This window comes from Hevea brasiliensis, chromosome 4 (assembly GCF_030052815.1).
Source record: "Hevea brasiliensis isolate MT/VB/25A 57/8 chromosome 4, ASM3005281v1, whole genome shotgun sequence".
Taxonomy (NCBI): domain Eukaryota; kingdom Viridiplantae; phylum Streptophyta; class Magnoliopsida; order Malpighiales; family Euphorbiaceae; genus Hevea; species Hevea brasiliensis.
Genome location: NC_079496.1, coordinates 114,280,394 through 114,352,482, shown reverse-complemented (window position 1 = coordinate 114,352,482; position 72,089 = coordinate 114,280,394). Strand labels below are relative to the sequence as shown.

At 34.9% G+C, this 72,089-nt stretch overlaps 2 protein-coding genes, 1 long non-coding RNA gene and 1 other non-coding gene across 4 annotated transcripts; 2 read left to right on the top strand and 2 right to left on the bottom strand.

Annotated features, from left to right (window-relative positions):
• Positions 1 to 15,806: 15,806 nt before the first annotated feature.
• LOC131179628 (small nucleolar RNA R71) lies at positions 15,807 to 15,913 on the bottom strand. The gene has a single exon (XR_009148518.1). It is a non-coding gene; the product is annotated as a small nucleolar RNA R71 (small nucleolar RNA).
• Positions 15,914 to 33,096: 17,183 nt separating this feature from the next.
• LOC110654080 (pleiotropic drug resistance protein 1) lies at positions 33,097 to 43,162 on the top strand. Its single transcript, XM_021809958.2, has 24 exons — positions 33,097 to 33,529; positions 33,614 to 33,734; positions 33,847 to 33,935; positions 34,015 to 34,099; positions 34,202 to 34,361; positions 34,468 to 34,544; positions 34,638 to 34,691; positions 37,497 to 37,587; positions 37,721 to 38,022; positions 38,131 to 38,412; positions 38,598 to 38,914; positions 38,999 to 39,159; positions 39,253 to 39,356; positions 39,463 to 39,619; positions 39,692 to 39,799; positions 39,891 to 40,102; positions 40,360 to 40,692; positions 40,890 to 41,180; positions 41,254 to 41,337; positions 41,432 to 41,565; positions 41,774 to 42,001; positions 42,083 to 42,254; positions 42,438 to 42,692; positions 42,776 to 43,162. The coding sequence occupies exons 1-24, from the start codon at positions 33,216 to 33,218 to the stop codon at positions 43,031 to 43,033; spliced, it is 4,389 nt and encodes a 1,462-aa protein (XP_021665650.2). The 5' UTR covers positions 33,097 to 33,215; the 3' UTR covers positions 43,034 to 43,162.
• Positions 43,163 to 44,441: 1,279 nt separating this feature from the next.
• LOC131179346 (uncharacterized) lies at positions 44,442 to 45,975 on the bottom strand. Its single transcript, XR_009148366.1, has 3 exons — positions 45,820 to 45,975; positions 45,312 to 45,370; positions 44,442 to 44,737 (listed from the first exon to the last, which is right to left on the bottom strand). It is a non-coding gene; the product is annotated as an uncharacterized LOC131179346 (long non-coding RNA).
• A 3,743-nt stretch (positions 45,976 to 49,718) lies between these two features.
• LOC110654084 (pleiotropic drug resistance protein 1-like) lies at positions 49,719 to 55,655 on the top strand. The gene is made up of 17 exons (XM_058146061.1): positions 49,719 to 50,047; positions 50,139 to 50,259; positions 50,364 to 50,452; positions 50,531 to 50,615; positions 50,963 to 51,122; positions 51,212 to 51,288; positions 51,416 to 51,469; positions 51,559 to 51,649; positions 51,750 to 52,051; positions 52,149 to 52,430; positions 52,751 to 53,067; positions 53,147 to 53,307; positions 53,398 to 53,501; positions 53,603 to 53,759; positions 53,831 to 53,938; positions 54,027 to 54,190; positions 54,783 to 55,655. The coding sequence occupies exons 1-17, from the start codon at positions 49,719 to 49,721 to the stop codon at positions 54,867 to 54,869; spliced, it is 2,688 nt and encodes an 895-aa protein (XP_058002044.1). The 3' UTR covers positions 54,870 to 55,655.
• The last annotated feature ends 16,434 nt before the right edge of the window (positions 55,656 to 72,089 follow it).

The following is a 72,089-nucleotide window of genomic DNA, read 5'->3' as shown; positions in this document are numbered from 1 at the left end:
TTAAGCCATGACACAAAATTTCCGATCAATGCCGTGTTGTACACCACGACAAAGCAATCTCAACCCCATTAATCGAAACCAATGAGGGAGGTGGCTAGCTAGCTAATGAGTACTCATCCGATCTACAACCTCAACTGGCAAGCCAGAGAGGGAGGAAAATAAACGATCTCAACCCCATAAATGGAGGAGGAATAATAAGTAACTGTCATGCTAAGTGTGAATCAAAAATTCGTTTCAAACATTTCATTCAAATATTGCATACAAAAATCAATCCATTTCCAAAGTTACAATTTGATCACAAGGTGGCAACACAAAAGTTCATAATAAATCAAATTTTCAAGGATAAAATGCTTAAATAGGGTTTATTGTGCACAAACCTCAAGCGAGTCGTCCCTTAGCCTCGACTCGTTTCCTCAGGTTCCTTCCCGATATTCTTTTCAACTGAAACACAAAATTTTACAATGTTTCAGTACTAGAACTTAACATAAATCCCAAAATAAATTTTAACTTCGCATTTACTTAGCTCTAACGTGTTAAATTTGACGTTCTCGAAATTTTGTATTTCGGGTTACTATTCACTGCACTATTCAAGTCAAATAATTGACTTTCTAAGGATTAATAGGTATGGGAACTTCAACTTCACCCACATACCACATTTTGTTCATTAAACTTGTTGGTTTTGGTCACTTTTTCAAAGCATAGGTCATTTTGGCAAAATTGCCAATTTTCGGTTTTGTGCTCCGAAGTTGCACTATTCCATTGGTCGATCTACTATTGGAATTTGACAAAACTTCCTTCATAGAAAATGTTCCTTATTGTCTTAAGGGTATTCTCATTTTTGGATCACCCCAATCGGAGTTTTTTAGCTCAAGTTATGGCCAAAATAAGTTTACTGTTCACGTGCACTGTTCATACTGCAATTTAGGTGCTGACAGATTTTTGGTCCAACTTTGGTCAGTAATTTGATCAAGTTAAGTTCATAATTTGGTCTAACTTTCTTCAGATGAAATGTTCTACTATGTCTTAGGTTTCCATCGATTCAAGAATCGCCTAAATCTGAGTTTTCTAGAGAGAGTTATAGCCATCCAAACATTGCTGCTCTACTGAAAATTCTGCAGAGTTTCAGTACAGTAATTTTAACTTTGCTCAATGATTTGAATGAGTTAATGGCCTAATTTGGGTTGGTGTTCTTCATGAAAGTTTTAGATCTATATCATATCTAATTTCTGGTAAAATTTCAGGTCAATTTGACCTACCTAGCTCGAGTTATGACCAAATGAACAGTTACTGTTCATTTGGTCAGTTTGGTGCAGGGCAGCCTGCTATCAACTCACTTTGGTCAATTGTTTCACCAAGTTTTAGTCAGTTTTTGGTCATGGTTCCTTAATGAAAGTTGTGCTCTTTTATGTCTATTTTCATCTCCAATTGGTGGCATATCCATTAGGCTTGTAAAATTTGAGTTTTGGTGCTTCTAAGTGGGTTTGGTCATGATGCCATCAGCATGACGATTGACCTACGAATTTAGCTAAATTTTCCACCATTCCCATACAATTTATTTGGTCCTAATTGATCATTATTTCATTTCACAATAGGTCAAATATGCCATTTATGCATTTCTCCAATTTTTGATTCATAAACCCTTGCATTAAAACCCTAAACTCACTAACTCTTGCATTTAACCATAACCAGTGCACTTAACCTTAACCATTCAACTAATCAAAGCTTTTAAACTCATTCTAATGCATCAATTTCATGTAAATCATACTCCTATCAAGCTGCCCAAATTTCAGTTTGGTCCCTCTCCCATATTTGTTTCATTTAAATCAAGTTCTAAGCTCACTTAATTACCTAAACATGCATTTAAATGGAAAAATAAAGAGTTTGATATGCTAACCTCACTTAAAGCTTCAAAACCCTAACCTTTGCTCTTCTTTCTTCTTGAAATCTCCTTCTTAAGTAGTAATAACAAGCTTTAAAGAAGTCCTTATGAGAGTTATTATGGTTGGTAAATAAAATTTCTAGGTTGGGATTTAGAGGATTTATGGAAAGGAACCAAGAATTCCAAGCTTTTCTTGCTTAAAAATGGTGGAACAACATAAGAAGAGAGGGAGAGGAGAGAGCTACGGGAAAAGCAAAAGAAGAAGCAAAAAAAATGTTTTTGAATTTTTATTTTTATCCATTTTTGAAGACCAAAATTCCCAAATTAATAAAATAACTTAATTAATCTTTTATGACATCATCTTTGACTTTTCTAACTTCTTTCTTTTCTTTTTTTTTTTCTATTTATTTTTTTCTATTAGTTCTTTAATTTAATTCTCTATTCCAAAATTTTCTTTTCTCCGATTTTATTTGTGATTAGGTCGAGTCACTCTGGTCAATTGACCAAATCGCCCCTCACGGTTCATCCTGGTTGCAAATAATTCCATATTTCTTAGGCTCCTCGACCTAATTATTTGGTAGCTTAAGCTTCTTTTTCATAATTTTCTCTTTTCCACTGTGTTCATAAGGGTCCTAAGGACCGCAGCGTCACTTTTTACGGTTCGAAATTTGAGTTTAAAACGACTTCGCAGTCGTTCCAGAGGAGGTCACTCATCGCTGTGACTCTCGGCTCGTTAAACCTCTGATGTTCTGTTTTTTCTTATTTATAGTTAACTAATTAAACATTACTAATTATTTGCATTTATGGCTTCTCAAGTTGTCTTAAGTGTGGCCCTATTCCCATTAATTGTCCGGACCGACACCGGTCACCGGAATAGTAAAATATACTAGGCTATACAACGGGGGTGTTACAATTCTCCCCCCCTTAAATAAATTTCGTCTCGAAATTTTACCTGATATCAATCTCTGAATAGCTGTGGGTGCTGTCTTCTCATGTCCTCCTCTCGTTCCCAAGTAGCCTCCTGGCCCGAATGATGGTTCCACAGTACTTTTACTAACGGTATCTGCTTGTTCCGTAGCTGTTTCACCTCATATGCCAGAATCTCTATGGGTTCTTCTTCATATGTGAGGTCTGGATTCACTTCAATTTCTTCTACTGGTAGTACATGAGATGGGTCTGATCGGTATCTCCTCAACATGGACACATGGAAGACATTATGTATCTTCTCCAACTCTGGAGGTAGTGCCAACCGATATGCCAAAGGACCCACTCTTTCCAGAACCTCATATGGCCCGATAAAACGAGGACTTAGTTTTCCCTTTCTGCCGAATCTCATAATCCTCTTCCAAGGAGAAACCTTGAGGAAAACTTTCTCACCCACTGCATACTCAATGTCCCTTCTTTTCAAATCAACATAGGACTTTTGTGATGCGATGCAGCTTTAAGTCGATCTCTGATCACCCTGATTTTCTCTTCAGTCTGTTGAACAATTTCGGGTCCGATCATCTTTCTTTCACCCACATCATCCCAACACAACGGGGTTCTACATTTTCTGCCATACAAAGCTTCATATGGAGGCATCCCAATGCTTGATTGGTAGCTGTTGTTGTAAGCAAACTCAATCAAAGGCAAGTGTGTATCCCAACTGCCCTCAAACTCAATCACACAAGCCCGTAGCATATCCTCCAAGATCTGAATTACCCTCTCAGATGGCCATGCATGCGTGGATGGAATGCGATCTTGAAGTTCAATCTAGTTCCTAGGGCTCTCTGAAGACTACCCGATCTAGAAGTGAACCTAGGATCTCTGTCTGATACGATAGATACTGGCACTCCATGCAATCTCACAATCTCATCGATGTACAACCTGGCCAATCTGTCCAAACTGTAGTCCATTCGGACTGGCAGAAAATGAGCAGACTTGGTTAGTCTGTCAACAATGACCCAAACTGCATCATGACTCTTCTGTGTCCTCGGAAGTCCCATCACAAAATCCATTGTTATTCTTTCCCATTTCCATTCCGGCACTGGTAGCGGATGTAACAACCCAGTGGGTACTTGATGCTCTGCCTTTACTTGCTGACAAGTTAGACATTTGGACACCAACTCTGCCACATCTCTCTTCATACCCATCCACCAGTAATGCTCCTTTAGCCCTCTATACATTTTTGTACCACCAGGGTGCATGGCAAAAGGAGACTCATGTGCTTCCTTCAAAATGATCTGCCTCAAATCAACATCATTAGGAACACACATTCTGCCTTGGTGTAGCAGTAAACCATCATCTCTGATTGAGAACTCTGGTTTCTTGCCCTGCCGGACTTCTTCCAACAGCTTCTGATACTTCTGATCATTCTGAGTAGCCATTCTAATCTGATCAATCAACACTGGCTGTACATGCCATGCAACTGCTGCTTGCCCATCATCATTAACCTCTAAGCTGGCATGCAATGATCTTAACTCATGTACCAAAGACAAAGGAGTAACCCGTAGACTTGCCATAGTCTTGCGACTTAGGGCGTCAGCCACAACATTAGCTTTCCCTGGCTGATAGTCTATCAGACAATCATAGTCTTTTATCAATTCTAACCATCTCCTCTGTCTCAAATTCAACTCTTTCTGGGTGCCCAAATACTTCAAACTCTTATGATCTGTGTAAATGTAACACTTCTCCCCATACAAATAATGTCTCCAGATCTTAAGAGCAAACACAATAGCTGCAAGCTACAAGTCATGTGTTGGATAATTCCTCTCATGCGGTTTTAGCTGGCGTGATGCATAGGCAATAACATTTCTATCTTGCATCAACACACAACCTAACCCATTGTGAGAAGCATCGCTATAGACTGTGTACTCTTTACCCGGAGTAGGTAAAGTCAGGACTGGAGCCTCTGTCAAACATCTCTTCAATTCATTAAAGCTTTGCTGGCATTTGTCCGTCCACTGAAATTTCACATCTTTCCTAAGCAGCTTGGTCAATGGAGATGCCAACATGGAAAATCCCTTCACAAATCGACGGTAGTATCCAGCTAACCCCAGAAAACTGCGAATCTCTGTGACATTTCTGGGTGGCTTCCAATTAAGGACAGCTTCAATCTTGCTAGGATCTACCTTAATGCCCTCTTCTGACACTACATGCCCCAAAAAGGATATCTCCTTCAGCCAAAATTCACACTTCGACAATTTGGCATATAGCTGTTTCTCCCTCAAAGTTTGCAGTACAATCCGCAGATGTCTATCATGCTCTTCTGCATTCCTCGAATAGACTAATATATCATCGATAAATACCACCACAAATTGGTCGAGGTATGGTCTGAAAATAGTGTTCATCAGATCCATAAAAGCAGCCGGAGCATTGGTTAACCCGAATGGCATGACTAGGAATTCATAATGGCCATAGCGGGTTCTCAAGCGATTTAGAAATACTCGCTCTTGTACTTTCAGCTGATAATAACCTGATCTCAGGTCAATTTTGGAGAATACAGCTGCACCCCTCAACTGATCAAATAAATCATCAATACGGGGCAATGGATATCTGTTCTTTATTGTCACCTTATTCAACTGCCGATAGTCAATGCATAACCGGAGAGTGCCATCCTTCTTCTTTACAAATAATACTGGCGCTCCCCAAGGTGACACACTAGGGCGAATGAAGCCCTTATCAAGCAACTCTTGCAACTGCACTTTCAATTCTTTTAGTTCTGCTGGTGCCATTCTGTATGGCGTTATGGAGATTGGGTCCACACCAGGCATAACATCAATTTCAAACTGCACTTCTCTTTCTGGAGGTAATCCTGGCAATTCATCAGGAAACACATCCGGAAAGTCACATCTGATAGGAATGTCCTTCAAGATCGGACTCCCCACTTGGGTGTCTATCACATGTGCCAAGTACGCCTCACACCCTTTTCTAATCATTTTTCTAGCCAGTGCAGCTGAAATGATGTTTGAAGGCAATAACTGCCTCTCCCCCTGTATTACTACATCACCATACTGAGGAAGACCAAAAGTGACTGTCTTCAGTCTACAGTCAATCATAGCATGATGCCTGGCTAACCAATCCATGCCTAAGATAATGTCATAATCTCTGAAGGGCATTTCAATTAAATCAGACAAAAAAGTGTGTCCTTGGATCACTAAAGGACAGTCTCTATATAACCTATTTACCCTGACCTCCTGGCCTAATGGACTAGTTACTAACACATCATAGTCCATTGGTACACACGAAATAGTAGTAGAACACATCACACTAGCACTAACATACGAATGTGTGGAGCCAGGATCAAATAACACATGCACATCTTTGTCAAGGATGGAGAAATTACCAGCTACAACATCTGATGTTTCAGCCTCTTCCCTTTGACGCATGGTATATACTCTAACTGGTGCGCCACTGGATGCTGGCTGGTTAACAGTGCTCTGACTTCCAGGGGTGTTACCAGGACCCCTACCTCTGCCTCTGCCTCTAGCGGTGATCGTGACCCTGCAGGTGCGAGAGACTTGGTGATCCTTGGATGTAGTAAAAGATCGGCAGCGCGGACTAGTGCAATCCTTAGAGAAATGTCCGCTTCCTCCACGCTTAAAACATGCACCAGTAGCCTTGAAACAAACCCCACCATGTGTTCTACCACACGTTTCACACTGCCGGACCGATAGAGATCCTCGGGGTGCCTGCTGGGTCTGCTGACCAGACCGGGGTGGTCTTTGGCCAGAAAATCTGCCTCTGCCTCTACGGGAGCTAGATCCCCCAAACTGTTTCCTCTTCCCAGAACCACTTCCAGATGTTTGTTCAGTAATCTTTTCAGTTTTCTCTTTCTCTTGTGAACCCTTCTTCACTGCCCCTTCAGATTCTATCCTTTCTAATTCCAAGGCTTGTGAGATCAATTCAGCAAAATTCTGATGTCTGAAACCCACAACTTGCATTCTCAAATTCTGCCTTAGCCCGGACTCAAACCTCTTGCATCTGTCTCTGGGGGTGGAGACTAAGCTTCCAGCATAGTGGCTTAGTCTTGAAAAATCTCTCTCATATTCTGCTACAGTTCGGTTCCCTTGTTTCAAACTCAGAAATTCTTGCAACTTCATGTCCACATATGCATCGGGAACCCATTTCTGTCGGAACTCCCTCAAGAAGTCTGACCAGGTCAGCACAGGTGGCTCAACCAGGCTGTGGGGGATGGTCTTCCACCATTCAAACGCATCCCCTTGCAATAAGGAAACAGAATACTCAAACTTCAATTCCTCTGTACACTGTAGCTTCCTGAAAACTCGTTCCATTCTTTCCAACCACTGTTCTGCCTCCAGTGGATCCACAGTGCCTTTAAACTCAGTGGCCCCAAATTTCATCAATTTTTCATACTGCCGAGCTGAGGGCTGTGGTTGGGCTACAGGTATTGGCATCTGAGCTTGGGACGGCACATTACCCGCCATTTCTTTGAAAGAAGCGACCATCTGCTGCATAAATTGAGCAGAAGCTGCGGTCTTTGCGAGAGCCGAGTGGTGACCCACTCACATGCAGGTCTTTGGGGCTTCCCCTTGATCCTCAGCCTCAACAGATTGTTCTTCGGAATGATCTCCTCCTTCCATTCCGTTTTTCACAATTTTCTACTTCCTGAGATCAAACACAAGGAGGTTGACCTCCGTTAGTGCATATTCATGATGTAAATATGTCATATGTATCAATTAAAGACTCTTGAGCAGTTGTACTTATTAATAAAATGTTCATACACAATCAAAATTTATTCAAAAACCATGCTCTGATACCACTAAAACATGTCACACCTTATCCCTCCGTAAGGCATAACATGATCCCGTAGAATACTTAATGAACTACCGAACTTCACCTACCGATAACTCATTAAGTACCCTACAAGGGATTTTAAAACAATTTTCTTACATTTTGGAAGTGGTGAGCATTTTGGTAGGAATTAAAAACCATTTATTCAAAGCTTAAGGACTAGTAAAAATTTTTGTGCATTTAAATTTTGTCGCAAATTTTATAAAAATTTTGACAGAGTTCCCTCTGTATTTTGAGAAACCAGTTCTTCAAATACCTGTAAAAAGCACTTCCAAACATATTTCACAACTCCCAACCACCAATAATTCTCAAATCAACTCAATCAAGGCACTTCAAATAATTTCACAATACAAATCAAGATTTCTCATCTCAAAGTATTTAATATCTTCATTTACAAAACATAAAGTAGAAAATTCATGTTTACAAATATTAAATTTACAGAAACAAACCCAAAATAATATTATTACAATTTATTTACAACTGCTCAATTTACATTGATACTTATGACATTACAGTATTTACATCAAAATAACCATAAGGGTATAAAACAATACCCGTATAAAAGCTTGATGTGATCTTCAACTCAGTAGCAGCTCACTCTGCTGCTTTTTCCTTGCTCTTATCTGCGCGATAGAATTAAACTATCGCTGAGTATAAACATACTCAGTGGTGCACAATAAAACTTTAAAATACGATACATAAATCATTTATTGATGAAACATAATTTGAATACTTCACAATCACATTTCACAAATATCAAAGCTCATAACAACTCATTTTGTCAAATAATATATTAAACAACAGTTTAGTCAAACAATTGCGTAAACACAGTGTTGCCAAAGTCGTACACAACTTAAGCCATGACACAAAATTTCCGATCAATGCCGTGTTGTACACCACGATAAAGCAATCTCAACTCCATTAATCGAAACCAATGAGGGAGGTGGCTAGCTAGCTAATGAGTACTCATCCGATCTACAACCTCAACTGGCAAGCCAGAGAGGGAGGAAAATAAACGATCTCAACCCCATAAATGGAGGAGGAATAATAAGTAACTGTCATGCTAAGTGTGAATCAAAAATTCGTTTCAAACATTTCATTCAAATATTGCATACAAAAATCAATCCATTTCCAAAGTTACAATTTGATCACAAGGTGGCAACACAAAAGTTCATAAATTCATAATGCGTAATAAATCAATTTTTCAAGGATAAAATGCTTAAATAGGGTTTATTGTGCACAAACCTCAAGCGAGTCGTCCCTTAGCCTCGACTCATTTCCTCGGGTTCCTTCCCGATATTCTTTTCAACTGAAACACAAAATTTTACAATGTTTCAGTACTAGAACTTAACATAAATCCCAAAATAAATTTTAACTTCGCATTTACTTAGCTCTAACGTGTTAAATTCGACGTTCTCGAAATTTTGTGTTTCGGGTTACTATTCACTGCACTATTCAAGTCAAATAATTGACTTTCTAAGGATTAATAGGTATGGGAACTTCAACTTCACCCACATACCACATTTTGTTCATTAAACTTGTTGGTTTTGGTCACTTTTTCAAAGCATAGGTCATTTTGGCAAAATTGCCAATTTTCGGTTTTGTGCTCCGAAGTTGCACTATTCCATTGGTCGATCTACTGTTGGAATTTGACAAAACTTCCTTCATAGAAAATGTTCCTTATTGTCTTAAGGGTATTCTCATTTTTGGATCACCCCAATCGGAGTTTTGTAGCTCAAGTTATGGCCAAAATAAGTTTACTGTTCACGTGCACTGTTCATACTGCAATTTAGGTGCTGGCAGATTTTTGGTCCAACTTTGGTCAGTAATTTGATCAAGTTAAGTTCATAATTTGGTCTAACTTTCTTCAGATGAAATGTTCTACTATGTCTTAGGTTTCCATCGATTCAAGAATCGCCTAAATCCGAGTTTTCTAGAGAGAGTTATAGCCATCCAAACATTGCTGCTCTACTGAAAATTCTGCAGAGTTTCAGTACAGTAATTTTAACTTTGCTCAATGATTTGAATGAGTTAATGGCCTAATTTGGGTTGGTGTTCTTCATGAAAGTTTTAGCTCTATATCATATCTAATTACTGGTAAAATTTCAGGTCAATTTGACCTACCTAGCTCGAGTTATGACCAAATGAACAGTTACTGTTCATTTGGTCAGTTTAATCTGAGGGCAGCCTGCTATCAACTCACTTTGGTCAATTGTTTCACCAAGTTTTAGTCAGTTTTTGGTCATGGTTCCTTAATGAAAGTTGTGCTCTTTTATGTCTATTTTCATCTCCAATTGGTGGCATATCCATTAGGCTTGTAAAATTTGAGTTTTGGTCCTTCAAAGTGGGTTTGGTCATGCTGCCAGCAGCATGACCATTGACCTACGAATTTAGCTAAATTTTCCACCATTCCCATACAATTTATTTGGTCCTAATTGATCATTATTTCATTTCACAATAGGTCAAATATGCCATTTATGCATTTCTCCAATTTTTGATTCATAAACCCTTGCATTGAAACCCTAAACTCACTAACTCTTGCATTTAACCATAACCAGTGCACTTAACCTTAACCATTCAACTAATCAAAGCTTTTAAACTCATTCTAATGCATCAATTTCATGTAAATCATACTCCTATCAAGCTGCCCAAATTTCAGTTTGGTCCCTCTCCCATATTTGTTTCATTTAAATCAAGTTCTAAGCTCACTTAATTACCTAAACATGCATTTAAATGGAAAAATAAAGAGTTTGATATGCTAACCTCACTTAAAGCTTCAAAACCCTAACCTTTGCTCTTCTTTCTTCTTGAAATCTCCTTCTTAAGTAGTAATAACAAGCTTTAAAGAAGTCCTTATGAGAGTTATTATGGTTGGTAAATAAAATTTCTAGGTTGGGATTTAGAGGATTTATGGAAAGGAACCAAGAATTCCAAGCTTTTCTTGCTTAAAAATGGTGGAACAACATAAGAAGAGAGGGAGAGGAGAGAGCTACGGGAAAAGCAAAAGAAGAAGCAAAAAAAAATGTTTTTGAATTTTTATTTTTATCCATTTTTGAAGACCAAAATTCCCAAATTAATAAAATAACTTAATTAATCTTTTATGACATCATCTTTGACTTTTCTAACTTCTTTCTTTTCTTTTTCTTTTTTTTTTCTATTTATTTTTTCTATTAGTTCTTTAATTTAATTCTCGATTCTAAAATTTTCTTTTCTCCGATTTTATTTGTGATTAGGTCAGAGTCACTCTCGGGTCAATTGACCAAATCGCCCCTCGCCGGTTCATCCCGGTTTGCAAATAATTTCATATTTCTTCCGGCTCCCTGACCTAATTATTTGACTGGCTTAACAGTTCTTTTTCATGATTTTCTCTTTTCCGCTGTGTTCATAAGGGTCCTAAGGACCGCAGCGTCACTTTTTACGGTTCGAAATTTGAGTTTAAAACGACTTCGCAGTCGTTCCAGAGGAGGTCACTCATCGCTGTGACTCTCGGCTCGTTAAACCTCTTATGTTCTGTTTTTCTTATTTATAGTTAACTAATTAAACATTACTAATTATTTGCGTTTATGGCTTCTCAAGTTGTCTTAAATGTGGCCCTAATCCCATTAATTGTCCGGACCGACACCGGTCACCGGAATAGTAAAATATACTAGGCTATACAACGGGGGTGTTACAAAGTTAATGGAATGAGAATGAGTATTTATACTCTTAATGAAGTTTAAAATTATTACAAAGGAAACTTCACCTATATGAACGTAGGAAGTGGTGCCGCTTCAACAAAAGTGAGAATAACTTTTGTAAATGTTCATGAAAATAAGAGGTAGCACAAGGCCATATTCGTGCTAAAATTTTGGTAAACTTTTTAAGTCGAACTAATTGATTCGTGTGTGTAGTATTTCCGGTTCTATTTAATAGGAATCTAGGTTTAAGCTAAGGCCACCATGGTTTCTTTAGAACTTTGAAATACTTACACTAAGGAAAAGTTTAAATCAAAAGATACTTTTCATTATGCATGAAACAATGGGATCTAAAAAATACAAGCTAAGTGGGAGATTGTTATAAATAGCTTGTATGTTAGACAGCATAGAGAGAAAGAATTCCTATATTGTTAAAATATAAGTGAATGACAAGAGTGAAATATGTATAGAATTATATATATATATATAATTCAATATATATTATTATGTTATGGCACTTGGCACGTATATGTGTGAAATAAAATAATTATCATATTGTAATTTTCGTAAATAAATTACGAATAGATGTGTTTATTAACAAGTAAATGTGTTTGTTAATAGACAGACATGTCAATTCTATACAAACAGTCACAAATATTTGTATAGGTGTCTGTTAATAAACAGACATATCTATTTTATACAAAAAGTCATAACTATTTATATAGATGTGTTAATAAACAGATATGTGTATATAAATATTCACAACTATTTGTATAGGTATCTTTTAATAAACAGATATATCTATTACACAAACAGTTGTATCTATTAGAGATAAACAGATGTGTCTATCTAGAAAATGTGCCATGACTTTTCATTCTTTATAAATATGAATGAATTTTTCAATTCAGATATATACTACTTCTACTTCTTCTTATTTTCTTCTAGTATCTCTAAACGGTTCGTATAAAGAATTCTTAAGGGAAATTTTCAAGAGTTGCTGTCTGCAGATTTCAGGTTTTATTGTATCCTGGAGGTATATTGCCATAACCTTGCAGTAATCTAATGGGGGCAATTAATATCTTAAAGATAGTGATTCATCACGCCTCAAAATCTATTCTACACCCACTGCCTCAACAATTAGTAGTGGACGAATACGCAGTTTCAATGGTTGGACAAATAATACCATGGAAGTTTTCTCCAAGTCTTCTCATTATGTCCCAGATGATGACGAAGCACTCAAATGGGCTGTTGTGGACAGATTGCCTACGTATTTATGTACAAGGAGAGGTATACTAGATGAAAAAGAGATCGATATAAATAGGATTGGATTAATAGAGAGAAGGAATCGTTGGAAAGGCTGGGGAAAATTGCAGAGAGAGATAATGAGAAATTCTCGTTGAAGCTTAGGGATCGCATTGAGAGGTATATATGTTTTAAGTTATCTCTCACATGAGTAATTGATCAATCCAAACTTCGCAGAATGACACTACTCTTAGGCCTGCCAAGCTCAGGCAATAATACGTTACTATTAGCTTTGGCTGGAAAAAAGACCTCAAAGTAAGGACATAGAAATTCATCCATGGCACAAACTTAGCTTTCCTGGGAAAGTGTTAATTAGTTTCATGATCTGATATATTTCAAATTTTGTGAAATCTCAGTTTCTAGGAAGAGTTACGTACAATGGACATGGAATGGAAGAGTTTGTGCCGCAGAGAACAGCAGCTTATATAAGTCAATATGATCTTCATATACCAGAAATGACTGTAAGAGAAACTCTGGCTTTCTCTGCTAGGTGCCAAGGGGTTGGACCTCGTTATGGTTAGAAAAAACACCATAATTCTTTTGATATAATCCTCAGACAACTAAAAGAAGTTATGGAAGGGCTTGAATTAATAGTTCATTATTGAATTGTAAAATTATGCAGAAATGCTAGCAGAATTATCAAGAAGGAAAAAGGCCGCGAATATCAAACCAAACCTTGATATTGATGTCTACATGAAGGTGAGAAGACAACTAAATTAGAATTATCCTGCAGATATTCATATCTTACAGAGTTAAAATTCATATTCATCAAACCACTAAAATATACTCATTCATGCCTTGGAACTTTGCAGGCAGTAGTGATGCATACATTTTGCATAATCATTTAGGTTTAATTTCATAGCTATTTTATTTGATTATTAGTCACTTTTAGCTAATTTCATTAGTTATTTAGTTAGTTTTCCATAATTGTCAATTTTGGATTAATTTGTAATTTTTACTTTGTTTTATAGGAAAAATGGTGTTTTTGAAGGACTAAAGAGAATTTTGCCATTGAGGAGTGTCTTCTCTGACAAAAGATGTCAAAAACAAGTTTTCAAGCTGAAATATGCATTGACCAAACTGTGCATAACTTGCCGCATAAGCTATGCAGATCTGCATAAGGAGAAAGATCACTGTTCCAGAACCAGCCGAAATGTGCATAAGGAGACTGCATAGCTTATGCACATTCTCGCCTCCCTTATGCACATTCACGAAATTGTGCATAACCTATGCACCAAGTCATGCAGCTTCGCATAAGTGACCCAGAACCAGTAGCGCATAAGGGACTGCATAACTTATGCAGTCCACTTATGCAGTCCCATGAAGAGTTCATTAATGAGCTGGCAGGAGATTCCCTCAAATAATTCCTCCTAGAACATACCATTTTAGGGCTCCATGTCAGAAAAATGCTATAAATAGTCCCATTTTCTCATTTTAGAAGAGAGGCAAGGAGAAAAGAAGAAGAGGAGAAGAGAGGCAGAATTTGAGGAGTCATTTTCACCTTCCACACCATTTTTAACCAAGATTTGCAGATTTCTTCCTTCCTTTACATTTTTCTACATTTCTAGTGTTTAATTTCTTACTTCGTAGCTTAGATTAAAGCTTTATTTCCATTTAAACTCATCATATCTTGTAATCATTATGGATAGTGAGTAGTTTACTTTTGATTCTGGAGTAAGGGTTGTAATATTTGAGATATTTTGAGGATTTTGATTGGGTAATCCATATTTTGTGGTCTTAATGAGTTTTATTCATTTCTTGTATGCTTAATGACATGCTTAATGTAGGATCCCATTGAGTAATGTTCTTAATCCATGGTTGAAGCACCGAAAGGAGAAGGCCTTGTGATAGATAATCAGGAAATTGGACTTAATTAACTTAGACCTAGAAATAGGCTAAGGATTAAGAGGATTCATAGATTAATTAAAGAACTTAATGGGTCTTAATTAATTCTAACTCCACGAAAGTAGGATTAGTTTGATTAAGGCACTCTTTGTCTCACTCGAAAGGGAATTCAAAGGATTTAAGAATTAATCTCCTTAAAACCCATTAGTTTCACAAGATTGGATAACCAATTTAAAATCCCAAAATAGCTCGAATATGAAATCCCGAACTCCGGAATCGCCTTTTTACCATTGTTAATTTCTAATCGAATTTAATCATTTGCCAATTTAAATATTGCCATATTTGAACTTGCTTATTTCTATTTGATGCAATTTTAGTTTAATTAATACATTGTTGAATAGAATATTAATTTTGCACAATTAGATTTCACACTCCATTACCCATTAATTCATCATTTTAATCTCATAAATACTTCAATTTAGTCAACTTTTATATCAAAAATTCAATCATTAACACAACTCCTCGTGGGATCGATATTTTTCTATACTACTTGTACGACCCGTGCACTTGCGGTTGGGACGCAACAAGTTTTTGGCGCCGTTCTTGGAGTTGTTTGATTAAGACTGAATTCTTGATTATTTTAGTTGTTTTTTTGTTTTATCTCTGTTATCTTTTCATTTTGTGTTTGTTTGTTCTTTTCGTACTCTTAATCTTTTATGAGAAGAGCTAGAAGCACAAGTGATACATCCTTATTATTCAACCACAAATTGAGAAATTTTGTAAGGCCAACAAGAAAGAAACCGAGAAAAAGGAAGGAAGCCTTGAGAGAAACTGAATTAGAAGCGGATATGGTGATGAAAGAATTAGAATTGGTGTTGGTAATCTTGGAAATGGTCAAAACAATGAAAATGAAGCCCAAGGGAAGAAGTTGTTAATGCAAACGTGCCTAGGGAAGTATGATGGATCATGGTTTTCGTCGTTTTGATGACTTGTGCTAGAGGATAGCAATACCAAGGATTGATTGAATCATCTACTATATGGATTTTGGAGTTCTTCAAATGATCCAAAACTCTCAATTTGGAGGACATCCTTCTGAAAATCCACACACACACCTGAAGAAGTTTGCTATGATTTGCGACATGCAAAAACAACCTGGAGTGTCTGATGATGCAGCAAGATTGAAGCTATTCCCATTCTCTTTGAAAGATAGAGCATTGGATTGGCTTGATTCTTTACCTCACAACTCCATTACAAATTGGGAGCAACTAACTGATGCATTTCTTGCACAATATTTTCCACCTGGAAAAACTCAAGAGCTGAGGAATCAAATGACATCTTTCAGACCAAGAGAAGATGAAACTCTCTATGAATCATGGATGAGATGGAAGGAATTGGAAAGATTATGCCCACATCATGCCATTCCAAAATGGATGATAAATCAGAATTTCTACACAAATGTCACTCCTGCAATCAGAGGAATTATTGATGCTCAAACAGGAGGAGAATTTATTATAAAGCATGAAGATGAAGCTTATGAGTTATTAGATAAAATTGCAAAGAATACTCATCTTTGGAGTAGTCCAAGAGGACCAGCTCCAACTCAGAAAAGGCAAGCTGCTGGAATGTATGATCTTGATCCATTCAACATGATTAATGCAAAGTTTGATGCACTTACAAATGTCCTTGCTAAGAAGATGGAAGATTTGAGTATGTTGGTTAGTTCAACATCATCAGCTGGAAGTTCACAACAAGTGGCTTATGCAGAGGAAACTACCAGCTGTGGAGTAGATTATGGAGAACAAGCGGCATATGTTGGTAATTATGGAAACAAGCAAATGGGGAATCCTTATTCTCAAACTTACAATCCAAATTGGAGGAATCATCCCAACTTTTCATGGGGCAATCAGCAAAATCAAGTTCAAAATCAGAATTTTCAACCACAACAGCAAAGTCAAGTTCCATATCAGCAAAATAGGCAACCATTGCCTAATTTTCAGCAGAAAAATATGAACCCTCCACCAAAACAGCAAGAACGAAATTCCACCACTGAAGCTTTATTGCAACAGATTCTTGCCAACCAAAATAAGCATGATGAGGAGATGAGAGAGGTGAAAGCAAGGCTGGAACAGATGCAAACACACAACAGAATGCTGGAAAACCAGATTGCACAACAAGCATCTTCCTCAAGTGCCAAATCTTTTGGAAAGCTTCCAAGTCAACCAGAAAATCCAAGAGAGCATTGTCAAGCTATTACTTTAAGAAGTGGTAAAGTTATAAATGATGAGAAGAGTGAAAACAGTGAGAAGAGAGAAAATGAAAAAGGAACTGATGAGAGTGAAAAACAAGAGAGTAAGGAGAAATTTGAAGAAAAAGAAGAGAAGTATATACCTCCTGAGGCCCTACACGCCACAACTTCCCTTTACACAAAGATTTCACAAAGCCAAGCTTGATAGGCAATTTGGGAAGTTCTTAGAGGTTTTGAAGAAACTTTACATAAATGTGCCTTTTGTTGATGCTCTTTCACAAATGCCCTCTTATGCAAAATTCTTGAAAGAAATTCTCTCAAACAAGAGAAAACTTGAAGATGATGAAAGCTGTAGCTTTGTGAGAAGAATGTAGTGCTATCCTCCAAAGGAAACTTCCTCCAAAGCTTAAGGATCCAGGGAGTTTTTCAATTCCATGCCACATTGGAGAGTCTTGTTCTACAAAAGCTCTATGTGATTTAGGGGCCAGCGTTAGCCTTATGCCCCTTTCTATCTATGAAAAGCTCAACATGGGAGATCTAAAGCCAACCCACATTTCTCTTGATTGGTGTGAGAACAATCAAGTATCTGAAGGGATTTTGGAGAATGTGCCCCTGAAGGTTGGAAAGTTCTATATACTGTTGACTTTGTCATCTTGGACATGGAGGAAGATTCTAATATTACAATTATCTTTGGGAGACCATTTCTAGCTACAGAAGTAGCATTGATTGATGTGAAAGGAGAAAAGCTTACTCTTAGAGTTGGTGAAGAGCAGTTAATTTTCAATATCAATAACACTATGAAAAAGCATCATTCTGAAGCTGATACTTGCTTGAGAGTTGATATTATTGATGAGCTGGTTGAAGAACACTTCAGAAAAAAATATCCAGAAGATCCACTTGAAAATTGTTTGGTTCATGGAGGAGGCATAGACTATGACAACCCTCATGCAGCTGCATATACTCAACACTTAGAGGGAAGTCCACCATTCATTTCTGCTCCAGTTTTTCAACTCACACAAAAGGAAAAAGCTGAATTTAAGCAATCATCATTCAAGGAAGAAGATGCACCTAAGGTAGAACTTAAGCAACTTCCTTCTCAGCTCAGGTATGAATTTCTTGGCACTAATAACACTTATCCAGTAATTGTAAATGCAAACTTGAGTACTTTAGAGGCTGATAAGCTGTTAAGAGTGTTGAGAAAATTTAGGAAAGTTTTGGGATACACCATAGATGACATTAAGGGAATAAGCCCACACTTTTGCATGCATAGAATCAGTTTGGAAGAAAATTGTAAACCATCTATTGAACATCAAAGGAGGTTGAACCCAAATATGAAAGAAGTTGTTAAAAAGGAAATTTTGAAGTTGCTTGATGCAGGGATCATATATCCCATCTCAGACAGTACTTGGGTGAGCCCAGTACATGTTGTCCCAAAAAAGGGTGGAATGACAGTGGTCAAAAATGAAAATAATGAATTAATTCCCACTAGAACGGTGACTAGTTGGCGAATGTGCATAGATTACAGAAAATTAAATGTTGCCACTAGAAAAGATCATTTTCCACTTCCCTTCATTGATCAAATGTTGGAAAGACTAGCTAGGCATTCTTACTTTTGCTATTTAGATGGATATTCGAGTTTTTTCAAATCCCTATCCATCCAAATGATCAAGATAAACCACTTTTACTTGTCCATATGGAACCTTTGCTTATAGAAGGATGCCATTTGGGTTGTGTAATGCACCAGCCACTTTTCAGAGGTGCATGATGGCAATCTTCTCAGATTTCATTGAAGACATAATGGAGGTTTTTATGGACGATTTTTACATTTATGGATCTTCTTTTGATATATGCTTGGCTAACCTTTCTAAAATTTTGCAGCGATGTGCGAATCTTGACCTTGTGTTAAAGCGGGAAAAGTGTCATTTCATGGTTCAGGAAGGGATAGTGCTTGGACATTTGGTGTCTAACAGAGGAATAGAGGTTGATAAAGCCAAAGTTGAAGTGATAGAGAAGATGGCTCCTCCTACCAATGTCAAGGGAATTCGAAGTTTCCTAGGACACGCCGGGTTCTCTGACGCTTTATTAAGGATTTTTCTAAAATAGCTAAACCTTTGTCTAATTTGTTAAGTAATGACACACCATTTGAATTTGACCAAGAGTGTTTGGATGCCTTTTGCGAGTTGAAGCAAGCTCTCATCCTTTGCACCAATCATGCAACCACCCGATTGCAGCCTACCTTTTGAAATTATGTGTGATGCTAGCAACTATGCAATTGGGGCTGTTCTTGGTCAAAGAAAGGACAAAAGGCTTATGCTATTTATTATGCTAGTAGAACACTGGATGAGGCTCAAACAAATTTTGCAACAACTGAAAAGGAATTTTTGGCAATTGTCTTTGCATTGGAAAAGTTCAGACCTTACATTATTGACTCAAAGGTGGTTATATTTTCAGATCATGCAGCCATCGGTGTTGCTCAGTAAAAGGAGGCCAAACCGAGGCTCATTAGGTGGATTCGATGCTACAAGAATTTGATTTGGAGATTAGAGATAAGAAAGGCTGAAAATGTAGTTCTTGATAATCTTAGTAGGTTGAAATTGGATGGTGAAGAATTGGATGAAATCCTATTGATGAGTTTATCTTGGATGAACAACTTTTCTCTCTTGTTGCTAAACTACCTTGGTATGCAGACTTTGTGAATTATCTATCTTGTGGAATATTACCTCTAGGTATGACATGGCAACAAAAGAAAAAGTTCTTGCATGAAGTGAAGTTTTATAGATGGGATGATCCTTTACTCTTTAGGAGATGTTGTGATGGTCTAATTAGAAGATGTATTCCTGAAGAGGAAATCCAGAGTATTTTGCATCATTGCCATGCTTCTGATTATGGAGGACATTTTGGCATCTCTAAGACAGCTAGTAAAATTTTGCAAGCTGGTTTCTTTTGGCCAAATCTTTTTAAGGATGTGAGGAAATTTGTGTTGGATTGTGATAAATGTCAAAGGAGTGGAAATTTGTCAAAAAGAGATCAAATGCCCCTAAATAATATTCTTGAAGTGGAATTATTTGATGTTTGGGGAATAGATTTTATGGGGCCATTCCCTCCTTCATATGGTAATAGATACATCTTAGTTGGGGTTGACTATGTGTCAAAGTGGGTGGAAGCTATTGCAACTCCAACTAATGATGCTAGAGTGGTAGTAAAATTTTTGAAAAAATTTGTCTTGAGCAGATTTGGAGCTCCTAGGGCTATAATTAGTGATGGGGGTTCCCATTTTTGTAATAAGCAATTTGAGAGCTTAATGAGGAAGTATGGTGTAGTGCACAAGATAGCTACCCCATACCATCCTCAAACTTCAGGACAAGTTGAAATTTCTAACAGAGAGCTCAAGCATATTTTGGAGAAAACAGTGAACAATTCTAGGAAAGATTGGTCTATCAAACTAGATGATGCTTTATGGGCATATAGGACTGCCTACAAAACCCCTATAGGAACTACTCACTTGAGGTGGGTGTATGGTAAGTCTTGTCATTTACAATGGAGCTAGAACATAGAGCATATTTGGCCATTCGGACCTTGAATTTTGATCTTAAGCAAGTTTGGTGAGAAAAGGTTGTTACAACTTAATGAGCTTGAGGAATTGAGGATGGATGCCTATGAAAGTGCCCGTATTTACAAAGAAAGAACTAAAGTTTGGCATGATAAGCATCTGAGGAAAAAGGAATTCAAAGAAGGTGATTCAGTTTTGTTGTTCAACTCAAGATTGAAATTGTTCCCTGGAAAACTCAAGTCAAGGTGGACTGGTCCATATAGAGTTTTTAAGGTTTTCCCTTATGGAGCAATAGAAATTTGGAGTGAAAAATCTGGGAATTTTAAGGTCAATGGGCATAGATTGAAGCATTACATAACTGGAGACCCAATACTAGGAGCAAGCTGTTACAAGCTCTCCAATCCCTCACCTCTTTTCAGTGAAATTCATGAAAAGTCCAGCTAAGGACTATAAATTAGCCCTCTTGGGAGGCATCCCAAGTCCTTTTATTTTGCTTTTGTTGATTTACTTTCATTTTCATTAATTTTGTTTTTATCTTAAATCTCCCCAAATTCAATTTTTGACATTGTTAAATTTTGTCTCTTGTAGATGTAATTCAATGAAGAAGGGCTGGTGAACTATTTGGGAACTAATTCTTAACTAGACAAATTTAGTCCTTCAAAAGAATGATAAGCTTTTCTTTGCATATTCTGTGCAGGAGCTGAATTATAGTTCATGCAGAGTAAATGTTCATTCTGCAGCAAAAAGGGGTGTCTGCAGCAAAATGGCTCATGTTTTGATGAAGTTGGATGTATATCAATGGAGAAAGGTTGGTGAAGCTTTGAAATTGCTATCTGGTTTATGCAGAGCAGAACAATAAAATCTGCAGCAGATTACATGTGTTTTTGGTGAGGTTGGGTGGGTAATTTTCTAATATTTGTGCTTATAATGATATTATGGTGGTAAGTGAGTCATTTTTGCAGTTTTGAGCTTCTTTGGGTTGTAGGATACAAGGTAGAAATGCTGCATTTTCTTGGCGAATCTTGGAGAGTTCATTTCTCATTTGTGGTTAGATGCAACTTCATGCAAATTTTATGGAGTTTTATGTGCCAAATGTTGATTTGCAGAATTTGAGTCAAAATGGCATAGCTCTCAAAGGTCTTTTATGTAGGATCCATTTTTACATGCTTGTGTGATGCACTTTTGATGAACTTTGAATATATTGATGTGTTTTTGATGAAACTTCTCATGGTTTATGCTTCATGGAATTATATTTCCTCATTCTAGGGTATTTTTCACACTTGCAATCCATGTTCTATTGCATTCTTGATCTTGCTAACTTGTGCATAAGCAACTGCATAGCTTATGCAATCCTGCATAACCACAATTCTTGCCATTTTTCACCTTTATTGCAAGTGCATAAGCAGAGTGCATAGCTTATGCAACTCTGCATAACCTCATTTTGTCAAAATTCATATCTGTCAAAACTTGCATAAGGTGAGTGCATGACCTATGCACAATTGCATAACTTCAAATCCTTCATTTTCTCTCTCTGCCGAAGTTTGCATAAGGAAGGTGCATAAGCTATGCACTTCTGCATAACCAAAATTCCAAAGCTCCAATTCTGCCGAAGGTTGCATAAGCAGAGTGCATAACCTATGCACTTCTGCATGACCAAAAACCCAGAAAAATCATTCTTGCCGAAAGGTGCATAAGGAAGGTGCATAAGTTATGCACCTCTGCATAACCAAGATCTCCAAAAATCAATTCAGCCGAAGAGTGCATAAGCAGAGTGCATAACCTATGCACTCCTGCATAACCAGAAAACAGAAAATCCCAAAAGTTGCGAGACTGCATAAGCAATGTGCATAGCCTATGCATACGCATAACCAAAATTCTGAATTTCAAAACCTACCTAGAGTGCATAAGCGAGTGCATAGCTTATGCACTTCGCATGACCACCAACCAAAATTCAAAAAAATTGCGCAGAGTGCATAAGCAGAGTGCATAGCTTATGCACATCTGCATGACCCAAGTTTCTGAAAAACAATTCTTGCCGAGAGATGCATAAGGGGAGTGCATAACTTATGCACTCCCGCATGACTTCGCTCCTCACCATTTCAGGGTCACCGAAACATGCATAAGGACAGTGCATAACCTATGCACTTGTGCATAAGCACTTCTCTGAAAATTAAATCCTTTTGAAACATGTACAAAAGAGTGCACAGGTTATGCATAAATCATTTTCCCCTTATGCAGTCTCCTCAAACCCGATTCACATTCATTTTCGAAAAAAATTCCCACCACCTCCACTTCCCGACTCTTCACCCCCACGACCGCCCTTCATCCTCCATTTCTTCCGGCATTCTCGCCGTCTCTCTCCCATCTTCTCCACCAGCGCTCTAATCACGAAACCCTAAATCCCCCTACATTTTCATTTCCCCTATCTCTTCTCCAATCGACCATGGATTCCCCTCCACATTCCCGCCCCGCCTCTCCTCTTGAAGTCACTCCATTGTCTTCGATACATCCCCCTTCCAATCCTCCACCACAAACGACACCACCACCACCTCCATCAACAACATACAAACGCAAAATCCGATCCAAATCCGTGCGACCCATGTCCTCTGCTCCTCCTCTGTCCAAACGCAAAGACCCACCCACCCCATTTTCGGAGCCACCTCCTAAAAAGCCAAAAGCTCCAGCCTCTACACCTTCTTCCAGCAAAAAGACAATTTCAGCAACCCCATTTGTATCAAAGCTACCCTGGCCTCTCCCTGATACAATTCAAAAAGTCGCTTTCAAAAGACTCAAAGATAGAAGGGTACAACCTACTAGGTATATATCTGTTGATGCTCTACAATCTCTGGGTTTATTTGATAATGTAGTTGCATTTCTTGACGGTATGGGTTGGACAGAATTTGTGCATAAGCAAGAGGTAGTTTATCCAATTCTAGTTTTGGAGTTTATTTCTTCATTCTCTGCTACCCTCAACTTGCATGATGTAGACCATAAGCCAATTATGACATTTAGATGCTTGGGGCAAAATAGAGAGAGCATCATTGGATCAATTTCATAGCATTTTTGGTTTTGCAATTGATGGGTTCTTTAGAGTACCACATACTGGAGTAGAGGTAGCCAATAAGGGCATCTGGAATCCTGCCCAATTTTGGAGAATCATAACAAACCAACCCCAAACCTTCTCTGCTGGTAGGTCCAAAACATCCCAAATCCTTGACCCTGCACTTAGGTTTATTCATAGGTTGATGGCTAGCACCATATTGGGCAGAGGGACTAGTTACAGTCTGTGGGCAAATCTGAACTTTTATGTTATGGTGTGCATTTCACAAAGTTAAGGTGTCTCGTGTTACTTCTTTTGCGAACATGTCTTGCATATTGCCACCAAATCCATTGGTGACATTGTTTTGGGTGGACTCATCACTGTCATAGCCAAGCATTTTGGCTTTAATCCTGCAGAGCACTCAATCCCAGCACTTGAGGACACTTCCTATTTTGATACTGCACACTTAACCAAAACAGGGTTCCATTTATCATATTTTGATGATACTGGCCACCCTGCAGCAGAAACTGAGCCTATTGCACAACCAGAAACCCAACCTTTCACACCAGTCCCACAGCACCCTACTACCCCTACCCCACCCCCTCAGCCTACTCAGGACACTCCAGCTACCTCTGCTCAGCCCATTCCTCCTACAGCTGAACCTACCTCATCCACAGCACCTCCTCCATTCAACACTAAAGCCTTATTCACCTACCTCGACAGGCTTAGTGATGATATCTACTTTGTGGATAGGAAGCTTGACAGTGGTCTTGATACACTAAAGGATCGTCATGAGCAACTATTTGACCTTGTCATGGAAACCAGGGACAAACAGAAAGAACTGAAGGAAATGGTGAAGCAACTCATGATCTTCCTGGGCATGCCACCCCCACCTCCATCACCTCCTCCTGCACCATCATTTCGACAGCCGGCACCACTTAGCAACATCCTTGGACAAAGGAAAAACAATAGACATAGATTAGTGTTTAGTTTACTTTTGTTCAATCTTGTAGGACCTTTTCTTTGTAAATATGTTCAAACATTTATACTTTGTTTTGGATTTTGTTGATTTGCTCTGAATTAGTTTCTTCTAAATTCTGTTTCCTTTGAAGTTTTATTGAATAGCTATTACATTCGTCTTCTTTGATTTTTATTGCACTTATTGCCTTTTTGTACATATTTGCCCATACTGTCTATATTTCCATACTTTTCTGCTGGTTGTACATTTCCCCTTGCCAATTCCCATGCAGCAGTTTTTGTATACACTGCACAGCTATGAATTTCCTCATGCATAACCTTTGCATAGCCTGTGCAACCCTTTCTGCTACTTCTGCAGAACTGCACAGGTTGTATTTCCCTTATGCAACTGTCCTGCATAGCCTATGCAACATCTATTGCTTCTTATGCAGCACTGCATGGCTTATGCACCTTACCTATGCACATGTTACAATAAAGACTTAACTCTGCATAACTGTGCGACTTCTTATGCATCCCTTTAACTTGAATTCTCATACTGGTAACTCTTTCTTTTGTTCTTATTTTTACAATTCTGGTCAATATTATTTTATTTGAGTTTTTGATATCTTCTGTTTGAGACATTGAGGACAATGTCCAATTTTGAGTTTGGGGGTGCACATTTTGATTTTTAGCTTTATTTTTCACATTTTGAGTATAAGAGCATCTCATCCCATTTCATTTAGATATATTGTAAATATTTTACATATACATCCATACATACATATTCATTACACATTTACACACACATTATACATCACTTAGAAATTGTACAAATTGCATACAAATAGACTTCCTCCATTTAGTTCATGCATTACTCATTTTAGGAATCATACACCATGCATTAAAATCTTTTGCCAAATCCCTTGAGTATTGAAAATGTGCCTATGAAAGTGATTTGACTCACCTTTTAGTTGGGTTTGTGGATTGAAAGTTTCCTAAAAGGTGCAAGGTTTTGAAGTGTCTATCTCTTGCCTATATCTTCTTAGCCAAAAAGCCAACCAATTAGTCATTTGGAGGTGGAAGTGTTTAGAGGGAATTATTGGATATAAGGTAGTCAAATGATGTCTCACCAATCCTAGAACAAATTTTCTAAACCTTTCAAGGCGAAATACCAGCTTGTACTTGAAAAGAGAGATGATTAGGCATTCTTTGATTTAAACCTTCTCATTTTAAACCTTTGGCCCTTTTTCCCAACTAAAATTTATCCTTGCAAACCCCTTTGAGCCTTTTTACCCCTAATTTTTCTTGAAACCCTTATTATTACCTAGCCAATGAACCAAACACTCCAACCCTTTTCATGAGAATAATATTGAATATTAGGTACACTTTCTAAAAAATAAAAATAAAAAAAAAAAGAGAGAAGAAGTGCTTGTCATCTTGTAAAAGTGCTAGTATATGTGCTTTTCACTATTGCCATTCAAAATGAAAGAAATCCACCCAAAGTATTAAAAGAAATGAGTTTGGGGGTGGCATTTTTAGGGACAATCATCAAAAGAAAATGCAAAATACAAGTCTAAAGTATCAAAATGTCCCTCCATTTTTATGTGTTTTGTAAACTATGCTAGCACTTGACAATTCTCATTGTGTACTTCTCTCCTCCATATATACAAAAAAAAAAGAAAAAAAGAAGAAAAAGAAAAAAATTATAATAAAATAAGAAGTGTACCTTATGTTTAAAAATTGAAAATATTCTCATGCTTTGAATACTTTTTACCCATCTTTCTTCTTAGCCTCATTTTAAACCCCATGGCCTCATTACATCCCTAAAAAGACCTTTGATCTCTTGATAGTACTTGCTACATTAGTGGAGATAGGAGTAGGGAATTTGCCTATGGGATTGGAAAACTATTCATCCATTCATTCAATTCTATCATTCCATGTTGAGATACTTTGGTTATCAATTGTCCTAGAATTCTTTTTGAGCATGACTATCTCTTTTGATTTGTTGGTTTGGGGATTTTGAATGATAATTGACTTGATGGCTAAGCGGTGAAAGCTTGGATAAGCATTAGATTCTTTGCATTTTGAAGGATGGGTATATGGATTGCTGGTATGGCTGAAGGTGTGTTAAGTTACTTTAATAGGTGATTTTCATAGTTCTTTGGATAAGGCACCCCTAAAAATTTTTTGCATTTTATTTTAAAGTTTGCTTGAGGACAAGCAAAAGCTTGAGTTTGGGGGTATTTGATGCATACATTTTGCATAATCATTTAGGTTTAATTTCATAGCTATTTTATTTGATTATTAGTCACTTTTAGCTAATTTCATTAGTTATTTAGTTAGTTTTCCATAATTGTCAATTTTGGATTAATTTGTAATTTTTACTTTGTTTTGTAGGAAAAATGGTGTTTTTGAAGGACTAAAGAGAATTTTGCCATTGAGGAGTGTCTTCTACAGCAAAAAGATGTCAAAAACAAGTTTTCAAGCTGAAATATGCATTGACCAAACTGTGCATAACTTGCCGCATAAGCTATGCAGATCTGCATAAGGAGAAAGATCACTGTTCGAACCAGTTAAATGTGCATAAGGAGACTGCATAGCTTATGCACATTCTCGCCTCCCTTATGCACATTCACGAAATTGTGCATAACCTATGCACCAAGTCATGCAGCTTCGCATAAGTGACCCAGAACCAGCCGAAAACTGCATAAGGGACTGCATAACTTATGCAGTCCACTTATGCAGTCCCATGAAGAGTTCATTAATGAGTGGCGTGAGATTCCTCAAATAATTCCTCCTAGAACATACCATTTTAGGGCTCCATGTCAGAAAAATGCTATAAATAGTCCCATTTTCTCATTTTAGAAGAGAGGCAAGGAGAAAAGAAGAAGAGGAGAAGAGAGGCAGAATTTGAGGAGTCATTTTCACCTTCCACACCATTTTTAACCAAGATTTGCAGATTTCTTCCTTCCTTTACATTTTTCTACATTTATAGTGTTTAATTTCTTACTTAGTAGCTTAGATTAAAGCTTTTTTTCCCTTTAAACTCATCATATCTTGTAATCATTATGGATAGTGAGTAGTTTACTTTTGATTCTGGAGTAAGGGTTGTAATATTTGAGATATTTTGAGGATTTTGATTGGGTAATCCATATTTTGTGGTCTTAATGAGTTTTATTCATTTCTTGTATGCTTAATGACATGCTTAATGTAGGATCCCATTGAGTAATGTTCTTAATCCATGGTTGAAGCACCGAAAGGAGAAGGCCTTGTGATAGATAATCAGGAAATTGGACTTAATTAACTTAGACCTAGAAATAGGCTAAGGATTAAGAGGATTCATAGATTAATTAAAGAACTTAATGGGTCTTAATTAATTCTAACTCCACGAAAGTAGGATTAGTTTGATTAAGGCACTCTTTGTCTCACTCGAAAGGGAATTCAAAGGATTTAAGAATTAATCTCCTTAAAACCCATTAGTTTCACAAGATTGGATAACCAATTTAAAATCCCAAAATAGCTCGAATATAAAATCCCGAACTCCGGAATCGCCTTTTTACCATTGTTAATTTCTAATCGAATTTAATCATTTGCCAATTTAAATATTGCCATATTTGAACTTGCTTATTTCTATTTGATGCAATTTTAGTTTAATTAATACATTGTTGAATAGAATATTAATTTTGCACAATTAGATTTCACACTCCATTACCCATTAATTCATCATTTTAATCTCATAAATACTTCAATTTAGTCAACTTTTATATCAAAAATTCAATCATTAACACAACTCCTCGTGGGATCGATATTTTTCTATACTACTTGTACGACCCGTGCACTTGCGGTTGGGACGCAACAAGTAGCTCTAGAAAGGCAAGAGACTAACGTAGTCTCAGATTACATTCTCAAGGTACGAGAGATTATATTCTTAAAAATGAGCACTATTTTTTAATACTCTTGGTATATCTAATAATTAATTTTAGTGTAGAGCTCACTTGAGTATAATGATATATCAAATAATTAGCCTTAGGTAGAGCCCACTTGATATAACTTTGCCCCGTCCCTCATGAGCGCCTATTATTTAAGGTTTGAATGAGACTTGGAATGAATGGGTATAGTTGGGGGTTGATCAGTACAATTTAACTTCTCATATTTGCTTTAATTGTAAAATGGCACTAATGAAAAATAAAAATGGTAAGATCCCTTTGATGGAGCTTTTTACCTAATGTGTTGACCCCGTGTAGCTCAAAATGAGCATTGATTTTGATGATAACAAAACTCAAAGAGAATCTATCTAACCCAACTTTAAAGTGATGTGTAGATTCTTTATCTTATTCTTAAAGTTTCTTTGAAGTTGCATCTAAGGAGAAAGGATACTCAAAGGCATTTCAAGACAAATCCAAAATAAGAAAAGAACAAGACTATGGAAGCCAAGACTCAAGAAAAGGTATGAAAGGCATAGTGTTTGAGATTGAGTCTTAGATCTTTTGTGAAAAGAATGGATGGGAATTTAGTCATATGGAGCTCAAAAATAAAATTTTAATTTCTGATTACTTTTTCTCATCATGACCTTGGACACTACTATTGAAACATTTTTTTTAAGGTCTAAATCTTTTTACATTGCAAGTTGAGACATGCAGTTGTTGACTTAGTTTGCTAACTGGTTTGCTAAATTTTTTAGTTTGCTAATGAGTTTGCTAAAAACGTTAGTTTACTAACCAGTTTACTGACTGCTACTAAAATTTCATTAGTTTGCTAATTTATCAGAGCTGCTCAACTTCGCACAAAAGGACAAAATAACGGCTATTTTGTCTTGGGCAGTGTGTATAACGTTCCAAAAGGGTTTCAAACGGTCTAAAATGATTTGGGACTATAAATACACCTTCCTTACTTCATTTACATTTGATGAAAGCCTACATTTGAACTCCAACATTGATTTTTCATTTATTGCTTTCATTCAAGAGCTTTAAAGATTTTGAGCTTCCATTGGCAAATCAACTCATCTCTTCTTTATAGTTTGATTTGTATTGAGTAAGAGTGAGTGTTACAATATTGAATTGCATTTAAGAGAGGTTGTACAAGCACCTATTGAAGCTTGAGAGAGTTAGTGCTTGTGATAGCACTTGTGAAGGTTTCAAGCTACCTTGCTAAAAGGCTTGGTGTTGAAAAGTTGTAAAGGGCTTTTGGTCTCTTGCCTTCAAAAGAGCAAATAGTGGAGAGAAGACTCAAAGAGGGTTCTTTGAGAGAGTGGATGTAGGCTAGTTAAGCCGAACCACTATAAAAATCATTGTGTTTGATCTCTCTAACCTTTACCTCTTTACTTTTGTGCAACTTAAATTTTTTTCCTTATATACATGATATTGAATGTTGGTTAAATAGATTGAATTGATAAATTTGTGGACATATTGAGTGACTTGAGAAATTAGTTATACATTGTATGATACATGCTTTGTTAGTTATTGCCATATACATTGATTGAGGCTTGAATTGCAACTTAGGAACACATTGTTGAAGCACATAGTACTTTCATTTTATTTAGAGAAGCACCTAGTTGAACAAAGCCACAATTTTTCATTAGGCTACAAGCAAGGGCCGAAAAATTGTTAAAGTCCAATTCACCCCCCTCTTGGACTATTTTGGGACAACAGAATGAGTATATTTTGAAAACAAAATTACTAAAAGAGGGTTAGTTTTAGAAAAATTATTAATAAGCAGTGAATTTTATTGAGGTGAAATGTGCAGGCAAAACTTGTTTATTAATTATACAATATAAAAATAATATTTTAATATTAAAAAATAAAAAATAATTAAATATTAAAAAAATGGTGCATGCAATCAAATGAGAGAGTTTGAGCTAATGTGAGCTTAAATCAAAATTTATTGACTAAATTGAATTAAAAATTAAAAATAAACTAAATTGAACATTGCTAATAAGTATAGAGAGCAAATTGAGTTTTATTCCTTAAATTTTATGTGGCATTAATTAAGGTTATATTTATTATTTTTATTGTTAATAATAATTGAAAATTTTTTACATATTTTTTAAAATATGCTAGCTTAGAAAATTTAAACATATTAATTTTTATAATCTTCACTAGCACAATGTTAGAATAACAATTAATTTGTTATTATAATGAAATTTTCTGTAAATAATTAATTTGATTTTTTTTATTGTATATGATGAACTTACTAACTTGCATAATCCTAAAAAAATCAATTGGAATACAATAATTTTTCCCTAAGAATATGTTATATAATAACACGAAATAAAATTATAATTATAATGAATATATAAATTAAGATGACTATTTAATTAAGTCATGTTTCATAATTAGGTCTCTTCATGTATTGTCTCGGTCAAAGAACTTAATGCCGATCTCTGTCTTTTGATATTTTGGGTCATCTTGTATATCATGAGGTTGATTATGAGTCATTGTTAATTGAACTTCAGATTATCCATGTTTTCGTCCCTATGAATCTACTCTTGAATTTATATTTTTTTTAATATTAAAATATTATTTTTTATATTATATAATTAATTAAATAAAAACATCAAAAATTTTATTTTTTTATTATTCAATATTATTAATTAAACTAAAAATATAAAAAAATTATTTTTATATTTTCATATATAATTAATTAAAAATAAAAATTATAATAATTATACTAAATTAAATTGAAAAATAATAAATATATATTTTTTATTTTCATATAATTAATTAAAATTAAATTATTATAATTAATTTTAATTATTTAGAAAAATTATTTTTTATATTTTCATGTTTTTAATTTAAAAATAGAAAATTATAATTAAATAAAATTAAAAATATAGAAATATTATTTTCTATTTCCATATTATTAATTAATATTAAAAAAGTAAAATATAAAAAATTGCAATTAAACGAAGCTCCCTTTGATATGCATTTGCTTTAACTGAAATTATTGTTTTAATGGAAAGAGTGATTCAATTTGCTTATTCATTATACTGAAATTGAATATTGAATTTTCAATTTTATATTTTTTTTGAGAAAATACCCACACATATTTAGTGATAGAAATTAATCACCATTAAAACATGATAATAAACGGCACACATGCATGCTTCGCTGATAGTGTGGCACTCGAAGCGCCAATCCGATACGTGAATCAAGGTGAACCCATGATCAATCACGGACACTCACACACAGTCCCGATACGTGGATCAGGGTGAGCCAATGATCAATCACAGACATTCACACACTGATGTTTTTATTTTTTTATCGAAGAAAAAAAAATACACGCATACGAATTTCAGTGATAGGAATGGCTTAGTAATGAACTTACCCTCAGCTGTCGGTTAGCTTTTAAAGCTATTGCATGGCAGATGCAACGATCACCTTAATAGAACCCTCAACAAGGGGATTAGCGAAGGGGATTATCATTGAGCTTTGTAGAATTGTTTTCATAACCTCCAAAGTAGTTAGAGTTGGTGGTCTGTTTTATCCACTCATGTTACATAGCAGTGGAGCCTGGCGATTTAATTTCCTGACAGTCATGGACGGAGGGGGCAACGGGGGTATTGGTCCCCTGAAATTTTAAAAATTTTTAGGGGTATATTGATAATTTTTTAAAAATAAATATTTTATAAAATAATTTATACTTTAATACTTAATATTTCGTGAAGTATATAATTCAATTCATATATTTTCAAAATCAAACAAATTAGTTTCTTACTTTATAATCTATTAATAAAATAATTTATACTATATTATTAAAGTAAGTTTTAATTTAATGGCATAATTACTTAGAGATAAGGGGCTATGGTGCCTCCCACAAGTTTCTAAAATTAAAAAATTACCTATAAATTTAATGTTTTATTTTTTTTTAAAAAAATTACTATTTACCCTCTATAATTTTTATTTTAGTATTTTTTTACACAATTATTATTTGTTCCTTTAATATTTTTATCTTTGTGTAAATTCCATTCATAGTTTAATTTGATATCTTAATATTTTATATTTTTATTTTAGTACATATATTTTTATAAAAATTTCATTTGTTTCTTATTAATATTTATTCATTTCCCTCAAATGATAGATTCCTAGTTCCGTCTCTATTTTAATTGAATTAATTAAATTTTTATCATTTTGATGAAATCAGTAACTTAATCGTTGTATTCTCATGAACAAATAAGATAGTTTCTCACTTTTTAAATTATATAGATATGTGTGTGTGTGAGAGTATGATAAAATATATCTAAATTTATGATGGTTAAAATAATTTTTTATATTTTTTTAATTAAATTTACTTTTTATTATTGTTTTAAAAAAATAAATTTGAGATAAATTAGACAAGTTTTTTAATTTTAGATCATCGTAATAATTCATAATATAACACATTTATTATATTTTTGAATTAACAATACTTTTATTTAATTTTTAGCAAGTCATTTTATTAAAAAAAATTAAGGTGTTTAATTTTATTATTATAGATTAATTGTAATAACATATTAACTCTTGTAAAAAAATTTGTCATTAATTTTTATTTATTTAATAAATAACAAATTTAATCGGGCCCAAAACTAAATTCTTGGCTCCGTGACGGTTGGCAGTTATATGTTATATCCAGGCTCGAAATTCAACACGTTCAAAAATTTGTACCAAAGCCATGAAGGTGACGGACCACACAGCAGAGTGCATTACTGGGATAATAATGTTTTACTCGATCATTGGCTGCAATAATGATATGAGATAATGATGATGATGCTTTTCTCCGTCCCTGTATAAGTCGAACCAAATGTTCAATGCGTCATAAATCCATATTTACCAGCAAGCCAGGGTAGGTGTAGCCCATGAAATTGAGCGACTTCTTCCAATATTGAAATAAGCAAATACTTCATTCTTCTAGTAAGGTGACTACTGTATCAAGTTAAACGACACTGGGAGATAAAAATGGAGATAAGTGATGTAAGTAGAGTCATTAGCAGTGAACGAATACGCAGTTTCAATGGTTTGACAAACAATACCATGGAAGTTTTCCCCAAGTCTTCCCATCACGTCCAAGATGATGAAGAAGCGCTCAAATGGGCTGCTGTGGAGAGATTGCCTACGTATTTACGTGTAAGGAGAGGTATACTTAATGAAAAATTGGTTGATATAAATGGGATTGGATTAGTAGAGAGAAGGGATCTGTTGGAAAGGCTCGTGAAAATTGCAGAGCAAGATAATGAGAAATTCTTGTCGAAGCTCAGGGATCGCATTGAGCGGTATATATGTTTTAGGTTATATATATCTAATAGTTCTAGCTTCAAAGATATAAATGTTCATCATTTTTTTTTTTTGAAATACAGAGTTGGACTTGATATGCCAACCATTGAAGTCAGGTTCGAGCATTTAAATGTTGAAGCACAAGCTTATATTGGCAGCAGAGCATTGCCTACAATCTTCAACTTTTCCATTAATTTGTTAGAGGTATAAATTAAAACTTCATGATCAATATTGATCATGTCTGCTTTCTTGCAAGTTGTAATGGCTGCATGTAATTATAAAACTCGCTCACCACATTTACTGGCTCTTCCTGAAGGGATTCTTGCATCGTCTCCACATACTTCCGAGCAGAAAGAAACCATTACCAATCCTTCGTGATGTTAGTGGAATCATCAAGGCCCGAAGGTGAGAACAAGGTTTAGCAAATTCTGCCAGGAGTTAAGTTTTATCTCATAACAGCTATTAATTAATCCAAACTTTGCAGAATGGCCCTACTTTTAGGCCCGCCAAGCTCAGGCAAGACCACGTTACTATTGGCTTTGGCTGGAAAACTGGGTAAAGATCTCAAAGTAAGGATATAGAAATTCATCCATGGCATAAACTTAGCTTTCCTGGGAAAGTGCTAATTAGCTTCATGATCTGATATATTGCAACTTTTTGTGAAATCCCAGTTTTTAGGAAGAGTTACGTACAATGGACATGGAATGGAAGAGTTTGTGCCGCAGAGAACAGCAGCTTATATAAGTCAATATGATCTTCATATACCAGAAATGACTGTAAGAGAAACTCTGGCTTTCTCTGCAAGATGTCAGGGGGTTGGACCTCGTTATGGTCAGGAAAAACGCCATTAATTCTTTCGATACAATCCTCAGACAAGTAAAAAAGTTATGGAAGGGCTTGAATTAATCGTTCATTATTGAATTGTAAAATTATGCAGAAATGCTAGCAGAATTATCAAGAAGGGAAAAGGCCGCGAATATCAAACCAGACCCTGATATTGACGTCTACATGAAGGTGAGAAGACAACTAAATTAGAATTATCTTTCAGATATTCATAGCTTAAAGAGTTAAAACTCATATCAATTTTCATGCCCTGGAATTTTGCAGGCAGCAGCTCTAGAAGGGCAAGAGACCAATATAGTCACAGATTATTTTATTAAGGTACAATATGCTCTCCTTGCTGGGAGATTATTAGGTGCAGTCGGTATACATATACATCTCTTTAAAAAATCATGAGTTTTACATATTAAAATTATGAATAATTAATTTTTTATCTCGATGTATTCAATAATTAGGAAAATTTTTGCTTAAAACCATTTCATTATATATTCAAGACATAATTATGTGAGACTCATATATTTAATAAATACATCCTACCATACATCTTTTATCTGGAATTGATCATAGACCAGTTTTAAATAAGAAAAATCTCCAATAATTAAAATTTTTATCTATGAAATCATTGTACATATAACGATTTAATTATAATTTTTTATTATAATAAGATACACATGAAATTTACCATAATCAATAATTACAATTACCATAATCAATAATTACAATAAAACTATTATACATACATCTATTTTATTTTATAATTTTTTCAATTATTAACATTCTTTGGAATTGTGGTTACGATGTCAAAACGCTATTTTTTAGAAAAGATTATAAATTATTATTTTTAAAAAGTTATTTTAAATATTATTGAATAAAGTTAGTCATGGATGCGGCTACTATAAACTTGTTGTTATAAGAAGAAGCCCATATACTCTTAGATGAAATATATATTATTACTTTGTTTGTAAAAAAATAATTTATAAGAAAAAAAATTTAATTTAATTCTTATACAATTATATGATTTTTTTCTTGAATTTTTTTAAATAAATTATTTTAAAATTAAAAAAATTAAATTCTTTTACCTATTTCCCCTGTTTCAAAATTACAATTTACAAAAATTTAATTCAATTAATTTTTTTTAAATCCTCATGGTTGAAAGTGAAAAGAATTTAATTATTTTTATTTTAAAAAATTATTTTAAAAGAAATAAAAATCAAGTCAAAAATAAGATGATTATATGAAAATTGAATTAAATTCTTTTCTTATAAAATTTTTTTTTCCTAAACCAAAGCCATTACTTTTCTAAATATAAAAATTAACAAAAAAAATTAATTTAATTGAATTTTTATAAATTTTAATTTTCAAGTAAGATTATAAGATTCAGGTTAATTTAAATGTACACGTAATTGAAATAATGAGTATGTTAATCTATACGAATTTCGGTGTAAATATTTAATTTAAGAGCCTTAAACTTGCTCTTATGTAACTTTATAATAGTTGCAATTTTAATTATTTTAAAGTTTTTATGATAAAAAAAATACATTTAATTTTAACTTAAAATTTTAATGTCTTATAATTAATACATTTTAAAAAAATTATTTTTCTTTAAACAGCTTAAATAATAGTGCTAAATCCGATATGACTCGGTATAATTTATCCACACTAAACTCCATTTATTTTACGAAAAATATTTTTCTGAAAAATATTTTTCACTTGAAGCTCTCAGAAAAATAGATAAATAGAAAATATTTTCTTGATCAAGGTAAAAATTAAGTAATTTTTAAAGAAAATAATATTTTTTTAAGAAAATAGCTCAACTCAACTCAACTACACTTTTATTCAAAAAATTTAGGGTTGTCTATATGGATTCTCTTTCTACACTCAAAACGATTTTGAGTTAAATTCTCGGAAATATGGAATGCTTCTAGGTTATGTTGTACTACTTTCCTCCAACTTAGTTTAGGTTTACCCATTATTTTCTTTCTATCCTCTATCCAACTGTGCTCTACTTGTCTAACTGAAGCATCATATGTCTACGCTTCATATGACCAAACCAGCTCAATCTCCCTTCTCTCAACTTATCATCCGCCTCAATCTCACTTCTCTCAACTTATCCTCAATTGGTACCACTCCTACTTTTCTTTAATACTCTCATTACGGATTTTATCTAGTCCAGTATGGCTACTCATCCATCTTAATATTCTCATCTCCGCAACTTTTATATTAAACACATACGACTCTTTCAGTGACTAACACTCACTACCATATAACATGGCCGGTCGTATAGCTGTACGATAAAATTTTCCTTTTGACTTATTAGAAATATTGCGATCACATAAAACTCTTGTGGCATATCTCCACTTCAACCATCCGACTTTAATCATATGACTAACATACTCCTCACATCCCCCATCTACTTGAAGGACTGAGCCGAGATATTTAAAGTGATTACTTTGTGACAGTATCACTCCATCCAAACTAACTCCTTCCCTATCATCTATCAGAACTATATTATCCGCAAACATCATGTACCAAGGGATACTCTTATTAAAATAAAAATAAAAAATTTATTTTTTAAATTTTAATAATCTTATTAAAATAAAAAAAAATTTATATATACATTAAATAAATAAATATTATTAATTTAACATTATAATTAAATAATTAAAAAATATTTTTTTAATACAAATTATTTTTCTTGAAACAATCAGAATCTAAACCGATATATTTAATCTTTCCAAATTTAATAAATCTTAATCACTAGAAAAAAATCAAAACCTTTACAATAATTGCGAATTTCTTTTTATAAGGTTTTTCTAAAAAAAAAAAAAAATGGAGGTTGCTGGCTGGGAGTGTCTTAGAACTCCCTAAACGCTGCCGTTTGACAGTAATAGCTCTTCATCTTTTCTCTCGTTCAACTGAAAATCCGCAAATTTATGCAAGCCTACAGCCTCCTACCGTAGCCGATAAGCCTTAAGCGAGGGCAATGAGAGCGGACAAGAGACATTCCCAACTGGTGTAGGGTGAATACAATGGATACCAAATAAAAAACGAAAATTATAACCTAAATTGATAATGGGATGGAATTGAAAATGCAGTTGAGGATTTTTATGATTAAAAAATTTGCAGATTTTAGGACTTGAAGTATGCGCTGATACCATGGTGGGCGATGAAATGATACGAGGCATCTCTGGCGGACAAAAGAAGCGACTCACAACTGGTAATCAAACTTCTTAACGACCCATTTACATTCTTTTAGATATCAGTTTGAGTGTGATGCTGTTAGTTGCAGTGACTTGCTGCACTAATCTTTATATATCTTATTATCTTCTCTTATGGTCTATGCAATGCAGGAGAGATGCTGGTTGGACCAGCAGGAGCACTTTTCATGGATGAAATATCAACTGGCTTGGACAGTTCAACAACTTTTCAAATTGTTAACTCACTCAGGCAATTAATCCACATTCTCAGCGGAACTGCGCTTGTCTCTCTTCTCCAGCCAGCACCAGAAACATATGATCTTTTTGATGATATAATTCTCCTATCTGATGGACAAATCGTGTATCAAGGTCCACGCGAAAATGTGCTTGAGTTTTTTGAATACATGGGATTCAAATGTCCTGAGAGGAAGGGAGTTGCTGACTTCTTACAAGAAGTAAATTGTCTAACAGCTTTGTTTCTGTGAAGGAATTTGCTGAAACATAATATCAATCTCTAGAATATGTTCAATTTTTTATCGGCTTTTCTTGTTGGAATGCATTAGGTAACGTCAATGAAAGACCAAGAGCAGTACTGGGTACATAAAGATTTGCCTTACAGCTATGTTTCTGTGAAGGAATTTGCTGAAGCATTTCAATCATTTCACGTTGGGAGAAAACTTGGTGATGAACTTGCTACACCATTTGACAAGTCCAGTTGCCATCCTGCTGCTCTAACAACTAAGAAGTACGGTATCAACAAGAAGGAGCTCCTGAAAGCATGCTTTTCAAGAGAACTTCTGCTCATGAAGAGGAACTCATTTGTCTACATTTTCAAAATTACCCAAGTGAGTAGCACTATATTCTTTCGTGGAAATTAGGGCCCAGATGAGCAGTATTCACTATTCAGAAATGAACTTGTGTATTTGAAGAATCTTATTTCAAATCATGAAATAAAAGAGATTACCTACAAGCTGAAATTCTGAATTTAGGGTGGGACAGTGCATAATTAATTGTTCTTCTTTCCTTTCAGCTTATTATTATGGCTCTTTTATCAAGTACAGTATTTCTGAGATCGGAATTGCACCGTGACACATTAACAGATGGAGGAATTTATCTTGGTGCTCTTTTCTTGACTGTTGTTACCATAATGTTCAATGGGTTCACAGAGCTTGCACTGACCATCATTAAACTTCCTGTCTTCTACAAGCAAAGAGATCTTCTATTTTACCCTTCATGGGCATATGCTCTACCCACATGGATTCTCAAAATTCCAGTCACCTTTGTCGAAGTTGCTATATGGGTGATCATAACTTACTACGTTATAGGCTTTGATCAAAACATTGAAAGGTGGGAAATGGAAATCTTCAATGGATTTTTTTCCCTAATGTTTGGAACTGATGTTTTTCCAGAATTTATTTTCCTTAATTGCAGGTTTTTCAAGCAGTACTTGATACTACTATTTACAAACCAGATGGCGTCAGGTCTATTTCGTTTGATGGCAGCATTAGGAAGAAATATAATCGTTGCTAACACTTTTGGATCGTTTGCATTACTTGCAATACTGGTTTTGGGTGGATTCATCTTATCACGAGGTGAAATTTATATTTATACAACATTATTTCAGAAATTTGTCCTCCTGATGTTACTTAAATTCTGAAGTTGAAGTCCTCATTGTTTTGCATCAGATGACGTGAAGAAGTGGTGGTTATGGGGTTACTGGGTCTCACCTTTGACATATGTGCAAAATGCTATATCCGTGAATGAATTTCTTGGGAAGACTTGGAGACATGTAGCCGTCGTTTCCTTAAAAGTTTTACTGAGGAATGGATATGAAAATTTCATTAATAATAATACTATATATTGTGGATAGTCATGTGAAAATGCTTGTGTTGCAGGTTCCTCCCCACTCTACAGAGCCACTAGGAGTTGGTCTCTTGAAGTCTCATGCAATTTTCCCTGAAGCATATTGGTATTGGATTGGAGTAGGAGCTCTAATTGGATACATTTTTCTATTCAATTTCCTTTACACTTTAGCCCTAAAAAATCTTGATCGTAAGTGTCCATTTTATGTGTTTTCAATTTTGAAATTTGGGGCCAATGTTTTGATGATTGAGCTGGTTGCAGCATTTGGGAAGCCTCAGGCAACACTGTCAAAAGAGGCCTTAGCTGAGCAAAATGCTAATAGAACTGGAGAGTTTAATAAATCATCAACAAGTGGAAAGAGCTCTTTGGGTGTGTCACCAGACTTTCCCTTCTTTTTTTTTTTTTTTTTTTTTTGTCACATGAATCTAGTTGCAAGCTAACCACTATGAAACTGATGCAGAAAGAGGGAATGAGAGCCAAAGAAGTATCTCATGTATCTCATCCAGCACACTATCTGCAAGAAGTATCTCATGTATCTCATCCAGCACACTATCTGCAAGAGTGGACAACTTCAGCAATGCTAATCAGAGCAGGAAATGGGGAATGGTTCTCCCATTCCAACCCCTTTCTATGGCTTTCAATGAAATAAAATATGCTGTAGACATGCCACAGGTACCTCAGGCTTTAATCAAGATCATGAAAGAACAACTGAAATATTTAACTTTTAGGAGAGTTGAGAAATTCTTAAGTTTGAAGTAGTTGAATTTCCTACTTTTAAATGGTTTTACCATTGTCATCTATCATTATTTTTCTCAATCATTCTTTTAGTAAGCAAATTGTGAAAAGCCTGATGCATTGGGACAAATGCTATTTAATTACAGTGGAATTGCTGAATATGCCTGCATCATTAATTTCTATCTTACTTGCAGGAAATGAAAGCTCAAGGTATTCCTGAAGATCGTTTAGAACTTCTTAAGGGTATCACCGGTGCTTTCAGGCCAGGAGTCCTAACAGCGCTTATGGGTATTAGTGGTGCTGGCAAGACAACTCTTATGGATGTTTTGGCTGGAAGAAAAACAGATGGTTATATCAAGGGAAGCATCTTAATATCTGGGTACCCAAAGAACCAAGAAACTTTTGCTCGTATGTCAGGATACTGTGAGCAAACAGATATTCACTCTCCACATGTTACAGTCTATGAGTCATTGCTTTATTCTGCTTGGCTTCGACTATCCCCTGAGGTTAATTCTCATACAAGAAAGGTACATTTTGATAATTTTTTACCTTTTCTTATATTTACTGGACAGCTTAGAGGAATTAAAGCAATGGCATTAAAACTGAAGGCTGCCCATCATCATAAATAAGAACAAAAGTCAGACAGAAATCAAGAAACAGGATAGTATTTTTGTTCTGTTCACACATTATATTATTGAAGCTAAACATAGTTGATGGACTGCAGGTGTTCATTGAGGAAATTATGGAGCTTGTGGAGCTGACCTCTTTAAGAGAAGCACTTGTAGGATTGCCTGGTGTGAACGGTCTTTCAACTGAGCAGCGCAAGAGGCTGACGATTGCAGTTGAACTTGTCGCCAACCCATCTATAATTTTCATGGATGAGCCAACCTCAGGCCTTGATGCCAGGGCAGCTGCCATAGTTATGAGAACAGTTAGGAACACAGTAGATACTGGGCGAACTGTGGTGTGCACAATACACCAGCCAAGCATTGACATATTTGATGCTTTTGATGAGGTCAGGCGTATTTTTCATCATCAAGAAATTTCTGTCCCATTCAAGTACTAATTTCTGTATTACCACTTTGCAGTTAATTTTATTGCAAAGGGGAGGTGAAGAAATTTATGCAGGTCCAATAGGCCACCATTCTTGCCATCTGATCAAGTATTTTGAGGTTAGTGTAATAGATGTTTGATAATGAAAATTGTTGCATTCTTTCCCCCATTTAGTGCTTATCTGATGAATTTGAGGACTTACAACATTATAAGGACATTGAGGGAGTTCCTAAGATCAAGGGTGGTTGCAATCCTGCAACATGGATGCTGGAGATTACTTCAGCAGCACAGGAAGCTGCTCTTGGGATTAACTTTGCTGATATTTACAAGAACTCAGAACTATACAGGTCAGTCACCTTAACTTTGATGAAATTATCTGTAGCAGTAACATTATTTTGTGGTAATACTGGTATAGCTAATGAGAATAGTTAATTCAAACATCATAATCTACCCAAATTTGAAAGGAGAACTTTAAAGTCTGATAAGATTAAATCACTGTTTGTTGCACAGCTCATTATGAAGTTACTAATGTGGATGTATTGGTTAATAATTCAGGAAAAACAAAGCTTTGACCAAGGAAATAAGTACACCTCAAACAGGTTCAAAAGATCTGTACTTCCCAACTCAATACTCACAGCCTTTCTTAACCCAGTGTGTGGCTTGTCTATGGAAGCAGCATTGGTCATATTGGCGAAACCCATCATATACTGCAGTGAAACTCTTGTTCACAACGGTAATAGCTTTGATGTTTGGAACTATATTCTGGGATCTGGGATGCAAAAGGTACAGGGAAATGCAACATACTATTTGTATTAAGGCTAAATATTTTTCGTATTTCACTCTCTAACTCGTGTGAATTTGTAGAAGAAGGCAACAAGATATCTTTAATGCAATAGGTTCTATGTATGTCGCTCTTCTCTTCATAGGAGTACAGAATACTGTATCTGTGCAGCCAGTTGTGGCTATAGAGAGAACAGTCTTTTACAGAGAAAGGGCAGCTGGAATGTACTCTGCATTGCCATATGCCTTTGGACAGGTAAATTGATTGCTTTACTTATTTTTCATATTCTGTTAGCTGAGGAAGACTCATGAAATCATGAATTGAATGTGCTATTTTATACAGTTAAAAAGTTTGGGGACATTTCCCTTTGCTGTGATTACTCAGTTAAAAGTTTGGGCATATTTCCCTTTTCATGCAACCATTTGCTCTTACTTTCAGGTTATGATTGAGCTGCCATACGTTTTTATCCAAACTATCATATATGGGGCCACAGTTTATGCCATGATTGGATTTGATTGGACAACAAGCAAGTTCTTTTGGTATATCTTCTTCATGTACTTCACCTTCTTATACTTCAGTTTCTATGGGATGATGACCACAGCCATTACACCCAACCACCAAATTGCTGCTGTAGTTGCATCTGCTTTCTATGCAATATGGAACCTTTTCTCAGGATTTATTATTCCGTTACCGGTAACATCCTGTGATCTTATTATTTTCTTCTATCTATTATCAAAAAGAGCTCTAATTAAAGAGCATAAACATGTTCATGACAGAGGATTCCTGTCTGGTGGAAATGGTACTATTGGTCTTGCCCGGTAGCTTGGACCTTATATGGATTGGTTTCTTCACAATATGGAGACATAAAGGACACGTTAGACACTGGTGAAATGGTGGATCATTTTTTAAGGAGACATTTCGGGTTTAGACATGACTTTGTTGGAATCGCTGCAGTTGTCGTTGTTGGAATCTCTGTGCTCTTTGGATGCATCTTTGCCTTATCTATCAAATTATTCAATTTCCAAAAAAGATGAGGCCTTTTGTGTATGTAAATGTAAAGGAAATTTTCCACTACCTCAACTTGCAATGTTGATTTTGTTCAAGTTGAAATGTGGTGGATGTTGATTTTCCTCTGCCTCACTTTATTAGTGACTATTTAGTTACTGGAATAGGATTTGATTTATATGGCCAACTTAAAAGACCCTTATGATATGTAAGAAGGAACACTTGTTGAATATATTCTATTAAAATAAAAACATAATCCTACTCTAGATTTTCTCTTATTAGTTCTCTCTTCCTTCTTTACTTTTGCCCTCTTTCTATTCATTTTCTCACAATCCAAACACTGTAATTAGACATTTCGAGACATAATGTTTAACCATTCTGGCATTGACAGTGAATGATTCTAATATTGTCATTGAATTGATCAACAAGATAAGGTGATTTGTGGATGGTCTATAATTTTTACTGGTACTAATAGTTGTCCATGTTAATCTAGAGATGAAACTGAATCCACAAAAGACCAATGTGACTGAAACGGTCATTGGCTTTTTACTCCCCAAAACAATATGAGTTGTGAAATTTCCCAAAAGCAATAAGGATTTTGTGTTGTTCTCTCTGCAGTTGAGATTGTCTGGCAAAAGGCCTTTTTAAGCCTTTAACAATTACTCTTAGAGTCAAATAAATACTTGTCAATTAGTTAATCCTTTTAAACCCTGATAATTGTTGTTTTAGAGTCAAATAAACACTTATCAATTTAATTTATTCTTTTAAACCCTTGGCAATTACCTTTAGAGCCAAATAAGACATTGTAAGACATTGTTAATTTAGTTATCCATTTAAGAACTTATCCATTTAAGGCATCCCAAGAGTGAAATTGAGCTTTCAAGGACTTGGGATTTATGGAGAGGAGGAATCCGCTGGATAGGACTCTGAAAATTTCAGAGGTTAAGATAATGAGTAATTCTTATTGAAGCTAAGTGAACTAATTGAGAGGTTGGTATGACAAAATTCAAGAAATAAATTTAGTCTCTTGAGCTTCAAATATATTTATGTTGGTATCTTCTTGAAATGGGGAGTTGGCCTTCATTTGCCAACCATTGGTAAGGCTTGACCATTCAAATGTTGAAATAGAAGCTAATATTGGAACCTGAAAGAAATATGCCCAGGTCCACCCATGATGGGTCAAGAACCCAAGCCCAAGTCACATGCTCCAAGGCTTCTTTGTGAAGGACACTTATGCTGCTAGTTTGGGAGCACAAGCATGTCACGACCCAACCTATGGGCCGGACCGGCACTAGGACCTGGGCCAGCCTAAAGCCCCCGAGGCCCGTAGTAAGCCTTAACTATTCATTAACCAAACTCTAAGGCCCATTTGGGCCCAATATCAAGAAAACAAACGGACAGAGTCCGGCCATGAAATGGACTTTCCAACGGGGAGTTTTCGACTCACCCGACCTGTAAACACAATAAACAATCCATTGGGGAGCTCAGCTCATCCTCCACATACTCATCAACATAATAATAAATGGGAGCTCAGCTCCCTCATCCAATCCATCAAACAGACTTAAAATATTAAGTTTACAGGTCCAACATGAATATAATATTACAGATCAATTTCAAATAATTACTGCTAACACATGCGGAAATTCTAGGAGTAATTAAAATTACACAATATTGATAAACAACCTGCTAGGTAAAAAGGCAGGTTAACCCAGAACAAAATATCCTCCTGTGGCCTGTAAAAATTTTTGAACAGGAGTGAGCGTTCGACTAAGAGAGTAAAATATCAATCTTAACTATAATCTCTATAACTATCTGAAACTAATGCAACCTGTAGAGTGAAATGCAACATACACAACATTTTCACATCATAACATCAAAAAGGTAATTTGGAGCACTCACACACTCGTAGTACCAATCATAACATATGGGAGCCGATCCCTATACGACTCTCTTAAATCCAACCCGGTGCCTGAATTACTCAAGCTCGGACTTCCACTTAATAACCAAATCGAGGGTCCCAGCGAATTACTCAAGCCGTGACTACCCCTCGAAGAAACGGGTCCCAGCGAATTACTCAAGCCGTGACTACCCCGTCCTATCCATAGTCCACACCACATCACACGCACGCCAACGCACGCACACTGCTCCAAATTACCACAACAACATCCATGGTACATCAACAGTTATGAATGCAACATAAATCGTGCCTAGAGTTTAACTACATAAATATATGCATATAAGTGATGCATGGGCATGCTGAACATATAATAATATCGAAATTATAATTAAAATTAATATTTTACTCACAGACTTGACGACAAATTACTGTGGCGGCTGGGCGGAGGAAGAAGGCTGTCCCGACTCACCTGACAATCATATTACATTTATTTAATACAATCTGACTCAATACAAATAAAGAAAAAGACCAATTACGTCCTAAGTCGTGCCGAAAATCCGGCAGAGTCTCCCCTATACGTAGGACCCACCCAACCTGCAAAAGGGCTAAAAATGCACTTCTATACTCACAATCCATATATCAACAGTTCAATCATATCACACAGCCCCTCCTGGGCCCATCAAATCAGTCATCCATCACAATACGCAAAATTTCAATTTAGTCCTTATTATTGATCATTTTTGCAAAAACTGCCCAAACAAGCTCTAAAAATTATAAAACTTTGCCCCGCGGTCCTTAGCAATATTACTAAGCTATTGCAAAAAGAATCGTAATTTTCTAAGCTACCACGAATATTTTATGGATTTTTAATCCTATTTAAGCACTAGAAAATTACGTAAAAACTAGGTTCGGGTTTACCTTTGCCGATTCCGACTTCCGGGACGCGCTCGGGACGTCTGACAATGGGGGGCTAGCCAAAACCTCGGCCCAATTCGGAGACTTTTCCGGTCACGGGTCTGTCTGGCCCGAAATTTGCAGACCCGGTCAACTGTCGAATTTCGGCGAATCGAGGATACCGACACGAAGCCCATAACACGGGGGTTAGCACATAAATTTTTCAGAATTTTCTAAGCTCATTTAATGCTCGAAATTATACTGCGAAGTTCCGTGGGACCCATCGAAAAACGGTGTCGGAAAAATTCGAAATTTATGTCGTTGCGAAGCTCTCGACGAATGGAGCGTGCTGGTGGCCTCGGTTTCCTAGTGGGATTCACGGTTTTCGAGAAATCTAGCCCAAAAGTCGAAATGGGCTAAAATCTTCCCGAGCAAAAATCGGACAAACCGCTCGATGAATTTCGGCGTTCTTGGTGTCTATGGAAAGCTCTCGCCGAGTAGATGATTTTAGACACAAGACCCGGTCCAATCGGTGGCCGGATCGGCCGGATTTGGCCGGAGAAACTGGAGCAACGCGCGCGCGCAGGGGAGGGGAGGAGAGAGAAAAGAAAGAGAAAAGAGAGGGACGACGCGCGCGGGAGAAGAAAAAGGAAAGGGAGCCGGTTCGATTCGACCGGTCCGATCCGGTCCGATTCGATTCGGCCGGGTCAATTCGAAATACAAAATTTTGAATTTTTACTCTGCCTCGGGACCGAAAACGAGGTCCAAAAATTCCGAAAAAATTCCATAAAACTCAGAAAAATACGTAGACTCCAAATATATTTTTAGTTTTGCCACGTGGTCTTTAAATTAATTTTTAAAAATCATCAAAGTTTATATTTTCGGAAAATCGAACCCGATTTTTAAAATCCGAAAAATCTCAAAAAAATTCCTAAAATTTAAATAAAATTAAAATATCAAAAATACTCATAAATAATAAAATTTGGGGTGTTACAAAGCAGCTCTATTTCATTGGTTTTCTTTCTCAGGCAATATATTGGAGGTAGACTACAGGAAAGGTAACTCTTATAGTGAAATATAAAGCATGATTCTTGTATATTTGATAATGATTTGGACTAGTGATGCAAAAATGGATTTTGGGGGTTATGTGTGCATGAAACGTATATTTCTTATGATTTAATCTCTAACAAGAAGCCAATGCTGTGGATGTTAGCATGGATCATATGGCAGAGATAAAGGCATGGGTTACTTGGTTAGTGGAGCTAAGAGACTGGTAGTTAGCTGAATTGGCAAATGTTATTAGTAGTTAGTAACAGATTGTAATCAATTCTTCTTCTTAATAGATCAGATGATGGAGCTGATTCCAACTTCGCTACCTAAAAGGTAAAGATCTTGTGATTAATCTAGTTTTTGAATATATAATAGAGTTAGCCACCATCCAAGTACTCTCACCGCCAACCTATCATTACCATCCCACCTGCATTCGCCTCCAACAACCACCACCGCTATCATCCAATGATAAACTCCCAACGAGAATTTTTTCCATTTACAATAATCGAATACTCAACTTTTTTAAGAGATGGTGATAAATGTCAAAAACAAAATTAATTCAATAATTGACTATTCATTTTATAATACAAGAGATTCAAATGAAGTGCTAGCCCAGTATTATAAATACAATAGAATATTTCACCAGATTGGCAATTAGCAGGATGGAATAACATCAATTTTGTGAGAGAATATGCTCATTCTATGACTCCAGTAAGCTTCCTAATCAAGTTGTTATGATAATCCTCTAATATTTAAATATCAATTGACTAATTTGATACATTATTAGATGACAATTAACAATAAATAAAATTAAATTTAAAGTCTGAGACTTCATCTCTACTGATAAACTAATTCTTTAAATTCTTGTTGGTGATGTGAAGTGTTGCAGCTATGGATACCAATAAGGAACAAAAAGAGTCTACTTACAATAAGATTCCACTCAGCAGGATTTGGCTTCATGCCTCTTCAATCTAAAATTGTTCTATTCTTTAACTTGCAAATTGCAATTATCCAATTTTAAATGTCACTGTGGATTAGTTAGTGATTTGATGTACAGTAATTAAAAGAATATTATAATTATTAAAAAAAAAGTCATCCATAGGTAGTCAACCATCTGTATCTAAACTATACAAATAAACAAATTCAATTAAATTAAATATCATTGTACCAATTATTATTATTTTTAATTAGTTAACGACACAAACACATTCGTAGGATAAAGAAGATATACACCTTTTAATAAAATTATGATAAATTTATTAAAATATGTTAAATTGTATGTCTCTCACACACAATTATGAATAGTAATGAATAGGATATCCGTAAAAATCATCGTATCCGAACTCGAATCTGATTAATATTTTTAAAACTCAAACCCATTCTAAATCCGATTAAAATTTATTTTCAATTATCTAAATCCGTTTCAAATCCCATTATTATTACTTAAAAAAAACTCGAGCCTGTTTAATTTTATATATTTTAGTTAATAATTTACATAAAAAATTATTTTTTTATTAATAATTTATATTTTAAAATTTAATAATTTCATAAAATAATGAAATTCTATTTTATTTAAAATAAAATTTATAAAAGTTTATAAATAATATTATAAAAAATATATATTTTATATTTAATTAAGTATTTAAATAAACGAATTTAAATAACAATATTCAACTCATAAAAGTATTATTATTCAAATCAAATTCAACTCAAATTTAATTATATATTACTTAAATTTATTTTATTATAATTTAATCAAATTAAATTCTCATAAAAATCTGACTCTTTACCATCCATATATACAATAATATGAGATTCCAAAAGAGCAGTTTGACCACTCAAAAATAAATTAGCAAACCAATTATTATTATTATTATTATTATTATTATTATTATTATAAACACTAAAATAGGTAATAAAAAAGGAGCTGCCACTTCTTCTAGAAGCCTTATAGGTCAGCTTACCCTTTTGCTTTGTCGTTTTCCCATTACAAGTCAAAAGAAAAGATTTAACCATAGAACTAAATTAAAATTAGATATAATTGATAAACTATGCAATATTTTTTTTATTTAATAAATACTTAATATACTAAATAATAATTAATAGACTATACATTAAAAAGATAACTATCTCCATTTCTCATAATAAAGATAATTAATTTTTCATAATAAATAAATAAATAAATTTTAATTCATGATTTTTTTTAAAGAAAAACCAATCAAATTATTCAGTGCTTAGGAGAATGCAATTAATAATTTTTCCAAACTTACTTAAAACCATATGTGATTGACTTGTTCATATTTAATCATAAAGTTTATTTATAAAAAAAACACTTTAATTTTTTCATGAGTTAATAATATAATTGTTTAATACTCAAATTAATTAAAATATCTCTATTATTTACTATTTTTCGACTATAAATCTTCTCATTTAATTTCGATCTATCATTTATTCAAGATATAGTGAGATCCACCTATCAATTGAAACCATAAATGAATAGAAATTTTCTGATGAGCAAGTTTGAGAGAGAGAAGCCGTCTGCATCAATCAATCAATTAAATTAAGGTTAGGTGGACATGATCATATTAACCCCACTTTGCCTGAAGAAATGTCGTCGGTAGGTTTTTCAGGTTATTTTGTTGGTTGCTATATATATGTATATATAGATTCTTCTTTTAATGCAAGAAACTCCAAAGAATAAAAACCTCATAATTCCTTCTACTCAAGAACAGTGCAAGAGAGAGAGAGAGACATTTTGTCTTTCCCTTTGCACAAACACTTAAAAGAGAAACAGCAACCAGCTTTGCCACATGAAAATTGTTCTTGTTTGCTGATTATATTGAAGTTGAAGTTTTTAGCATTGAAAGCTGAAAATGGAAGGTGGTGATATAACTAGTAGAGTGAGTAGTGCTCGTCTAAGTAGTTCTAATATATGGAGGAACACTACCTTGGAAGTTTTCTCCAAGTCTTCTTCTCAGATTGAAGATGATGAAGAAGCTCTCAAATGGGCTACTTTAGAGAAGCTTCCTACTTATTTGCGTGTAAGGAGGGGCATTCTTACCGAAGAAGAAGGTCAATCTAGAGAGATTGATGTAAAAAGCCTAGGATTAATAGAAAAAAGGAATCTTCTTGAGAGGCTAGTCAAAATTGCAGAGCAAGATAATGAGAAATTCCTGTTGAAGCTCAAGGACCGCATTGAAAAGTATGTATATACATAATTTTAACATCTTTAAACAGCTGCAAATTTATATTCTTTTTGTGTTTGATTATATGTTTGTGTTTTTATAATGCAGAGTTGGGCTTGACATGCCAACAATTGAGGTCCGGTTCGAGCATTTAAGTGTTGAAACGGAAGCATATGTTGGAAGCAGAGCATTACCGACAATGTTCAACTTCTCTGCTAACATGTTTGAGGTATAACAACTTTTCAGAATCATGTATGTGCATATTTGGTTATGTTTAGGTAGCTAATTTGCAAGAAGTAATTCATTTACTCTGCATACTGGCTCTTTCCAAAGGGATCCTTGAATTATCTTCATGTTCTTCCAAGTAGAAAGAAACCATTATCAATCCTCAATGATGTTAGTGGAATTATCAAGCCTCGAAGGTGACCGTAAATATTTGTGTTAATCAAATTATCATAGCATTTTCGTTTCTTATTCATGTACTATCCCAACTTTTGCAGAATGACGCAGCTGTTAGGCCCACCAAGCTCAGGCAAGACCACGTTACTTTTGGCTTTGGCTGGAAAACTGTGCAAAGAACTAAAAGTAAGTAGCCATTCTCTTCCATTTCCCGTTAAAGCTCATTTTTTTTCTTTTTCTTCTACCATTTTCTACCTCATTCTATGATAACAAGGAATCAAATATTTTGCATGTATGAGTTTCAATGCCATAATTGTCATGATCCTTAACTTTTAAATTGGTCTACTACCTTATTCATTTTAGAGCCATTGGCAACTGCCTCATTCTTGGTTTTCCCTTGACATTTGGTTGCTGTGAAGTAAAAGTTAATGAAAAATTTTTTATGTTGCTTCTTAACCGAACAACATGCTGTTTCATATTTTTGAAAAAATGTTTTGCCTTATTATCTGATATAGATATTTTTGAAATTTTAGTTTTCAGGAAGAGTGACGTACAATGGACATGGAATGGGAGAGTTTGTACCACAGAGGACATCAGCTTATATAAGTCAATATGATCTCCACATAGGAGAAATGACTGTGAGAGAAACACTGGCTTTCTCTGCAAGATGTCAAGGCGTTGGAATCGGTTATGGTCAGCAACAAATAATTGTTAAAATATACCCTCAGCAGAGTAGTTATAAATGGTTTAACTGATTATTCTTGAACTCTGAAATTGTTCAGAAATGTTAGCAGAATTAGCAAGAAGGGAAAAGGCAGCAAATATCAAACCAGACACAGATATTGATATCTACATGAAGGTAAGAGGCTGTTAATTGCATGTAAAATTGTGAAATTCTAATGGACATTTAATATCTGTGAGATTCCACAAAACAAGGAAGTGTTTTTCCATGTTTAAAATATGCTTTAATACTTGAAACTCTATAGGCAGCTGCACTAGAAGGGCAAGAGGTAAATGTTGTTACGGATTATATTCTTAAGGTACAGAGTGAAATGTCCAATTAGAATAATTAAAAATGCACTTGTGGAATATCTATATAATCAATCTTTCTGTGTTTAAAACTTTTTAGATTTTAGGACTTGAAGTATGTGCTGATATCTTGGTGGGAGATGAAATGGTAAGAGGCATTTCTGGTGGACAAAAGAAACGAGTTACAACAGGTAAAATATTAGACAAGTATGATATCATAGACAATAGTACACAATCTCTTTCTCATTTCGCATGAAGATCCCCAAATTTTCATTATGTCATACAATGCAGGGGAGATGCTGGTTGGGCCAGCAAGAGCACTTTTTATGGATGAGATATCTACTGGTTTGGACAGTTCAACTACTTTCCAAATTGTTAACTCACTCAGGCAATCAATCCACATTTTCAATGGAACTGCTTTTGTCTCTCTTCTCCAGCCAGCACCAGAAACATATGATCTTTTTGATGACATAATTCTTCTTTCTGATGGACAAATTGTTTATCAAGGGCCACGCGAAAATGTGCTTGAGTTCTTTGAATACAGGGGATTCAGATGTCCTCAGAGGAAAGGAGTTGCTGACTTTTTACAAGAAGTAATTTCTTTGAAAGTTGCAATCTGCCATGCATACTGTGTCAATATTTATGACACGTTGAAATCATTAACAAGCTTCTTCTATTGGGATGTGATAGGTAACATCAAAGAAAGATCAAGAGCAGTACTGGGCACATAAAGAAGAGCCTTATAGCTTTGTTGCAGTGAAGGAATTTGATGAAGCATTTCAATCATTCCATGTTGGTCGAAAGTTAGGTGATGAACTTGCCATACCATTTGACATAACCAAAGCTCACCCTGATTCTCTAACAACTAAAAAGTATGGTGTCAGCAAGAAGGAACTGTTGAAAGCTTGCATTTCCAGGGAATATTTACTCATGAAGAGGAACTCGTTTGTATACATTTTCAAGATGACCCAAGTGAGTAGCAGTATGCTATCTTTTCTTTCTTTTTTCTTGTTTGATGGAAATATTTGAATTAGTATTCAAGAACAACATGGAAACAGCCTCTCTGCGAAAAAGGGGTACAGTTGCATACATCAATCTTCTCCAGAGCCCACAAGTGTGGGATGCTTCGTGCACAGGATCACCTTTTAGTATTCAAGAACAAAATTTCTAGTTTTGATAGAGATTGCATCCTATAATGCCTGCCCAGGACTCGCAAATGGTTGACAACCAGAATTATAATGCAAGTTCATGGATGTGACAGAAATTGCTTTGTTGTCTTCCTTTATTTTCAGCTTATTATAATGGCTTTCGTGACAATGACAATATTTCTAAGAACGGAGATGCACCGAAACACAGAAACAGATGGTGGAATTTATTTGGGTGCCCTTTTCTACACAATCATCGTAACTGTGTTCAATGGATTCTCAGAGCTTGCAATGACCATCATGAAACTTCCTGTCTTCTACAAGCAAAGAGACCTTCTCTTCTATCCTGCATGGGCATATGCTCTACCCACATGGATTCTCAAGATCCCTGTTTCCTTTGTAGAAGTTGCTGTATGGGTGGTCATGACATATTATGTTATAGACTTTGATCCAAACATTGGAAGGTGTGTAACCAGAAATCTCATTTATTTGTTCATCTCTGTACTTCTGGTTCAAGAATTTACTTAAATTTCCTGATGGCAGATTTTTCAAGCAGTACTTGATACTCCTAGTTACTAGCCAGATGGCATCAGCAATGTTTCGACTGACGGCTGCATTAGGAAGGAGTGTTATTGTTGCTAACACAGTTGGGTCATTTGCATTACTTGCTGTGCTAATTCTTGGTGGATTTATCATATCAAGAGGTGAATTAAAAGTATTTGTTAACATTATTTCATTCTTCAATTTGATGTGATGTAAATTCAGATATAGATGAATAAATTGTGTTGCATCAGATAGTGTGAAGAAATGGTGGATATGGGGTTACTGGTTCTCACCAATGATGTATGTGCAGAATGGTATATCTGTGAATGAATTTCTTGGAAACAGTTGGAACCATGTAAGCTTCGTTTTCTTAAATTTGGACCCAAATTTGAATTTTTCAGAAAATGATAATTGATAAATATTGTTAACCGTTGTTTGGAAATTCTATGGTTTCAGTTTCTTCCTAATTCAACAGAGGCATTAGGAGTTGCTTTCATGAAGTCTCGTGGACTTTTCCCTGAAGCATATTGGTATTGCATTGCAGTTGGAGCTTTGACAGGATATATCTTCCTATTCAATTTCCTTTTCACTTTGGCACTAAAATATCTTGATCGTAAGCATTCCTCTATCCATGTTCAGTTCTCAAACATATGGCCTCTATTCTGATGATTGAACAATTTGCAGCATTTGGCAGGCCTCACGCACTAATATCGGAAGAGGCCTATGCTGAGAAAAATGCTGCCAAAACTGGAGAGTCAATTGAGCTATCATCAAAAGGGAAGAGCTCTCTAGGTAAGTCACAAGACACTCCAGTTTTTGTTGTTTTTCTTCCTTTTATGATTCAAGGTGTATATCATTGATCATTATAAACACAATGCAGAAAGAGGGAGTGCGAGCCAAAGAAGTGCCTCATCCAGGACACCTTCCACAACAGTGAGCAGCTTTAGTGATGCCAATCAAAACAGGAAACGGGGAATGATTCTACCTTTTCAACCCCTTTCCATCACTTTTGATGAAGTCAGATATGCTGTAGACATGCCACAGGTACCTTGAGGCATTTTTACAAAGCAACTGTTGGATTTGCAGGAAGAAAAAACTAAGAAATTTAAGAGAAATTTATGCTAGAACAAGTAGGAAAAAGAAAACCATAAATTCATCACTAAAATAGAGGATATACATATACACATTCAAAGATTTTTTTTTTTCTTTTCTTCCTCATTTTGCTAGCTCTCTCAAAACACTCTTTCCAGCCCTCTCAAGTTTTCTCTGCACACTTTTTCCAGTAGCAACATTTCCTTTTTATAGGGAAATATTACTTTCTTTTCTCAACTAATGCCATGCTTAGGTATGGCTCATTTCTCTACTTGTGCACATAGAGTTTTACCTACTAAATCTCATCAACTCCACCAGCAACAAAGCTATGCGCCCAAAAAAAAGAAAACGTTGAAACATGAGCTAACATTTTCTCTTTTTGCCTAACACAATGTTATTTCACAGAATTTTTAACTTCATGGAAATTATTTGTGATTTTGAAATGGTTTTAGCTTTATCGCGTATCATTAGTTTTAATAATCTTTCAGTCACTGTGTGAATTACCAGATGTGCCTGCATCCTGAATTTTACATCATACTTGCAGGAAATGAAGGCTCAAGGTATTTACTCAACTTCAAAAAAAAAAAAAAAAAAAAAACTTGGAGGATTGAAACATCTTGAAAAGTGCTAGAGTAATTGTGAAAAGTTGATAAAAAAAAAATAGTCACAAAAATATCCCAAAGGTAATTTTGGGTGTGACGTGAAATAGGGACACATACACAATAAAAAAATATATTATAAAAGTAGTCCCTTTATTGTGTTAGCACTTAAGATTCATTGTGAATTTCTTTCCTCTTGATAAAAAAATTACTATTAAAAAAAAAAAAAAAGAAAAAAATTGGATGCACTTTGAGTTTCATGATTAATATTATTCTCATATTTTGTTTACCTTATTCCCTTTCTTTGTTAACCACAATCTTACCCTATTTGACCCCATTACAACCCTTAAAAAGACCTAATGATTCTTTGAAAAATGCTTGTTACATTAGTAGAGTTAGATCTTTTATGCTTGCATATGGGTTTGGCAATATAATCTTCCATACATTACTCACCATCTATTTGAGACACATTGGCTATCTATTTCATTTAGGTTTGTTTTGGCACAATTGACTCTTGTAGCTGGTTGGTATTTGTTGCTTGGATTGATTGGTTAATTCTTAGCTATTCTGTAATTGTTGAGAGTGCTTGCTTCATTCTTTGTGCTTTTGCTGGTGGGAATTTGGAATGTTGGTGGCTAGAGGTAAGTTGGTGGTTTGGATTAGTGATTTTTGTATTTTCAAAGACTGATTCTATTCCCTTCCAAATGAGTTTGTATGAAATTTTGCTTAGGGACAAGCAAGAGTTTGAGTATGGGGGAATTTGATGCATGCATTTAATATCATCATTTAGGAGTAATTTTTGCACATAATTTACCCTTGTTCATAGCTATTATTATAGATATTAGTATATATTTAGTCAACTTTATAATTTTCACACTTCTTAGTTTAATTTTTGGAATTTATTTGTTTTGTAGGTTAAATTTTGAGAAATTTGATGTATTTTGATCAGAGTAGCCATTTGGAAGAGATTAAAGTCGAATTGCAAAAATTTTGAAGTTGAGTAAAAAAATGGCCGAGAGCGACACAACTTGCAGCACAACCGAATTAGCTTATGTCGCAGGTTGTGTCAATCGTCAGATATTCACGCCGAGAGCGACACAACCCACGACACAACTGACTCGGCTTATGTCATTTTTACTGGAAATAATTGACGTGGCATTTCCATTACTCCAGCTTTTTACCTCACTTTCTCTGGAACCTTCCCCCTTTTACCAATTCTAGGGCAGACCCTTAGCCTATATAAAGTCTCATTTTATCATTTTCTTTCCATATAGAGAGCAAGAGAGGCATTTTTTGCAAGATTAAAAAGAGAAGGAGGGAGCACTTTCTGCATTTTTTTTTCCAGCAGCTGCAGATCACGTTTCTGCACTTTTCTGCAGCAGAATCTGCTGCATATTTCTGGGTTTTTCTACCCTTTAGCTTACATTTCCATTATTTCTTCATTTATACATTTGGGTTTGTCTTTAAACAATGATTTGTGAGTAGTTGATTGAGATTCTAGAGATGGGTTTGTAAATATTGATTTGTATTGTGGTTTTGAACTGATTTAGCCATTTAAATGGAATTTGTTACATTTTGATTTATTGCTTGTGAGCTTGTTGCCTTGCTTGATGAATGGGCCCTCATTAAGTTAAGCTTTAATCCTTAATAGATGGACTGAAAAGTGAATATTAGGGATAGATAATCTTGCAATAAACTTTATTTTCTTGGTGTTAGAGATAAGCTAAGAAGATTAAGGGGAACTTTCCAAAAATCAATTAGAGCTTTAAATGGGTTTTTGTTAGGTTTGAAATACCGTGAAAACATGGTTTGATTTAATGAAAACCAACTTTGAAATGCTTGAAAAAGGTTTCAAAAATTTAAGAATTGATTTCCCTCAAAATTGCAATTCTCATGTGTTTGGCTAAATTAGGGATAAACCACATGCAAACAATATTGAAAATCCAATATCTAGAATCTCAATCAACTACTCACAAATCATTGTTTAAAGACAAACCCAAATGTATAAATGAAGAAATAATGGAAATGTAAGCTAAAGGGTAGAAAAACCCAGAAATATGCAGCAGATTCTGCTGCAGAAAAGTGCAGAAACGTGATCTGCAGCTGCTGGAAAAAAAAAATGTAGAAAGTGCTCCCTCCTTCTCTTTCTAATCTTGCCAAAAATGCCTCTCTTGCTCTCTATATGGAAAGAAAATGATAAAATGAGGCTTTATATAGGCTAAGGGTCTGCCCTAGAATGGGTAAAAGGGGGAAGGTTCCAGAGAAAGTGAGGTAAAAAGCTGGAGTAACGGAAATGCCACGTCAATTATTTCCAGTAAAAATGACATAAGCCGAGTCAGTTGTGTCGTGGGTTGTGTTGCGGGTTGTGTCGCTCTCGGCGTGAATATCTGACGATTGACACAACCTGCGACATAAGCTAATTCGGTTGTGCTGCAGGTTGTGTCGCTCTCGGCCATTTTTTTACTCAACTTCAAAATTTTTGCAATTCGACTTTAATCTCTTCCAAATGGCTACTCTGATCAAAATACATCAAATTTCTCAAAATTTAACCTACAAAACAAATAAATTCCAAAAATTAAACTAAGAAGTGTGAAAATTGTAAAGTTGACTAAATATATACTAATATCTATAATAATAGCTATGAACAAGGGTAAATTATGTGCAAAAATTACTCCTAAATGATGATATTAAATGCATGCATCAAATTCCCCCATACTCAAACTCTTGCTTGTCCCCAAGCAAAATTTCATACAAACTCATTTGGAAGGGAATAGAATCAGTCTTTGAAAACACAAAAATCACTAATCCAAACCACCAACTTACCTCTAGCCACCAACATTCCAAATTCCCACCAGCAAAAGCACAAAGAATGAAGCAAGCACTCTCAACAATTACATAATAGCTAAGAATTAACCAATCAATCCAAGCAACAAATACCAACCAGCTACAAGAGTCAATTGTGCCAAAACAAACCTAAATGAAATAGATAGCCAATGTGTCTCAAATAGATGGTGAGTAATGTATGGAAGATTATATTGCCAAACCCATATGCAAGCATAAAAGATCTAACTCTACTAATGTAACAAGCATTTTTCAAAGAATCATTAGGTCTTTTTAAGGGTTGTAATGGGGTCAAATAGGGTAAGATTGTGGTTAACAAAGAAAGGGAATAAGGTAAACAAAATATGAGAATAATATTAATCATGAAACTCAAAGTGCATCCAATTTTTTTCTTTTTTTCTTTTCTTTTTTTTTTAAATTTTTTTTTATGCACTTAATTGCTAAAATATTATTCTCATAAATAGGTGGTAGTATTTAGGTTTAATGGCTAGGTAAATGATTTGGGTTCCAAAGAAATTAGGGAATTAAGGTTCAAGGGGGTTTGCAAGGGTTAAAATGAGATTAAGGTAGGTTAAGGCTAAATGCGAGGTTTAAAATATGAAGGAATGCCTAAATCATATTCTTATCAAATGCAAGTTAAAAATTTCGCTTTGAAAGATCTAAGATGCTTGTTCTAGGAATGGTGAGACGACAATGACCATTTTCTTCCTTAAAGGCTTATCCAGACACTCAAAACTCAAAATAACTAATCAGAATCTGCATACCTAGATGAATGTATTAATTTTCAGCTATTAAGTAAGAGAAAGAATAATGCTTAAGACTTTGTACCCAGCTGGAACTTTCATTCCACTAACCATCTAAAAGCAAGTTGGATTGCTTGAATAAGTGGCTTATGGAATCCAAAGACTGGTTTAAAAATCCAAAAATTTTAAATAAATGAATGAAATGCATGAGTGTAAATGTATAGTCAACCTATATGCAACTAAGTATGCGTAACTAAGTATATGAGGCTATATGCAAGTGTATGTGTGTGAATATGTACAAGTATGAAGTAATGAATGAGTATGTCACTATATGCAAATGAAAAAGGAAAAAAAATAATTTTTGCAAAAAATTTACCCTCTCCCCCATACTCAGAATGAACATTGTCCTCAATGTTAAAAGATTGCAAGAAATGGGATAATTTGGCTATATGTGCAGAAAATGGGTGGCTCATATGTGCATAAAGAATTATTACCCTGTTGCATAAGCGATAGCACAACTTGTGTTGAAAGTGACACAAGCTGAGATGAGAATTGTTACCTCATTGAAGTGCAGCCAATTTAATTAAGTAAAATTTGGACAGCTGCTGCACTCATTGCAAAAGAAATAGTGCAATGGAAGCCATTAAATCAATTAAACTCAAAAAGTTGAAATAGAGAGGTTAAGCTCAAAAATATAGCCATCAAGTGTAAATCCAAAGTAGCAAATCAAAGCAAGTGAGCAATGTATTAAAGATATAAAAGAAAAAATGTATGTTATGAGGAACTAAAAAAAAAACGGAATCAGTAAATGGTTCAAGTAAAATAAAAACAACACAAGCAAAATATTAACTAAACAAGTTTAAAATACTAATTAATTAAGCAACGAAATTAAAGACATGAATTTTTTTTTTTTTTTTTTATGCTCATTTGCTTGCAATGCATTGTATCCCATCTGCACAAGGAAATTAGAACAATGTTAAATTCTGAATAAGGAGTATAGAAAAGCTTAAAACAAATATATGAAAGAAATAAAGAATCAATGAAAAATTATGAGTTATGCACAAAAATGCTAAGTTTAGGTCTTTAGCTTGACCATACTCACTCAAGATGTTATGGAGAATGAGAAAGATAGCAAGTTGCTATCTTCTCAATTGGCTCACCAACTGAATAGTGCCTCAACCTTTGTCCATTTACCTTGAAATTACCCGATTTTTCACCAAAAATTTCCACAGCACCATGAGGTAAAACTTTCACAATTTTGAATGGACCGGACCACCTTGATTTTAACTTTCCTGGAAAAAATTTTAACCTTGAATTGAATAAGAGAACCAAATCTCCTTCTTTAAAGTCCTTTTTCTTGATATGCTTATCATGCCATTTTTTAGTTCTTTCTTTATAGATCCTAGCATTTTCATAAGCATCAAGTCTCAATTCTTCTAATTCATCAAGTTGCAAAAGTCTTACGTGTCCAAAGACTTGTAAATCAAAATTGATTGTTCTAATGGCCCAATAAGCTTTGTGTTCTAACTCTACGGGCAAATGGCATGATTTCCCAAAAACTAACCTATAAGGTGTAGTTCCTATGGGAGTTTTAAATGCTGTTCTATATGCCCAAAGAGTGTCATCTAATTTAAGGGACCAATCTTTTCTGGACTTATTGACAGTTTTCTCCAAGATTTGCTTGATTTCTCTATTTGTGATTTCTACTTGGCCATTTGTTTGAGGGTGATATGGTGTGGCAATCCTATGCTTTACCCCATATTTTCTCATCAATTTTTCAAATTGGTGGTTGTAAAAATGGCTACCACCATCACTGATTATGGCACGTGGGGCACCAAACCTGGTCAAAACAAATTTTTTCAGAAATTTCACCATAACTTTTGCATCATTGGTAGGTGTAGCAATAGCTTCTACCCATTTAGATACATAGTCCACCCCTACCAAGATATATTTATTTCCATAAGAAGATGGAAATGGCCCCATGAAATCAATTCCCCACACATCAAACAATTCAACTTCTAATATGGACTGTTGGGGCATCTCATCTCTCTTGGAAATGTTGCCTACCCTTTGGCACCTATCACATTTGCTTACAAAGTCTCTCACATGTTTAAACATATTAGGCCAATAGAAACCTGATGTCAAGACCTTTTCAACAGTTTTTGAGACACTAAAATGACCACCATATTCAGAGGAATGACAATGGTAAATAACATCACGTATTTCTTCCTCTGGTATACATCTCCTAATTATTCCATCATTACATCTCCTAAACAAAAGAGGTTCTTCCCAAGAATAAAATTTAACATCATGCAAGAATCTTTTCTTTTGCTGCCAAGATAAATCAGGTGGCAAGACACCACAAGATAAGAAATTCACAATATCAACAAACCATGGAAGTGCAGATTTCAACATATACAACTGCTCATTCATGAAAAACTCATCAATTGGCACAATTTCATCATCTTTATTTTCAGTTTTTATCCTAGAAAGGTGGTCAGTCACCACATTCTCAACACTCTTTTTATCTCTTATTTCCAAATCAAATTCTTGAAGTAATAAAATCCATCTAATCAACCTAGATTTAGCTTCTTTCTTGCTCATTAAGTACCTTATTGCTGCATGATCAGTGAAAACTATTACCTTTGAGTTGACCAAATAAGAACGAAACTTATTGAGTGCAAATACTACCGCAAGGAACTCCTTTTCAGTTGTGGCATAATTAACTTGAGCTTCATCAAGGGTTCGGCTTGCATAGTAAATGGCATAAGGTTTTCTATCTTTTCGCTGGCCAAGGATACTCCAACAAAGAAACTCGCTTGCATCACACATGATTTCGAATGGCAAAGTCCAATCCGGGGGTTGCATGATAGGAGCTGTTGTTAAGGCCGTCTTTAACCTGCAAAAAGCAACCATACAATCTTGATTAAAATCAAATTTAACATCATGATTCAAAAGATTTGTTAAGGGTTTAGCAAGTTTAGAAAAATCCTGAATAAATCGCCGGTAAAACCCGGCATGTCCAAGAAAACTCCGCACTCCTTTGACAGTGGTTGGAGGGGGCATTTTTTCAATAATTTCTATTTTAGCTCTATCCACTTCAATTCCCCTATTTGAGATCAAATGCCCTAAAACGATCCCCTCTTGGACCATAAAGTGGCATTTCTCCCAATTCAACACCAGATCATTATCAGCACATCTCTGCAAGATTTTAGACAAATTAGTCAAGCATGAATCAAAATTAGTGCCATATACTGAAAAGTCATCCATGAAGACCTCCATAATTTCTTCAATAAAATCAGAGAAAATGGCCATCATGCACCTTTGAAATGTGCCAGGCGCATTACACAATCCGAATGGCATCCTTCGATATGCAAAGGTGCCATAGGGATAGGTAAAGGTAGTTTTTTCTTGGTCATCAGGATGTATTAGAATTTGAAAGAAACCAGAATATCCATCTAAGTAACAAAAGAATGAATGCTTGGCTAATCTTTCTAACATTTGATCCATAAAAGGAAGGGGAAAATGGTCTTTTCTTGTAGCATTGTTCAACTTCCTATAGTCTATGCACATTCTCCAACCTGTAACAGTTCTAGTGGGTATCAATTCATTATTCTCATTTTTAACAACTATCACCCCACCTTTTTTTGGTACAACATGCACAGGACTAACCCACTCACTGTCAGAAATGGGGTAAATAATTCCAGCAGCTAGTAATTTTAGGATTTCCTTTTTCACAACATCCTTCATTGTAGGATTCAATCTTCTTTGGTGTTCAATGAAAGGTTTACTATTTGGCTCAAGGAAAATCCTATGCATACAAACTGTTGGACTAATTCCCTTTATATCATCAATTGCATAACCCAAAACTCTTCTATATTCTCTCAAAACTCTCAACAATTTTTCATTCTCAATATCAGTCAAACATGCATTAATTATAACAGGATATGTTTCATTCGGTCCAAGAAAAGCATACCTGAGGTTGGAAGGAAGAGGTTTAAGATCTACCTTTGGGGCATCCTCTACCTTTAATGATGGTGGTTTGATCTCTAAATTTTGTACTCCTTCAAGTTGAAAAATTGTGGCTTCAGGATGTGGTGGAGAGCTCTCCAAGTATTGTGCAAAAGCAGCTATGTTGTGATTATCATCATCAATGTTCCCACCATGGACTAAGCAATTTTCAAGTGGGTCATGTGGATAGCTTTTTCTGAAATGCTCTTGAACAATCTCATCAATGATGTCTACCCGCAAACAAGACTCAACTTCTTCATGTTTCCTTTTCATGGCAGGATTGATGTTGAATATCATTTGATCATCTCCCACTCTAAGCGTCAATTTCTCACCCTTTACATCAATTAATGCACAAGATGTATACAAAAAGGGTCTTCCCAATAAGATAGGAACTTTTGTGTCTTCTTCCATATCTAGAATGACAAAGTCCACCGGAATGTAGAATTTCCCAACCTTGATAGGCACATTTTCTAGAATGCCTTTTGGATACTTAATTGAACGGTCAGCCAATGAAAGATACATGTTTGTGGGCTTCAAATCTCCCATATTCAACTTCTCATATATTGAAAGTGGCATTAGGCTGACGCTAGCTCCAAGGTCACATAAGGCATTTGCCACACAATTATCACCAATATGACAAGGAATGGAAAACACACCCGGATCTTTGAGTTTGGGAGGTAACTTCTTCTGAATTATAGCACTGCATTGCTCTCCCAAGTTGATGGTATCATAATCTTCTAGCCTTCTCTTGTTGGAAAGAATCTCCTTCAAAAACTTGGCATAACTTGGCATTTGGGATAGTGCCTCAGTGAATGGCACATTGATATACAACTTCTTTAGCACTTCAAGGAATTTTCCAAATTGTTTGTCTAGCTTATGCTTGATGAATCTTTGAGGGTAGGGAAGGGTGGGCTTGTAAGGTTCAGGTGGGATGTATGGTTTATCTCCCTCATCTTGCTCACTTTTGCTTTCTTCTTCCTTTTCATTTTTCTTGCTCTCAACTGAATTTTCTTCTTTTGTGCTCTCTTTTTCTTCTCTCTTATTTTCACTCCCTTGACCAACTTTTTTACCACTTCTCAAGGTCACAACCTTACATTGTTCATGAGGGTTTTGTGGTTGGCTAGGTAGTTTCCCATAGGAATTACTTCCCGATGAGCTTGCTTGTTGAGCCAATTGAGTCTCCAACATGCGGTTGTGGACTTGTAATTGATCCATGGTTTGTCTCATGTGTTGCATTTCTTCCTCCAATTTGCTATTCATCTTGCTTTGTTCAGCAAAAAATTTCTCCATCATGCTTTCCAAGGTTGGCTTCGGTTCATGAGGTGGAAGGGATTGTTGTGCTCTTGCTTGATATCCCGGTTGTGGTTGCCTTGTGGGCTGAAATTGAGGCTGAAATTGAGGCCTATTTTGCTGCATAAACTGCTGGTTATGAGCATAATTTGAGCTTTGGCCTTGCTGAGCAAAAGTTGCTTGTGGTCTCCATGTTGAGTTGTTCACATTAGAGTAAGCATTTCCCATAGGTTTCTGTTGATAACCTCCTGCATAAGCAGCTTGTTCTTGCAAATAATCATCACCATAAGAAGAGTAATCAACTCCACAACTTTGAGTTCCATCTGTGAAGGCAACTTGTTGCATAGTTGTAGGAGTTGAGGTTGTTGCCTTTGTGCAGAAATCATTAAGAAGCTAAGTCAACTGATCAAATCTTGCATTCATGTAGCTAACTGAGTCAAGTTCATAAATCCCAGCCTTCTTTGGCTCAAGTGCTCTAGGATTTCCCCACAAATGGGTATTATGAGCAATCTTCTCTAATAGATCATAGCATTCTTCACTTGTCATTCTCATGAAGTCTCCTCCTGCTTGTGAATCAATTGTGTTTCTTATGGCTGGAGTAACTCTGGTGTAGAAATTCTGAACAATCATCCATTTCGATATTTCATGATGAGGACATTGCCTTTCAAGCTCCTTAAATCTCATCCAAGATTCATACAAAGTTTTATCATCTCTTGGCTTAAAAGCTACCATCAAATTCCTCAAATGAGTGGTCTTCCCAGGTGGGAAAAATTGAGATAGAAAAGCTTGAGATAGCTGCTCCCAAGTAGCTATAATAGCTTGTGGAAGTGAGTCATACCACTCCAATGCTGAATCCCGAAGAGAGAATGGAAATAAGGTGAGCCGAATCACTTCATCTGAAACTCCAGGCTACCTTTGTGTGCCACATATCATCAAAAATTTCTTCAAATGAGAATGAGGATTTTCAAGTGGACTACCTCCAAATTGTGAATTCTGAACCATTTGAATGAGACCAGTCTTTAACTCAAATTGATTAGCTCCAATAATAGGTCTGTTATCTCTCACATCAGCACATCTAGGAAAAGCATAATCTAACATGGATCTTCTTTGAGGATCATTTTGATTAGCAACTGCATTTTTCCCGTTTTGCTCATTTCCTCCATTGTCTCCACCAATAGCTCTATTTTGATTCTCCATATTTTCTATTGTCTCCTCTTGCTCAAATCTTTGTTGTTTTTCTTTTTCTGCTTCTTTTCTTCTTTTGTATTCCTTTTTATTGGCTCGGCAGAATTTTTCAATTTCTGGGTTGAACAACAATTCAGTATCACTTGTGCTTTTCGATCGTCTCATAAACAAGAAAAGTACCTGAAAAACACAAGTAACAATAGTGAAAATAAAAGAAAATAAAAATTCTAATTAGCTTAAAACAATTAAAATCCAACTTAAAAACAAACAATTCCCCGGCAATGGCGCCAAAAACTTGATACGGTGTGTCCGCAAGTGCACGGGTCACAGTAGTATAGTTTTAAAAAAATGATATCGATCCCACAGGGAATTGTGCTTAAATTGGAAATAAAAGTATAAGCTAATTAGAATGACAAAAATTAAAGATGTAAAATGAAATTTCAAATTAAGACAAAAATTAAAGATGTAAAATGAAATTTGGAATTAAAATTGGTATTTGAGGAATTAAAACTAAATCAATCAATTAACTAAAATTAATTAAACTAGATTACCAAAAATTAATTTGAAATTTCTATTTATGAAATTTGAGAGGAATTAAATCTGAATTCAATAAAAATAAAAATAAAGTGATTCTAGAGATTGGATTTAAATTGGATTTAAATTTAAATTGGATTTAAATTGAAATTGCTATTTATGAGATTTGGAGGATTTAAATCTAAATTCAATGAAAATTAAATTGATTCTAGAGATTGGATTTTCAATATTGTTTGCATGTGGTTTATCCCTAATTTAGCCAAACACATGAGAATTGCAATTTTGAGGGAAATCAATTCTTAAATTTTTGAAACCTTTTTCAAGCATTTCAAAGTTGGTTTTCATTAAATCAAACCCTGTTTTCACGGTATTTCAAACCTAACAAAAACCCATTTAAAGCTCTAATTGATTTTTGGAAAGTTCCCCTTAATCTTCTTAGCTTATCTCTAACACCAAGAAAATAAAGTTTATTGCAAGATTATCTATCCCTAATATTCACTTTTCAGTCCATCTATTAAGGATTAAAGCTTAACTTAATGAGGGCCCATTCATCAAGCAAGGCAACAAGCTCACAAGCAATAAATCAAAATGTAACAAATCCCATTTAAATGGCTAAATCAGTTCAAAACCACAATACAAATCAATATTTACAAACCCATCTCTAGAATCTCAATCAACTACTCACAAATCATTGTTTAAAGACAAACCCAAATGTATAAATGAAGAAATAATGGAAATGTAAGCTAAAGGGTAGAAAAACCCAGAAATATGCAGCAGATTCTGCTGCAGAAAAGTGCAGAAACGTGATCTGCAGCTGCTGGAAAAAAAAATGCAGAAAGTGCTCCCTCCTTCTCTTTCTAATCTTGCCAAAAATGCCTCTCTTGCTCTCTATATGGAAAGAAAATGATAAAATGAGGCTTTATATAGGCTAAGGGTCTGCCCTAGAATGGGTAAAAGGGGGAAGGTTCCAGAGAAAGTGAGGTAAAAAGCTGGAGTAACGGAAATGCCACGTCAATTATTTCTAGTAAAAATGACATAAGCCGAGTCAGTTGTGTCGTGGGTTGTGTTGCGGGTTGTGTCGTGGGTTGTGTTGCGGGTTGTGTCGCTCTCGGCGTGAATATCTGACGATTGACACAACCTGCGACATAAGCTAATTCGGTTGTGCTGCAGGTTGTGTCGCTCTCGGCCATTTTTTTACTCAACTTCAAAATTTTTGCAATTCGACTTTAATCTCTTCCAAATGGCTACTCTGATCAAAATACATCAAATTTCTCAAAATTTAACCTACAAAACAAATAAATTTCAAAAATTAAACTAAGAAGTGTGAAAATTGTAAAATTGACTAAATATATACTAATATCTATAATAATAGCTATGAACAAGGGTAAATTATGTGCAAAAACTACTCCTAAATGATGATATTAAATGCATGCATCAGTATTATTTTAAAATTAATATATAATTATAATATTTTAATAAAATTAATTATTTAATTTTTATTTTAAAAAATACACGTCTCCATTTTCTTATAAATTATCTGGTACTTTATATTAATTTTTTTATTAATTAAATTAATTTAAGAGGAGAAAATAATTAAATATAAATAAAATAAATAATAATTTAAAATTATAAAAATTAAATAGTTGTATTATTTAAATTATAGAGTTAAATAGTTAAATTGAAAAATTAAATTATTTTACAATAATGAGAGAAAATAAATAATTAATGAATTAAATAGTATATTTTTAAAATAAAAAAAATTAAATAATTAAATTTATTAAAATACAAAAATTAAATAATAACTTTTCATTTTAAAAATTGTAACGGTGCCGTTAATTTTAATCCAAGAGAAAAAAAAAAACATTACCTACAATTATCTCATATTTAAAATATATCTTATTTATTTTATATCTCATCAATCATCACGCATGCTCTAAGCAAAAATATTTCTATGAACATGTCATTATAAAATTGTATGTGGAGAAATTACACACACGATTACCTTTTTCTTGCACTTCTTCTTCCTTGAATCATGTGATTACGATAAAATTAATTAGTAAAAGTTCTTTAACCTAATTTAATTTACCTAAAATTTGATTAATTTATTTTAATTTTGTTTCAATTTCAAATTATGTAAGGCAGAGACAAAAAAATATTTTCTTCACATTGAATTCCGTAATCCGTCTTACATAATAATATAATATTATTTTTTATTAAAAAACTTATTTTTATATTTTTATGTATTTAAATATTATAATTTTAGAAAAAAAAATATAAATATATTATTAAATTATGTTTAAACTTGTATTTTAATTAATTTTATTTTTTAATAAATAAATTAAAATTATATATTAATAAATTAAAAAAAATAAAAAAAAACCTGTGCAAAAATTCACTTTGCCCCGCTCTTTTACAGGAGAATTTCTAACCCAACTTCGAGCTCTTGTTGGGTAGAAACGAGAACAATCCCGATCCATCTCGTTGCCATTCCTAAAATTACTAACTAGTTTCTTTCAAAAAAAATGAAAAAAAAAATGTTGATGGTGAGAAAACAAGAGAACTTGACGCTTTCAAATTCAATATAGTTTCCACCCAACACAACTCTCTTCTTCTTGTCTGCATTGTTCATCAGTCCAAATGGCTTCCAGCTTCACTAGCTCTTACTGTCTTACATTTACAACAGATCACTCAGAATATATGGTTTATCAAATAATTACAATTTTGCATGTTAACTACCGAGAAAGATTACAAGGAATTCTGGAAGCCATTTGTGACAGAGGATTCTTGGCGGGTAAGAAGAGCATAGGAGCTAGGTTAAAACTGCACGAGAATTCTGAAAGGTCCAAGTTCTACCTCACTCACAGGAAAATGCCTCCTACTCGACACCGACACCAACACCAAGACCAAAATTGCTTCTCATTCATGTTGTTATGAGCATTATAGCTAGGCATCTGGGTTGTTTGCTTTTCTTTTATTTTATTATCCATTGGTGGACATTGACACCTTCTGTTGTCTTCTTCTTCCACTTTCTACTTTCTTTTTTTTTTAATAAGAAAATTGAAAAAGTGAGAACTTAAATCAGGTGAATGATATGCCCTCAGTCATTGGATTACAAATCAAATTTCATATATTAGAAAAGGCTGCCATTTGTAAGGGGTCCAAAATTGCCTAACACCACCAAAAGATGATCAATGATTTTTAAAACTTACTCCTTTTGGAACTGCAGTGAATGTTTGGCCTTACAAAAGATTTAAAAGTTGAACTCAACTTTGGAATTGAAGATTTCCTAATGAAACAAATGGAGGTCTGTGTTTTTGAAATAAATAATTATAAGTAACAAAGATCAATAACCACATTTATGTTGTGAAAGGAACGTAAGATGGCTCACTAGAACTCACAAATGCTGTAAAATAAAGTAATCACAGCAAGCAATAAAGTGAGGACAGCAAAGAGATAACTAGTTCTCAAAGAGAAATTTAATCAAACATATAGTGGGCACAAATCTGCAGAAAGCTTTTGACATACAAAGACATGTTATTAATGAACCAAAATGGCCTTTAAATAGGCTTAACACAATAACTGAAAACAATAAAATAGCAGAATTAATTGGCACTAAATCAAAAATGCTCCCACTACTAACAAACAACCAGAATTTTAGGAAGAAAAACAAAACGTGCCTAAGACAAAGTCAGAAAATAAAACAATTGTCAGTTTGAATCAATCTCTAATACTCCCCCTTGATTCAAAGTTCCAAACTCCAAGCTGATTTCTGAAGTAGACATGCTTGTCCCGTGGAAGTGATTTTGTGAAGATATTAGCAACTTGTTCATTTGTGCTACAATACTGTAATTTGATTTCTCTATCTACCACAAGATCTCTAATAAAATGAACACGAATGTCCACATGCTTTGTTCTTCCATGGTACACTGGATTTTTTGTCATGGCAATTGCTGCTTGATTGTCACAAAAAATTTCAGTTGCTCCAGATTGTTCTTGACAGAGATCAGCAAGAATTCTCCTTAGCCATACTCCTTGACATGCTGACAATGTTGCCGCTGCGTATTCCGCTTCTGATGAAGACAAGGCTGACGTGCTCTGTTTCTTTGAACTCCAAGAAATAGCACCAGACCAAAGATTAAAAATATATCCTGAAGTGCTCCTTCTATCTTCTAAGCATCCATTAATCGTCAGTGAACCCACTTAACTTGAAAAATGATACTTTTTCATACCACAGCCCATAATCAATGGTTCCAGCTACATAACGCAGAATTCTTTTTGCTGCTCCAAGATGATGCTTTGAAGGATTATGCATGAACCTGGAAATTACACCAATTGAAAATGCAATGTCTGGCCGTGAGTGTGTTAAGTAAATCAAGCCACCAACCAAGCTTCTAAAGTGACTTGCATTGGCTTGTTCAGTCCCATCATCAACCTGTAACTTATCATTTAAGTTCATAGGAGTGGCTGCAACTTTGCAGTTTAAAATGCTGAATCTTTTAAGTAAATCAGTTGCATATTTCCTTTGTGACACAAAAATACCATCTTCAACTTGCTTAACCTCTAACCCAAGAAAATAATGCAACACACCCAAATCTGACATCTCAAACTTCTTTTTCATGCAGACTTTGAATTCATCAATAAGAGAAGGAGAAGAGCCCATATAAATCATATCATCAACATAAAGGCAAATAATTAGAAGATCATTTTTACCTTGCCTTTTTGTATAGAGAGTGGGCTCATTCTTACTTCTCTCAAAGCCATTCTGATGGAAATAAGAGTCGATTTTGCTGTACCATGCCCGTGGAGCCTGCTTCAATCCGTAAAGTGCCTTTCGCAGCTTGTAGACTTGGTCTTCTTTTCCACGAACAACAAAACCTTCAGGCTGAGAAACATACACCTCTTCTTCTAACTCCCCATTTAGGAACGCCGATTTAACATCAAATTGGTAGATGGGTGATGCGTCCCTACCGCAAGTGCACGGGTCGTACAAGTAGTATAGAAAAGATATCGATCCCATGAGGAGTCGTGTTAATGATTGAATTTTTGATATAAAAGTTGACTAAATCGAAGTATTTATGAAATTAAAGTAATGAATTGATGGGTAATGGAGCTTGAAATCTATATATGCAAAATCAATATTCTATTCAACAATGTATTGCATTAAACTAAAATTGTATCAAATTGAAATAAGCAAGTTCAAATATGGCAATATTGAAAATGGCAAGCAATTAAATTCAATTGAAAATTAACAATGGTAAAAAGGCGATTCCGGAGTTCGGGATTTCATATTCGAGCTATTTTGGGATTTTAAATTGGTTATCCAATTTTATTAAACTTATGAGTTTTAAGGAGATTAATTCTTAAATCCTTTGAATTCCCTTTCGAGTGAGACAAAGAGTGCCTTAATCAAACTAATCCTACTTTCGTGGAGTTAGAATTAATTAAGACCCATTAAGTTCTTTAATTAATCTGTGAATCCTCTTAATCCTTAACCTATTTCTAGGTCTAAGTTAATTAAGTCCAATTTCTTGATTATCTATCACAAGGCCTTCTCCTTTCGGTGCTTCAACCATGGATTAAGAACATCACTTAATGGGATCCTACACTAAGCATGTCATTAAGCATACAAGAAATGAATAAAACTCATTAAGACCACAAAATATGGATTACCCAATCAAAATCCACAAAATATCTCAAATATTACAACCCTTACTCCAGAATCAAAAGTAAACTACTCACTATCCATAATGCTTACAAGATATGATGAGTTTAAATGGAAATAAAGCTTTAATCTAAGCTAAGAAGTAAGAAATTAAACACTAGAAATGTAGAAAAATGTAAGGAAAGAAAGAAATCTGCAAATCTTGGTTGAAAATGGTGTGGAAGGTGGAAGTGACTCTTCAAATTCTGCTCAGCCCCTCCTTTCCTTTTCTGCTCCCTTGTCTCTCCTCTAAAATGGGATAATGAGACTATTTATAGCATTTTTTTCTGACATGGAGCCCTAAAATGGTATGTTCTAGGAGGAATTATTTGAGGGAATCTCCTGCCAGCTCATTAATGAACTCTTTATGGGACTGCATAAGTGGACTGCATAAGTTATGCAGTCCCTTATCTACCGTTCTGAGTCACTTATGCTAAACTGCATGACTTGGTGCATAGGTTTTGCACAATTCCGTGAAGGTGCATAAGGGAGGCGAGAATGTGCATAAGCTATGCAGTCTCCTTATGCACATTTCGGTTGGTTCTGGAACAGTGATCTTTCTCCTTATGCAGATCTGCATAGCTTATGCGGCAAGTTATGCACAGTTTGGTCAATGCATATTTCAGCTTGAAAACTTGTTTTTGACATCTTTGGCTGTAGAAGTCACTCCTCAGTGGCAAAATTTCTCTTCAGTCCTTCCAAAAACACCATTTTTCCTGCAAAACAAAGTAAAATTTATAAATTAATCTAAAATTGACAATTATGAAAAACTAACTAAATAACTAATGAAATTAGCTAAAAGTGACTAATAATCAAATAAAATGGCTATGAATTTAAACCTAAATGATTATGCAAAATGTATGCATCAAATACCCCCAAACTCAAGCTTCTGCTTGTCCTCAAGCAAACTTTAAAATGACATGCAAAATTTTTAGGGGTGCCTTATC

What these genes read in the sequence shown, in the direction of transcription:
- LOC110654080 (XM_021809958.2), top strand. Translation starts at nt 33,216, where the DNA reads ATGGAGATAAGTGATGTAAGTAGAGTCATTAGCAGTGAACGAATACGC. An exon ending in AAAGAAGCGACTCACAACTG is followed by an intron (nt 37,588 to 37,720) that starts GTAATCAAACTT and finishes TATGCAATGCAG; the next exon opens with GAGAGATGCTGGTTGGACCA. An exon ending in TTAATTCTCATACAAGAAAG is followed by an intron (nt 40,693 to 40,889) that starts GTACATTTTGAT and finishes GATGGACTGCAG; the next exon opens with GTGTTCATTGAGGAAATTAT.
- LOC110654084 (XM_058146061.1), top strand. Translation starts at nt 49,719, where the DNA reads ATGGAAGGTGGTGATATAACTAGTAGAGTGAGTAGTGCTCGTCTAAGT. An exon ending in CTCAAGGACCGCATTGAAAA is followed by an intron (nt 50,048 to 50,138) that starts GTATGTATATAC and finishes TTTATAATGCAG; the next exon opens with AGTTGGGCTTGACATGCCAA. An exon ending in TTGCTGACTTTTTACAAGAA is followed by an intron (nt 52,052 to 52,148) that starts GTAATTTCTTTG and finishes GGGATGTGATAG; the next exon opens with GTAACATCAAAGAAAGATCA.